Here is a 58,167-nt window from a genome sequence, read left to right on the forward strand (position 1 = left end):
GATGTGACTGTGTAAACAGATTAATGTCCCCTCAATATGAATGATACACATACACACACACACACACACACACACGCAAAACAAACTAGAAACAGAGACTTTGAATTAGGTTTCAGTTGAAGGCCATTCCAGTGCTCTTATATCTGCTCTGAGGAGCCAAGAAGGATGTCTGAGGAGAAATGGACGAGGATACACGAGACCAAAAGAAGTGGAACTCAGATGCAAATGAGTCAATTAAAAAAAAATCTTTCTGCCTGTTATGGTGGTCCGTGTGTTTTCAGTGACTGAGCAGTGAAGTATATTTACACACTGTGTAACCACAATATAGACACAGAGTGCAGACAGATAATTAGCTGTACTACTAAATGCCTCTGACACAAAAATGCATTTCCAGATGAATTATCTATTAATTTTATTTTCAGTTTGTAGCACTTATAATATAAGTATATAGTAACTATAAATATCTAATTGGAATTATTATCAGCAGAGACTCAATATTAAAGACTTAGAACAGGACTGGGGCCAAAAAAACCTGATCGGGACATCCCTCGAGTGGACACCTTAAAAGGTTTTAAACCGACCTTCTCTCCAATCCATATGAAAACATGGAAACTTATCAATTAATCTTGTCTTGGCTCGCTGGACTTTGAACAGACAAGATTTATAGATAAGTCTCCATACGAAAACATGGAAACGTATCAATAAATCTTGTCTAGTTCAAAGTCAAACGGGAAAAATGATTGTTATTTTACATACTGTGTAATCCATCCCAAATTCTTCCATAATTAAAGCCTTGCCAAAATAGAACATCTAAATCACACCCAATACGCCGACTCACAAGAACAGAAGCAAAATCACTGACCCCAACTTTGTTTGCGGTGTCACCAGATACGATTAACCAATCAGAGGTGAGTGTTTTAAGTGATTGGTATCAGAAAACATGATTAAACGGCTGAACTGTTTTCTTGTGTCTGTATAAAAGAGCAGCAGAGCTGGAGCGTCTTGTTTCATTTACAGGATTGTTTCTTTAAAGGAAAATGTCAGTTGCCTTATACAGCCTGAAATCACGAGGGACGGCCGGACATTCAGAGCAGTAATGGCAAAACATACCGACTATTGGTCGATTTTATTCTCCACTGTTCACGACCCATCAGGTTCATGATTCATGCACTCATACATTATTCATGTTGTCATAAATTCACTCTCGGGTATCTTTGCCCCATTTTCTGGCAGCTGCTGTTTATTTTTTATTTTTTCCACAGAAACGCTGTGACCTGCGAGAGCTCCTGTCCAAATTGAATTAACTTGAGGCGCATGGTTCATTAAGGGAGGGCCAGCCTGGTGCCACGGGCCATTAGCTTTTACAGGGTGAGTCTGCACGGCCAATACTGTGTCCTCGCTGTCAACAGACGCACAAACACAGGCCATGGACGCACAACACACCATAACAGGAGGATGCAGTCACATTGACAGGATGTTCGGTTTCAGAAGGGTCAGATCAGATGCTGCCACGGCTGAGCATCATTTGTCTGGTCTTCACCTCTGCTTTGGATGCACGTTGTGGTTTCTCAAAGACAAACATTGGACCAAGCAGCAGTTTGGGTTTGCGCAAATGTTTGCACAGCGGTTGGTTTTTGTCATTTTCAATCCAGTATCTGAAAGACACTGAAGCTAGACCAAGCACCTAAGACAAAAAGTTTCAACGACGCTGTGCTCATATTGGCTCACAGGACAGCGACACTACAAACATAAATTAAAAAAAAAAAAAAAATGTAATAAAAAAATTAAATATGATGATGGTGCAGAATATGAGGAGTGCTATAGATTAAACTACCCAACAGTATATAAAGTACGTCAAATGAGCTCAACTTTAAACATCTGCAGCAGTAAAATGTAATATACACATTCATGCAGCAGTAATATTATTACACAAACATCTATGTGATATTAAAACACATACAGGGAGGACTTTTATTTAACTAAGGTTTTGAATGCAGGACTTTTTCACAGTTTCCCTCTTTGTACTTTTACTTAAGTAAAGGATCTGACTACTTCCTCCACCACTGTTTGCTTCAGATTGTCCAAATAGTGTTTCAGTATTGATTCATGTGGTTGTTACCTACAGCCTGTTATTTGCCTGTGTGTGGTGTTTAACTGAACAAGGCAAAAGCCAGGCACAGTCAGAGCACAGGTCACCACTGATCTTTAATATGAAACAGACCATGAAGCTGCAGGGAATAAATCATCTGCAGTGTTTCATAAGACCATTTTTGGCAGTTTTTATTGCAGTTTAAAATGGAAAATCACACCAATATCATCCTTCGAAAAGCTTAAAAATGATAGTGACTGTGGATAACTGAATTTGTTTGTCAATTAGACACCAGAAGAGCCAAGAGCCAAAACATCATGGCTCATTAGTGAACTCATCTACTGACCAGGCTTACAGGCTGTGTGCCAGAGCTGAGTTGGAAGTCACACATTTGGCCGATCGGTGAAAATAGAACCCCTTTCGGACAGGATTAACATTAGAGGAAAGAACTATTCACTATCCTGATCAGTACTTTGCTCATTGTTGTCGACAGCTTTTTAACCAGACTGAAGGATGGGGTCTATAGCATGTGGACATTCAGCCGAAAATTAGGAATCCAAAGCCTCCCGCAAAGACAATGAGGTGAATTTGAGCCAACAAGAGTACTCCTTCTCTGAGTTATGATCATGAGGCACAGCTGGAAAGGTTACATTTACAGTTTACCATCAATATGCAATATGCACTGCCCTGGCTGCTGTTTAAATTGTGACATTGATGCTTGTACTATACGTTTCCCTCCCCACCATGATCATATTTACATATGTCTCTTGTGTGACTGACACTCAAATAAGCACAGAAGGGCAGAATATTGGTCATTCATTGACTTTTTCACTTGTTTGTATGACAACGTCAAATGCTCCATACTCTGTTTGGATGTTATTTTAGTAATTTTCTAGTTATTAGTCTAGTTTTGATCTATATAAACTTGGAAACTGGAATAAAAATGAACTATTGCTTTTTGAACATTCAGTTAGACCTGAAACGATTAGTGATTGACAGAAAATTCCTCCACAATCATTGTGGTGACTTTGGTTCCTTCTGAAATGTGCTTTTGGATGGATTTGCTGCTTTCATCCTTTTAATGTCATTGGAAATTAAAGGCCATTGAGTTTGGACAACTACAAGAGATTTGAAGACATCATCTCTAGCTCTTGGAAGTATTGATTGAGAAGGAAAACAGTCGTTAGAAGCAGCAAAATTTAAAGTTTCTTATGCACATTATTATGACGTTTCTATTTCCCAGCTACCTGGTTGACAAAAAGCGATTCAGAATACATTTTCAAACAGTTGTAGAATGAGTGGGTTCATCCTGTTCAGAGCGTGACTGTGACCTTCCACACCAGCATTCACCTCCCCCTTACCATAAGCTGCAGTGAATTCACTGAGGCAGGCAGCCAAAGTCACTGCTTTGTTTCTGTAATGACTCTGCCAGCACATTAGTGACGCCTTCTAACCAAGAGGTGCTGAGACACACTCACACACAGAAACCAGTTATCAGCATCTATTGTTTCATCTCCCCTTCACTTACTTAAAGCTGTGACTCTGAATCGTGCTTTAGTTACAGCTCACATTTGCTTCCCAGGAGATTTGCTGATGCTTTAATTCTGTGAAAGTTCAATCTGCACCCAAGCAAGAGTTCACCTCTAACAAAGCCAAATTCACTAAACGTCTGGTATCTGTGAATGTTAAGTAAAACAATATTAACTTTATGAACATGATGTCTAATTTGCACTGCCATTATTAAACAATAGATTAATCAAAAAACAAGAATTAATGAAATAACAATCGCAGCTATATGCACTTATAGAAAGGGCAGCACTGCTTCCATGGTTGGGGGTTTCATTCCCTGTGAGTCACTTCATATGAAAGCATTTGATTTAATCATAAATACATTGAGTTTCTGTTCCACCGCTGGAGGCCCGATGTGGCTGAAAGCTGCTCATCCAACCATCAAAATAGCTTAATAATCATAATTGCATTCCATTGTTTCAATTGAGGGCTGAAGATTAGCAGGTTCCCTGTAGGTTAAACACACTTTTCCAAACAGGCGTTCCAGCTAATGGCTCCCAGGAAAGATTCCCACATTAAAATCAGATGAAGGAAGGCCTCCACTTTGAGCATGCAACACACCCAAACACACACACACACACACAGCTGGCAGATGAGCGCTAATTTTAGCATTTAATTAAATTCAGCGCCTCTTGGATTCATCTCAGGGTTGTGATTAAGGACAATGCCGCGCGGTGCTAATGGGAGTGGGAAAAAAGTGCAGCTGGATTGTACTGTTCGACAGCGCTTCACGGCTTAGCGCGCTGACGGATGGCAGATCAGAAACACCTCAGCCAGTTCCACATACATGAGTGATTTTCTCAATTAGCACACCTCAAGTGTGCAGCAAGGGGAGGGCGTGTGAGTGTGTGTGTGTATGTGTGAATGATGGCAGGTCGGCATGCATATTCAGAGCTTGTTTTTGTGACTTTTTTAGCAAGCGTGCGGCAATCACGTGCGTCGCCACGTGTTCATACTGTATGCATGTATGTACAGTCCATTTTCATGCAAGACTGTACATGTGTATCTATGCCTCTGCACGCTGTTAGCGCTTTTGTCAAATGGCCTAAATCATTAGTCAAAAGCTGCCAATTTGATTCAATTTCAAAGCTAAGTTTTGAGTTTCTAACAGGATCTTATCTCGTCTTATTTTATTTGAATTAACACATACAGTTGATTCAGACTCAGAAATATGCTCAGGTTGAAGCCAGAAAGACTGAAGATTGAGATGTGATCATGTTGCAGTGAGCGCAGGAGGGAATAAGGGTTCCCAGATTGGTTTGGTTTGTTCCAGTCAACAACTGCTCAAAATCAAGTCACACTCACAAGTGAGTTAGAATGCAGATAAGAGGTTACATCATATAACTATAAAACCTTTTTACATTTCTGCCTTCTGCTTTAAAAAAAAAAAATACATAAATAAATAAAAAAAGGGTCAGCTCAAACAACAAAAGTCAAATGTTTCATGCACTAATGAAGCTTCTAGGTCATTTCAAATTACAGTTTTCTGTCATTAGTTTAGGGATGTTAAACACATGTTGGCCTCAGACTGAACTCAGGTCCCAAAATCACTTAAGGCCAACGTGCCTGTTTTTACTCAATCCATTAAACCTCTGAGTAAACAAAGCTACAGAGAAGTGATGTGGCGACTCCACACCGACTGCACCTTTAGATCATGTTCTTCTTAGTGTTTTATGGCCCTCTCTTTAAATATACTTTGTCCAACTGATGTATATTATTTCCACTCCACGTTATTTGCAGCATATTGATGGATGTGGTGAATTGTTCTCTCTCTACTGTTATGGAGAATCCACAGGAATGTCTCCAACCTCCCGTCTCACCCCAAATCAACTTTTTAGCTACAGAATAAATTGTGTGGAAATAAATTTAGGTTATTGAGAAATTGTCTCTTGTAATATTTCACTGAACCACGAATGCTTACACTGATTTATGTCTGTCTTCAGTGTGTTGACTGAGGGGGACATTTTTTAACAAATGGGGGGAAATGGCTGGTATGTTGCCAGCAGTTTTATCAGTAATGTCACATTTCATCAGTAAAAAGAATGGGTGGTGGGGGTGGGGGAGCGGAGGTGGGGGTAAAGGGGGCAGTGTGAGGACACGCTAAACAGGGACAAGAGGGAGACAAACAAACAAGTGTTTTAGAGTGACTCACTGAACCTACTGAGCTTACTGGTAGGTTTTAGCTCCATAAATACGTGGAGCAGGTTGAAACATATCAGATGAGTGATCTGAGTGGACTGATACCTGGTTCCAAAGCTCATTATTTTACATGTTATATCTGGTTTGTTTAATTTATATTTAAAATAAATGAAAACTGCAGCTTATGAAGTCTACATTGTCTGAAGTTTAAAGTTTATGGATGAGATTTTTTCTGTCTTAGAGAAATGTACAGGTGCTTTACTTTAGTAAAAGTACTAATTTGACACTGTTATGAAAATGTCACTTAAAATATAAACAGGAAAATCTAGTTAAAATTATTAAAAGTGAAAGTACTTAATGTCGAAAAATATTCTGTGACTGTTACACTATTATATATATCATTAGGCTATTATTAATAATGCATTAATGAAAAAGCAGGAGTTGGCTATTGGAGCTGGTTGAGGTGGAGCTCATTTTGAACTATTTTGTAAACGACTGCAACTATGACTATTTTAATTCGTCTGTTGATTATTTTCTCCATTAATCGATTGATTGATTCAAACAGTTAGAAGGAAAAGCAGCAAATCTGCTGATTTGAACCATGAAATGTTTTTACATGAAAAATGGCTTAATTATCAAATACTAAACAAAAAATTCTAGAAATTTATATTTCAGTACAGTACCTGAGTAAATGTACTGAGTTACCTTCAATCCCTGCTAAAAGCCCGGTCAGAGCAAACAACAACACAACATAGCAGACAATGTAGCTGCTCTTTGAGTCCTGAGGCTCACGTGTGTTTGTGTCAAACAAATTCAGACAATATGCACTTTTATAGTTCTGTAGGTGCACCGACTGATCCATCATCCATCCATCCGTTTAATAGGTCTACTGTACTACACTGTGTCCATCCTCCATCCGTCTGCAAATCCATCCATCCATTAAGCCATCTGCCAATGTGCATCAAATCATCCACCCACCTCCACTTCCATTAGATGATCCATCTGCAGTGGCCTTCATCCCATTTACACTTCATATGCGTCCATCCACACTCTGCAGGTTAACACTGTCAGCATGTAGAACTAGAAAACACAGCGATTTATGATTTATATTTAGCTGCACAGGCCGTCTGAAGACATACTGTCTGATGTACACGTAAAGAAAACACACAAGTCACACATTCTTCAAGCAGATTTCTTCAGAGAGAATATAGGTTAATCTAATGTACTGGAGACCAAGCTCATACAGTCATTCCTCATTCCAGGCCATTTTTAAGATTAAATCAAAAAGACACAGACAGATTAGCCACCGGTGGGTCCTGTTCAAACTCCTGTGAACAAAAGCAGCAATGACGGGTCAGTGGATGAGTAATGGGAGGAAACAGTGATGTCTGCCGCTGAAACAAGTCGTCAGTAGATATTTCCGGCCTGGGGTTGTTGAACAAAGAGCCCTTATTGCATTCAAATGGGCCATTTATAAAAACAATGGTTGAGGTCTGGAGCCAGAGTAGGGCAATGGACGGCTTGAAAGTGCTCGTAAATGTCAAATAGGTCACCAGAAGAATGGCCTGGGGTGCAAACAGCTAATATTACCGCAACTATTATTGTACTGGATCTGACAGAGGATGCGTTGGACTGTGTAAAGGCTGACGGGTGGAGCTATTTAAACCTGAACGAGATTTTTATGTGAAATATTTTTATTTTACTGGCATAAATCAAAAGTGGAGCCGCAGCAAGGGCCTTTCTCCACCGACCAGCTGTCGATTTGATCACACTCAAGAAAGTACTTTTTTTGATGTACAATCCTGAATCCAAAACAGCTGGGATGAGGTGTAAAATGGAAAGAAAAACAAATCCTTTTCGACCTACATTGAACTGAATAAAGTGAACTTTGATTCACTGCTGAACTCTTCTGGTTGACACAAACTCATTGTTAATTTGATGCCTCCAACATGCTCCAAAAAGTTGGGATAATAAACAGTTTGGGTTTCTGTAGCTAATTTTGCTGTTCATGACAACTGAACAGGCTAAATTTTTATATAACTCGCTCGTTTAAATCATATCAAGGCTTAAAGTTATACATACGCATGGGCATGGCCACTTTGAGTGACAGCGAGCTGCTTGGTTTCATCAACCAGACTTCATTCAGCCTGCCTCAGCTCCACCCTCGCTCCACCTCTTCGCCCATTTTTGGATTGGCTGGGAGTTTGGTGGAGTCAGGTGCTGCCAAGATGGCGACGGCTGCAGCCACTGACCCAGGGCTTCACAATGGGTGACATCACAGAAACTATGTGCATGTTTTATACATTCTATGGTCTGAGATCAAGATGAGTTTGGAGAAGGGTTTAAGTTTTTTGTTTTGTATTTTCTGAACAACTGAGTGTCGTGTCTTTGATGGATGATGTAACATAAATTCAAGAGGGTTTAAAGAGTGAATCTCACAATCTCTACATGAACATTTTTGACAGAACTTTCTTGAGTTCAGGAGGATCAGTAACAGGAGGAAGCAAATTCAGTGCTGCACTTTGCAGTCGAGATTGAAAGGTAATGAGAAGATCTGGTCATTTTTGTTCATATTGGGGATTTGTCATTAGAAAATAAATGTATAAAATCTTCATTTGGGCAGCGTCTGGCTTTTCAACACATGTTGATCATTTTCTGTACGGAGGTGGGCTGTTTCACATAGCAGGGATTATGGTTCATGTTTGACCACCTCCCCCTGCTATCACACTGAAACCATGTCCTGATACAACAAATGAGCTTTCTTATCTTTGTCTGGAGACATATGTACTTATTTTGGCCCGTTAGTGGTGTTTTCTCTTTTCTCAGCCAGAGCAGCTGCTCGATCTCTCTGGAGCTGACTCAGAGTCCTGCGATAAAATCCCCAAAACAGGACCTCCCACACCACTTTCACACCAGACACCATTCACCTCCATTCCTTACCTGTGAACTGTGTGAACACGGCATGATGGGAAAGATGGTGACACGTTCAACTGTTGACACGTTTTTATTTTATTTTCTTGCCAAGAGTGCAGTCAGAAGATCAATACCACTCTCATGTCTGTACGGTAGATATGAAGCTGTTTCCTGCTGCCTCCAGTCTGCTGGCTACATCTTCACATTAGCACACAGATGATCATCTAACTCTTGGCAAGAAAGCCAAAAAGCAATGAATTGTTGCACTATTTAAGCATGAAAGTCAGAATATGGTTAGCCTAGCTTAGCATAAAGACTGAAAGTTGAGGGAAACAGTTAGCCTTGCTTTAATAACATCCACAGCACCTTTCAAGCTCACTAATTCACACCTTGTTTAAAACAAGGTACAACAACTAATTATGGCGTGGGGAGAAGCTACGTGCTGGAACGACTCGTCTTATCCATTCGCCCAGCACTTCTGTTCAGACTCGGTCGGTGAGAACAGATTTTGGTTTCTGTACAGGCTCGACGGTACTGAACCTGGCAACTTCACCGATGACTCTGATCCTGTGCAGTTTTTCACCCCCTAAAGCCACAAACTGTTGATTTTTCAGTTCTGTTGGCATGAGGATTAAACAAATGACCAACACCATGTTACTGTAATCAGGTCTTTAACACACAAAGTGAATTAACATTTGCTGCTATGGCCTGTTTGGAGTTTGAAGTAAGATTTTATTTTATACCTTTAAATGTTGCCTTTCTGTGATATGACGGATGTTAACACATTCCTGGCAGGGAAATCCGTTAAAATGCTATTTCTGCCCTCAAAAAGCTCCTTAAAGGGAGTGACACTGAGAAAAAGTGCTTCATAGATATTTTTACTGAGAAGTCAAAGACAGATGTTTCTTGACAGATGTTAGAAAATGCGCTGATTTATTGACTCAGTGAGGTTTTAGTTTAGTGACTTATTGCATTTTTTTGCTTTGCAAGTCAGCTGTAATATAAGGCCACTGTTAGTAGGTCAGTGAGCAGGGAGTCCCTGCTCTGTGATGTGGAAACACTCCCCTCACAGCTCTCCGTTAGCGCAGGCCTGCATGGACGCCATCGTGGCAGGTCTGAAGCCGCTGTACTGACCGTCCGGGCTCGGGTACGCCTCCCTGATTCTCCACACACAGCAGCTGGGGATGGCAGGGTGGGTGTCGTTAGGGGGGACCCCAATCCTCCAGCTGATGTACTGTCTGTAGGCGCAGTGACGCATGGCGGAGGTTTGGCCTCCATCAGTGGGTGAAGACAGAGGGTCCCGATAAAGAAGGATGGCCTCCAGCAGAGAGCGGCGTAACACGAGCTGCTGGAACAGAGGGGACGAGGTGATGCAGGCGCCGCCGCTCTGCCGACAGCACAGCTCCTCCTGAGGGACAGACGAGGGAGCGCAGCAGTCACACTTACACCAGGCTGGACGACGGGGTTTGGGGTCCGGGTCGGGTTTGTGGTCGAGGGGAGGCTGAGCGTCACCATCCAGGCCGACACCCGGCTGTAGCAGAGACAGAACGGCTCTCAGCTGTCCGGTGTCCTCCTGTCAGGAAAAGCATATATCACTGAAGTCAGTGACAAGGTTCAGCATGTCATCTAAATCACAGAACATATGACTTAGCCTACCTCTTTTGTGTCGAAAAGCTTGATGCTGATCTACAAAACTAAAAAATAAATCTTCATACCTGACTTCAGATAAAAGTTACCAGAAATTCATCAACCCTGAAACGTTCTATTTATTTGAAGCTAACATGTTGGAACAACAGGGAGATTGTAGGTCTTCATTTCACTGCATGTCCTTAGTAAAAGGAGCCTTTTCTACATTGACCGATTGTCAGCAGGTCATTTCTCTCGATGTCCTCATGGATCTCTCTCCAGCAGGTTTACCTTGCGTGGCTGAACAGACGTCGGCTTGACGTCTTGTAAACTTCTCTTCTTTGATCCCTTCACCAGCCGAACGTTGTTCTCATCAACGTAGGATACGCATAGGATGCACTGCGACACAGTCACATCGCACCAGAAGAGATTCAGAATGATCATAAACTGGCTGATTGCAGATATCAGACTGTATTAAAATACAACACAGCTTTGTATTAAACTGGCAGTGGTTTACAGCTGCAGCACATACAATACCTCCATGCTGGTGGTATCAAACCATTCATCACCTTCTGTTTGTCTTGGACTGACTCCACTTTCCTCTCTGAGTAGTTGTGTCCGACCTCTGCAGAGTAACAGCTGGTTCCAATCAGCCAGTCGATCAATATGGTCGTCTGGAGGGAAAGACACACGGAGGTTCAGCAGCAGTCGGCGGCTCGCGCTTCATCTGCAGCACTCACGCTTCACATCGCCTGCATTAGCAAGCAACAGCACTGATGTGTCAGCAGACCTGGGATCTGTGTTTTACACCAAATATGGCTTTGCTTTGTTGGAATAAAGGGATTCAGTCTGGAAGGAGTATTTGAACTTTGGCATCTTCAACACACAGCAACAAAGAGGTGTTTACATTTTTGACATTTCTGATGAACTTAGTGATGTTCACCAGGTATGTTGTAACAGCTCACTGTGTGATGGTGGTGGTGGTGAGGTCTTAAGCTCATTTCACCAGGGTTGGATGTGGGTCGGACACTGCAAATTAACACTTAAATGCTAATTACCAGTCCTATAACAGCCCTATAAGCAGTCATAGCAGAGGAGAGAGAGAGAGAGAGAGAGAAAGAAGGAATGAGAGAGGAACAGAAAGTCTGTATGCGAGGGTGAGAGAGAGAGCAAGCATGCGTAATTATGAACAGGAAAAGAGGTAAAACTGAGCTTAAAGGAATATTTTGCATATTTTTTGGTTGTGAGTGGCCAGCACGAACCTGGATTGGAGTAGATCAGCTCAATTTGCTCGCTAAGTATTTGTGTTACTGTGAATTGCCAAGAGTCAGATGAGACGACTGACACCGCTCTCATAACTGTGTTTCCAGTGACACAGACAGTGTGAGAAGTCAAACTCTAGACTGGAAAACAACCTGATCGTGACATCACTTCCTCCTTTACTTCCTAACGTAGTTTCACGCTTGTGACTCATCACTGTATGCATGAAGTAGACTGATCCGTTACTTCAGTACGAGTATTAATACCACACTGTGCAAATAGTTCTGCACTGAAACTGTTTTAACAATGTTCGTTTTCAAACCTCCTGCAGCCTTCATCGTACACATTCAGCTGATTCAGCTCCTTCTGCTCAGTCATTTAGTTCATCCAGATGCAGCCACTCTGGACTCTGACACTGACCACCACTGTGTTAGGACTGACGAGGATAAATGCATGAATGGACACTTGTCGACAACACTGGGTGGTCTCTCACCAGAGCGTAGTACGACAGCGTCGAGCCGATGTAGATGATGAGCTGGATGAAGCTGAACCTTCCCGCCTGCGAAACAGAGCAACTGTCACTGGTATGGTTTTATTTTCCACATTCTCCTCCAGAGTTAGAGCCAAAATTATACAAATCCAATTCACAAAGCCTGAACTAAGTTTACAGACATTAAGTCTAAAAAATCCCAAAAAGTAAAAAAGCCCACCTGTCCGAACACCATGACATCAAACCTGATCCCGAACGCTTTGTACAGCGTTCGCTCCTCCACTCCATTCACTAAGTTGTACTTTGCGTACCTGATTAGAAGACAGTAGATACGATTAATGATAGAAACACCTTTAACATGAAGCTGGTTTATTTAGCCTAAATGTGAAATCAGAGAGGATGTGGTTGTTTTTACTCAGTTATCTTCTCAACAGAAGCTGTTCGCACTGCTTTCTGCTGGTTATTTTATAACACATCACATCAGCTGTGGTGGAGGAAGTACTCAGGTGCTTTATTTAAGTACTAACACCACACTGTGAAAATACTCCACTACAGTACAAGTCCTGCATTCAAAACTTTCCTTCAGTACAAGTATGTAAGTATTCAGTATCAGCTAAATGAATTTAAAGTATCAAAAGTAAAAGTACTCACTCTGCAGTAAAATGCTCCCTGTGATGTTTTGGATGCTGCAGCATTGATGTGTATGTTGCATTTTACTTTTACTGCTGCAGATGTTTAAGGTTGAGCTCATTTCAACTACTTTATGTATTGTCAGGTAGTTTAATCTACAGCACTGCATCATATTATATAAGATCATCAAATGTTTGCAGTGTCGCTGTCCTGTGGAAACCGCCTATCTCTAAAAAGTCAAACAGCCTGTTTTCGGCTGTGTGGTGATGCATTTTCCAGCTAATCCAAGAGGCTTTTAAACTGCTTCTTTAGCTGGAGGAGAAACTCAACACATAAAACACATCATCCTTCAGTTTATCAGAAAAAATAACATTCACATTTGGAGATACGTGGTTTTCACTGGACAGGAAGAATGGAAATCTGAAAAGTAACTGGTGACTAAAGCTGTCAGTCAAATGTAGTAAAAAGTAGAATATTACACTCTGAGTGGACAAGGTGGAGTACAAGTATAAAGTTGCACAAACTGAAAATACTCAGTAAAGTACAAATACCTCAAATTTGTACTAAAGTACAGTACCTTTGTAAATTTACTGCAGACTAAAAACCTTTGGTGGTTTATTATTCAATCAGGTTTTTTACTTTCTATTGATGGTTTAAAGGTTGTTTCCATGCCAACAGAAATACCATTTTGCAGACTCTGAAGCCTTAATTGTTTCATGTAAATGAAAGGAAAACTTTTGGAAAGTTATGGACTATCAGCACTATCTGCCGGCTTCTGGAAAGCGCAGTCTAAAAAGAACCAATGAACACGGTGAGCTTGACCTTTGACCCTTGCTCACCTGAAGTTGAGGCCGGGGTAGAGCGTCTTGTTGCTCTCTTTCTCGTCCAGCCGTCTGAAGGAGTATTTGGGGAGGCAACGCTGCATTAGCGGGTCCAGGTTGCAATCCCATTTGATTAGGATGCCAATGACGCCCCCCTGTGGTCGGCAGTGGAAATGAAAAACTTCAATCACTACAAAGGAGACAGCTGGAAATCCTTCAGTGGTGGATCTTTGTAAAAGAAGCAATACTACAGTGTAAAAATAGTGTTACAAGCAAAAGTCCTGCATTCAAAATCGTACAAGAGTACAAGTATAAATTAGCATAACATGGAAATATTCAAGTAAAGTACCTCAAAATTGTACTGAAGTTTTGCTATAAATTTTGTAGTTTTGAGATAATTGCACTTTACTACTGTTTTTTATGCTACAATTCCAAAAAAGTTGCCAAAAAAGTTGGACACTGTGTAAAACATAAATACAACAGAAGGAATTTGAATCCTGACATATACTCAACTAAAAAAAAAAGTACAAAGACAACATATTTAATGTTTTACCTCATCAGCTTCACTGATTTTTGTAAATATCTGCTTATTCTGAATTTGATGCAGCTACACGTTTCTAACAAGTTGGGACAGGAGCAACTAAAGACTGGGAAAGCTGTGGAACGCTCCAAAAACACCTGTTTGGATCATTCCACAGGTAAACAGGTTGATTGGTAACAGGTGATAGTATCATGATTGGGTATGAAAGGAGCATCCTGGAAAGGCTCAGTGGTTCACGAGTGAGGATGAAGCGAGGTTCACCACTCTGTGAACATGTGACTGTTTAAAGGATGTTACTACATGTATTTTACATACAAAACAATTTATGATCTCATAAATTATAATACATTGTTACAGATTAAACTACCTAAAAACATAGGAAATCAATAAAACTGGATCCACACTGAGTATGACAGTAAAATACTACTTACACATTCATGCATCTGTAATAATAATCCAATGTTACTGATTTATTACTACAAAACTGCTGCTGCTACTTCAAGTAGATTTTCCTAATAATACTGATGTACTGTTACTTAAGTAACATTTTCAATGCAGGACTTTTATGAAGTATTTTCACAGTGTGGTACAGTTACATTTAGGATCTTAAGTAAAGGATCTAAAGACTTCCTCCACTTCAGTCTTTGATACAGGTTCTGATAAAGGTCTTTTCAGCGAAGAAACATCAGCCTATTAATCATCGAAACAAAAATGATCTTTTTTTTCTTGGAAAAAGCTCAAAGATTTGTTCGGCACAGATTTATACATATTTGCTGTTACCCTGACAATGCTGACTTTTCACTTTCACCCACACTGAAGAAAGTTTGCTGTGGCATCACTTCCTTTTTTTGGCTGTTTCATTTCAGCTTTACTTGATCTGTTGCTGAGGACAACAAGCGGCTCACTAAGAGAAACCCCGACAAATTGGGTGGAAAAACACTGTGTGACAACACTGCTGCATCCTGGTATTTCAGCAGTGAAGCTGGTCGTGGACAGAACTACAACAATGAGATCTGGGCTGTACGAACAATAAACGTTTGAACATGTAACTCCACCTCCACCGCCATTTCAGAGAACTTCTCTCCCGCCTCTCGAACGACGTCTCCCAGCCTGAAGATTGGACACAGCGAGTCGTTTCCTCTCTGGCAGCTCTGCAGGTAGGCGTCGTTCATCTCTGGGAGGATGTTCCGTCTGTAAAACAAGAATCGACGCTAAAAGTCCCAGAAGGTCTGAGTTTTTCTGAGCGGCAAACCTTTTCCACATGTCATCTGTCATTTCAGTGAAGGTTTAGTGTCCTACGAGGGTCTACATGTTTCATTAGCTTTTTTAATTTGATAAGAACAAAATAATGCAGGAAAATACTCGACCTGCTAATTCTTCAAAACCGTCACCCTTTGCAGCTGCATTAGACCATGAAAATGACTTCGATCTTAATAAAATACATCACTTTAAAGAATCCACCAATGTGAAACTTGGCATAAAGTTAGGAAAGTGCTTCAAAGTCCATCAGTGGTGAATCACAGCTTTGCAGCCTCAGTAGCATCAATCACAAAGCAGTCTCACCGGATGAAGCTGAACGCGGGAAATCTGATGTTGTTTTTGATGAGGACTGTGAAGTTCTCAGCTGCTGCCAGCAGAGCAGGCCTGCATCAAGGAAAATTCAAGCTATTATACACACACATACACTACATTTTAATAACAGAAACAGACTCAGATTTACTATACTTCTATCTTAATGACACTCAGAAGCTGTGTCTCAAAACCAAACTAGTCTAAACCATAGAAATAGCTATTAAACCTGTTGTATGTTTGACAGATTTTCTCCTGTTGACCTTCACCAGCTAATCGCAACAATTTCTTCATCAAAAGCATCAACCTGTATTTCAGACCCCATCAAGACCAAGCTGCTTAAAGATGTTTTACCCTTAATAGGCTCTTCTGTATAAGATATGATCAACATGTTTCCATCAACAGGCTATGTACCACAGTCCTTTAAAATAGCTGTAATAAAACCTCTCCTCAAAAAGCCTGCTCTTGATCCAGGGTTTTTGCCAACTATAGACTTGAATCTAACCTCCCCTGTGCTGCATTCAACACCAATGACCAAGGTATCCTATTAAGTCCCTCCATAAACTTCAACTGGTTCAAAACTCATCATCACCAAGACCCCCTCATATCTCTCTGACCTCCTCTCCATAGCCATCCCCTCTCGTTCCCTCAGATCATCCTCCTCTCTCCACCTCTCTGTGCCCTCCGCCCGTCTCAGCACCATAAGGAGCAGAGCTTTCAGTCGCTCTGCACCCCAACTCTGGAATTCACTACCGCCCAACATCAGAAATATTGATTCTCTCCCCACTTTCAAACCCAAACTTAAAACTCATCTGTTCCGGACTGCCTTCTCTTTATAACTCCACTTCTCCTTGTTGCTTGTTTTTACTTTTTGGGTTTTATTTATTGTGCTTGTTTTCATCCTGTGTATTTGTGTTTTTATTGTGCTTGTATTTATCCTGTGTTATTTGTGTTTTACCCGCTCTGTAAAGTGTCCTTGAGTGTTCTGAAAGGCCCTTCAAAATAAAATGTATTATTATTATTGTTATTATTAACTAACACTTCATTAGCATTAAGGGAACTGCACTAGGCTGGTTTAAATCCTACTTTTCAGAACAACTTCAGTTTGTACAAGCTTCCTTTAGGCAACATTACCAGAAAAAAAATCCATAAAGTTTGCTATGCAGATGATAACCAGCTATATTTATCAATGAAGTCAGAAGAAACCACAAAACTAAAGATACTGTGTTCATTTCTTGAATGTTTTTAACTAAAATTCTGGTCGCGTCCTACACATTATACCCTGCACATTGTATCTGTTGGAGGGTCGATAAAAAATATATTCCTGAGTGAGATGTTAGATGACAAAGTCCTGATCTGAGAATACAATGCAGTTTACCTTGGAGGGTTCGTCCTGGTTTCGGTTGGACACCACGCAGAAACCTCACAGGTTTTCCTCAACACGTCAAACTTTACACATGACCCTGTCTGAATCCCTGCAGAAGCAAATCAAACAGTCCTGCGTTTCAAATGTACTGGCTGTCATGAAAAGCTGTAGGTTTGATTTGTGCAGCAGCTGACGAGGTGCTAACAGTGTCAGCTTAACTGTCACCCAAATCCTTCGTTTAGCAGAGAGCTGAGAGCTACTGCACTGCTGTCTGAGGATGCAACTGCAGCACATTCGTGATAAATTCCTCTGCTTCTTACGGAAACAGGTGTGGACTGCTAACAACCAACTTGGGATAATGAAAGTGTTGCTGTGACAGCAGAGCAGAGTTGTGATATAACAGATCCTCCTATTCAAAATAACTCAAAGTCCATCCCAAATTCAGACTTGTGGACATGTCAAATCCTCAACATGTTGATGGATGATCAGGGTGATTTTAGCCTGATAACACCATGTCAGCCTCAGTTAGTTCAACCACATTTGATGAACAGGGTGCAGTTTACGACAGCGCGTGTAAACACTCAGATGACCTGCGTAACCTGTGTTCTTGTAAGCATGTAAATGCACTGAAGGAGAAGTTACTGTACCGTGGCTCTGCTGATCCCAGGCTCCTTTCTCACAGTCTTTATCAGTACGACACAGTCTGCCTTTCAGGGGAGCCTGGAATATAAACACTGCTGCAAAATAAGAATCCTCTGAATCATCATACCGTTAGCAGCATTTTCACAGAGGATCAACTGTCACAAATTCAAGTACTCCAACCACTTATAACGTGGTGAGTAATAATGTAGATCATAATGGTGAAAGAGCACCTCTGGGCATCTTCCCTGCTTCTGGTTCTTTGTGACAATGATGTTGGTCACCACAAAGAACGAGTTTTTGTCCTAAAAAGAAAAAAAAACATCTTTAAATTCTCAATTTTGCCAAAGACCCAATACCCAGAGGACTGAGGACCCTGAGGGCCGAGCTCCTACCTGTGAGGGCCCGCTGTAGTCCACCACATCCCAGACCACCTCCCCGACCCCGGGCAGACGGGTCTGGGCTACGCCCTTCACCTTGGTGGTTACAGAGCTCACCACCAGGTCAAACTCCTGGTACTTCCTGTTCCACAGCAGCATGATGCTGGGAAACACAAAAACACAAACATACTGTGTGCTCACTGAAGGCAGGGAGTTTTTACACATGCTTGTCAGGCATAAAGGGTCTGCAGCTAACAACTGTTTTCATTCACCTGCACACACCTTTATCACTTTAACTGGTCCTACAGTGTCCAGTACTGAATCACTGCAGTGACACATCAGAGAATAAAACAAAACAGCAAAACATAAACGGACGAATACATCAGAAAAATACATTTTCAGGACTTTTTGTGTTGACCGTCGACAATAGGAGGCTGGTTCCGTTTCATTCAAACACTCAAACACAGCTTTCTAAACGATCACTTCACGGGTGTGTGATAAAGCGCCTCTGCGGAGGAATATGGCAGCCGGTGGTGCTGCGGTTTCAGCCTTCAGGCGCTTGTGACAGTGAAGAAGACAGAAAGAAGCGGGGGCTCAAATACTTCACATGTCTACTCACCAGATGAACAGCAGAATGAATCCGTTCAGACTCCACTTGAGAGAGCCGAGCCGGACGCTCTGGATCCGGACCAGCTTGTTGGTCTCATACTGACACAGACCGAGGACACCGCAGCACGGCATGATGAGCTGCTGCTGCTGCCGCCCTGAGTTTGGCTCGGACGGGTTGACTCGGCAGCGGAGGAACTTCTGACTCACTCTGGACTCTCCTTCCTGCGAGGACGGTCACGTGTCCAGACTCCCGCAGCTGCTGTCACTTCAGCATCATCACAGCAGCTGCACGCGCGCGCGCACACACACACACAAACACACACAAAATCAACTGCTCGGCTGGACTCCATGAGGAAACACTAATAATTAAAACGAACAATTTAAAATTATACAGTATACAATAACATAATAACACAACCAAAAACAAGAAACAACAGAAAATAAACCACGTTTCACAATTCCACAATATTAATAATAATAATAATAACAACAATAATCAAAATGGTTTCAGTTCCAATGTTTTTGATTTTCATTTGAGTGACTTTTGAAAGGAAAAGTACTTTTGAGGTGTCTGATGTTTGCTGGGTTTGATGATCCAGGCAGAGGAAAGACTACAAAGAACAGTTCTCATCATACAATTTGTGACTTTTATTCTAGTTTTTCACAAAAGATGTGCAGTTTGTTATTCCAGATGACGCCAGAAGAGTGCCATAGTTAGCCATGGTCATCATTTATACATCCCACACACGATGAACACAGAAAGAACAATGAAGAATAGATCTGGCTGCTCTGTTCTGTGAAACTGACTCCAGGTCTGACAGAACAGGACAGAACACCATCGATCATAACACAATGTTTAACATATGCGGAACATTGAAGCTGCAGTGTCTTTGTAAGCCTTTGTCTGTTTTCTGTCACTGTTAGTTGAATATCTTTGCATCTTTGCAAGAGACTTCACCTTAGACTCTGAAACTGTGACGTGCAGTTTTCACTATTGTTTCACATCTTACAGGTTCAGTATTTCAGGTATTCAATCAATTGATTATTAATAAAAAAAATGTTGGGAATAATTAGTTACAGCCCCAAAGGTGGAGTAACACAGAAAAAAGTTTTCTAGCAAGTGAGGATAATAAATACAGTGTTCATTATCACTGAACTACTGATACAGTAGAACAAGACATACACAAGATGTCAGTGTTGTCTCTACTGGGCTCACAAGAACAATTTGCATCACACTGACTTCAAATCACTCCACAGACTTATCCTGGAAGGATTTCCTGAGAAATAAATAAAAGCTAAATGTACCAGTTATCTCTCTATAATATTGCAGAGCATGTTTGGTTTGGAAACAAACTTAAAAATTGAGGTGTTCCTGTTTGAGCTTTTTTTTCAGATTTTCTTGGAGATAAAGACCTCCTTGTTTCCAGGAGAACAAATGGATTGCTGTGAGGAAAACTGAACAGACCCGAGAAACTGTCCCATGAGGAAACAATGGCTCAGGCTCTGCAACAGCCATGTGTGCAGAGCTGGAATGTCGCTGAGAACATTGGCTTTACTACAATAGTTCTTGTGAACTTGTAACTTTCCATTTTATGCCACTTAATACTTGTATGCCACATTAGACCGTGTGACATGTCAGAGTGAAATGTTGCACTTTTTACTCCACTGCATTTCTTTGACAGCCGTGGTCATAATTACTTTGCAGATTGAAACATGCTACTTTAGCAGTATAGTGGTCTTTAGTTGTATAGAGGTAGTGTATGATGCAGCACCAACCAGACCAGCTACAACATCAAATTTCTGCTTACAGGTCAATGTATCAAAACTGTATCATACTCCCAAAGGGCCTATTTGGTAAAATGAATATTTTGAGTATAATTTGGATCTCAGGACTTCGACAAAAGGTTTTAACTTACAGGATCTGTGATGGATCTGTGTACTTCCTCCACAACCACATCTTTTCTGTTGTCCATTAACAGTTCTGTCCTGCTGAAGTGCCTATGAGCAAACCAGCTTGCTGCTGCAGCCCCACTACATGAAAATGTTGCTGTCCCTGTTTTTATTTCTACCTTCACTCAGCTAAGTTTTTAACATAGATTTATGAGTGAAGTTTAAGAAGAAATCCAAATTACCCCTTTAAACCTAAAAACTCAGTTTCAGAAATCAGTTCATAAGTTGACAAATGTAATGTTGATGCATCACTTTAATATTTGTGGTACAGGGATCATGGATGTACATTCAGTTAGCCAGGAGAAAAAATCTCTCATCTTTTACACACAACGATTTGTTGTGAAGCACATTCGTCTTGATGAATGTTCCCATCTGAAAAGTTTTAGGGGCAAACTTCAAACTTCCACAGTTTATATCTTGTACATTTCTGGATTGAGTATAAAAATAAAGATTTTTTTGTTGGAAAATCGATTTATGTTTAATTTCTGCAGGTAGAGACCTGGCACAAGTTTTTACCTAAATCAGATAAACACATTAAAGGATTTCTACACGTTGTGGACACAAAGCTGCAGTTTACCAAACAGTTTAACACCTGGAAGCTGATTAAATGATTTCTCAGCACTTTGTGACAATCCTGCTAATGAAAACATCACACAACCATGAAATGAAGAGCATTTGACATCAACAACAGTTGCATCATCTCTGTTTGGACACAGAATCTTCTTCAGATGAAAAGTTTCCGAAACATTGGTTTGAGCTTCTCCATCTCGCTGCTGTTCTGCATCTTCTCCGACAGGCTGCCCGCCTTCATGATCACCTCGTGAGCTTCGTCAAACAACTTTTCACCGAGCTCCTTCTTCACTCGCTCTCTCCAGGCGGTCAGCTTTGGTCGGTCCTCAAACACATCCACGCCAGATCCAACAGCCTGCAAAACACACAACAAACACACACAACACTGCAGTTAGATGAAATTATATTACAATTACATGAAAATGAAAAGTCTAAACCAAAGTTTCTCAATCTTGGGGTCAAGATCCCTCGTGGCATTGCTGGACATGCAGAGAAGGTCTTCAGAGAGCAATAATAATTAATTACAATCCAAATTCCAAAAAAGTTGGGAATTACATTCACTTAGCAGTCGTAGTACTGAAGTAGCAGTGGAAATTGTAACAGTAATACCTGCATGATCTCGACTACAGCCACCAGATCTGCCAGAGAGATTTTGTCGCCGATGATGAACGGTTTGTTCTGCAGGAATTTCTCCTCCAGCAGGTTGAGCGACCGATTCAGATCCTCGAGAGCAGCATCCATCTTCTCCTTTGGGACCTCAGAGCCCATGACGACAGGAAACAGACTCTGCTCAGAGAGACATCAATCATCAATCGGTCTTTGGTAGCATGTTGTATCAGCAGCAGCAGTCAATGAAGTAGGAGCAGTTGTCCTTCCCATATGACGGCTGTGATATCTAATTTAGAAGTTTTGGTTCAGTTTTCAGTCATTCAAATTCTGGAAGTACAATTATAAAAAGCAGCCTCAAATATTAACCTGTGTACCGGGTGGGTACTTTTCTGAATGTGCCTTTTAGCCATGTTAGCAGCATGGTTCCAAGGATGACAATGCGAACAGTTGGTTAGGGGACATCTCAACGACTATTGGATGGATTGCCATGAAATTTGGTACAAACAAAGTTTAGACTTTGTTTGTTAATGATCAAATAAGACAGCAAAAGTAGTGGCACATAGTGCTAAAATGTTAGCAAGCTAACAAGCTAACCTAAGATGGTGCACAAACTGAGCATCATACCTGCATAACATCAGTATGTTAGCATATTAGCTGAAAACCCTCAAGACAAAATATAACCAAAACCTTACAAAAATGTAATGTCAACACATTTAAACAAGTTTCAGTTAAATTCGTATAGAAACTATACATGAGTGCAACAATAATAGCACGAAGAGAGGAGAATCAGTAATTATTCAAGTAACCGTCTGAACTGTTGGACTGTGTGTAGGTCAGGGCAAGATAGAGCACCGCGTTGATCTAGGACACGTACCCTGAGCAGGAAGACCTTTGATCCATGAGCTCTGAGGTTCATGTGCTGCCAGGACAGGTATTCATTAACACGAGCTCGCTGCTGCAGGTCAGCGGGATACCAGTGATCTGCCACCGATGACGAGTATTTCTGCACCATGTACTGCAGGATCGCAATGCTGCGACAAAGACAGCATGAAGACAACAAGAGGAACAAATGAAAGGTCTAACCACAGCAAACATAACAGAGAATCTGAGCATTGATCACCTCATTGTTCAACCAACCAGCTATCAGGAAGCTAAACAGAACAAGTAATGTGAACCCGGACAGGAGCTACAAACTGTTTTACTGCACTGACTAATCAAGAGGTTTCTGTGGCTTTGGGGTTAAGATTCCCACCATGAACTGTGATGTCACAGTTCACTTCCTGTTATCCACTGTTGTTACCTACGACATAAAATTTGTCAATGTAAATTCATTCCTTTCTGCTGTATGAAAACTGTGATCTCTGGTGCAAAATGAAATACATCATCAGATGCTGTAAAACCAGAACTTCTGGGTAAGAATGTGTTTTTATAATTCCGGTAAACTGACCCTTAAAACTATGGTCGCAGCCTTTGAAGGCTCACCTCACTCCTCCTCACAGGTTTCTGCTAGAAATTACTTGCAGGAGTCTAAAACAAGATTTTTCTCTTGGAAACAGCTGTCAGAATCTCCACAAACATCAGTATCATCCTTCAAGAAGTATTTTCATCGTTTGGTGATGGGGGAAGTTCAGTGGTGAACTCTATCCATCATCGTACCTTTCTGTCAGAATGAAGCTTCCATCCTTCATGACAGGAACCTTTCTCATGATGCTGATTTTTCCAAACTCCTCGCTGTACTGCTGCCCTGAGACGAACACACACAACTGACAATTTATTTTTAATTTAATTTAATTTTTTAATTTTATTCACTTTATTAATCCCGAACTGGGAAATTATTCTCTGCATTTCACCCATCACTGTAAACACACACATGCACATGCAACATGCAGTGAACACACAGGAGCAGTGGGCTGCCGCATACAGGCGCCGCGGGGGTTAGCTAATGGATAATGAAGGGGGAGGATACCCCACCACGCCCAAATTTGACTGCCAGTCCGGTGGGGGGAACCGAACCGGCGAGCCCGGTTCTCCAACCTCTTGGCCACGGCTGCCCCCCAAAAGAAACTCTCCCCGTCGGGGAATCGAACCCCGGTCTTCCGCGTGACAGGCGGAGATACTGTCCACTATACTAACGAGGATACAATAATCACGTGGAAAAAACTGTTTGTGTTGCCTCGTCAGTAGGAAGAAGAATACATTTGTACATGTACTGCTGTTTTTTGTAACTCTCCCTCCCATTTTCCTTCCTAACACCTTTGAAACACTTCTCTTTTCCACACATGAGACGTCTGTGTTACACTGATCACCTCAGGGATGCAGGGACGTTTTGTCTGGATACTGTGACCTCTGACCTCCCCCACCCACTGCTCACTTGTGGAGTCGGTGATGAAGGAGTTACTTTGTAATTCTGCTACTGGCCTCACTGGACCAGACTGTCCGCTCTCTGGGTGAAATGTGAAAATGAAAACTGATAGCGCACAGAAGGATTTGCTGACAGGGCGAGTTCATAGCCTGCAGGACGTTCAACTCCCAGCTGGAGTTTATAAAACCGGTTTAAGTTTGCAATGTATTCAACTTTACACCTGGAAACTTCCTGCATGTTTCTAAAAGCTCTAAATAAACGACTTTTTACGGCAGAAAGTGAGCTAAAAGCCTAAAACCTGAAGTAAAACGTGCGCAAATCAGCCATGTACGAACTGAGAAAGTCTCCAGCGGGTCCCTGCGTGTGTGTGTCTGTGTGTGTGTGTGTGTGTGTGTGTGTGATTACCTGCAGTGAGGTTGACGAGTTTAAACTCAAAGGGAATCTTGACCGCTTTGGCAAACACGAAGACGGAACGGCAGGGCTGAGAGTGGAGGTCGAGGTAGAGCTCCATCTTGTCGGACTGGGGAGCTGCAGATGTGTCCGTCTGTGTTTTCAGTCCTCTGCGGCTCCGCCTGTTCGCCTCCGCCTGCTCGCAGCTCCGCCTCTCAGCTGTCAGCCTCACTGACTCCAACACTTCAACGCAAACAGCTCGTCTGACCTTCGGACTTGACAGCAAACAGTTGTTTATTAATTAATCCAGCATTACAGAGGACCATTAGCACGCATTTGGAGTCATGTCACCAGTTTCTGACCACCTGGCTGATAGTAATATTCAACATTATATATTTAATGTTTCCTGTCATTCGGCTATGCTGCAGTCACAGCATCCTTCACACAAAGTGTGAGAAACCCTCTCCCACCACACTTCTCCTCTGTCAGGCTTGAGGAGCTTAAATATTTTTCTGAAAAAGACAACCTGACAGTCACGCTCAGTTTGTACGGCACTTTGAAGCACACTGAACCCTTCACACCACGGTTCCAGTCTGAGTACATTCAGGTTCTCCCTGTGGTTTTTGACCCACCCACTGAGATTTAACTCAGCCAATGACAAGCAGATTATCTGCTTTACCAATCCTGTTACCAAGTGATGACTGAAGTCTAACCGTCAATGCACTGGTAATTTATCAATGTTATCAGTCCAATGGGATGAAAGATCCCTTTTCTACTTTAGTATCTTAAAAATATTCTAATATTAAAATTGAAAACAATCATCTGTTGTAACAAAAAAAAGACCTGATTATAAATTCAATCAAGGCTGTGATGATGGATGATGAGGAGACCAACCATTCCAGTCACTTCCCCAACTGATCAACAACAGATCTTTTCGAGAGATGAATCAATAATGAAAATATTTTTTCCCATTTCCTGAAGAGCCGTCACTGCACGGTGACTCTGACAGCATCCGTCTCCACTGGGCCTCTGGAACCATGTTTGGACCTGCTGATCTGCAGCTGTGCAGCACCGCCCTCCTGCAGGTCCCGGGGAGTCTTCCCCAATGTCTTCGTTCTTGAGGTCATGCTGGTGCAGCGAGGGAAGTCCAGAGATGTGAAACCGTGGCCTTCATTATTTGCTTCGTCTCCACCTTCATCCTCCTGGCCTCGGTCTGGATATTTTGATATTTTGATATTTTCCTGCCATTTGAACCAAGTGAACTAAGTACATTTCCTCAAGTACTTATAAGGACAATTTTGACATACTTGTACTTTGAGTATTCTCATTTTATCCTACTTTACACTTGTACTTCACTACATCTCAGAGGCACATATTGTAAGGAAACTTGTTAATTGTTATTCAGCTTGTACTGTAACTGCTTTGATAAAACCAGTGGAGACAGAATTACCAGGAAGTACAATGAGGCCACTAAAACACAGCAAATCTCTTTATAAAAGTAACTTCTGATGAAACTGTGTCTGGACCAGCTGCAGGATTTTGTCTTCGTGCCACAGTTAAGGCTCGCTTATTGTCCCTGAAGTAAAACAGTTTTAAAATGCAAAATATTTCAACTGTGCCACAGCGACCTTAAAACCTCATCTCAAAACCTCAAAAGCCAAACCTCCTTCCTGCACGTTAAATCGGCCATTTCAAAGTCAAACAAGAACATTTAACATCTACAGCACACATGCTCTCGCCACTCTTGTTGCTCCAGTTTCCTCCCAAAGTCCAAACACATGCAGGTTTCCCCTTTACAATTCTAAATCATCCACTCACAAACACTTTGGGTGGGTGAATGTTAACTTCCTGCTATCGTGTGTTAAACTAAAAAAGGACTGAAAGGATCCAGGATTCAAGAACCTCTTCACAATCCCATGGGTGATGTCAGAGAAACTATGTCCATGTTTCATCCAACCTATTTGCACAATCATACATGAACGTAAGGATTTCATATTAAATGTGTGGGAGGAAATGCTACCACACCACAAGACAAACCCAGCGTCCTTCTCAACATCCTTTTGAAGAAGAGACAGCCCGCCTTGACTGCTGTGTACTGTCTCACCGAACAGTAGACAGGCCATATTCGATGGGTGGACATTTGCTGATGCCTTAAAGTCAGCCTTGGGATAGTGTATTTTACAGCGACGGTGCTGCTAACAGTTTAGGGAAGATATAATCTGTTACTGTACGTTTCTTTATTTACTCTCTAGAAGTGTTTTAGATTAATTCATGATGTTTTGAGGGCAAATGAAAAGAACCAACAATCCCTTTCCTTCACTGGACTACTGACACACAAATCGGCCTACCTTAGCTCACCACATGAAGATTTTATATTTAAAAGAAACAAACAAAAGCCAGTAATGCAGTGACATTAATCTTGTGCTGTTATTTCACACAAAACCCCCTACTTGAAACAGTTTGAAGTGTAAAAAGAGATTGTTAATTCAATTTCATAACAGAGATCTCAGTGATTCATTCATTTACTCGTTGAACTATTGTTTTGTTTTTATGTTATTTTTATTCATTTTATTACGGTTGAATTTATTAATGTAACACTTCTGCTTTGTTCATTCAGAAACATGTAAGGTGGATTTTACAAGGAGACTTGAATGTAGCCTACTTGCACTTTAAACAGGCTTTGCAGCGCTTTTTCAATTCATTCTCGCATGTGATCACAATGAGAATTACTTTGGTCTTGCACTTAAATGTACCAGTGCAACAATGTGGAAATACGCTATTACAAGTAGAAGTCTTGCATTTTAATTTGAAAAGTGCTAACAACAAAACCTACTTGGGGGACTCATTCTGCAGAGTGACACATTTAAGAATACACATCACATCATTGGATTAGAATCAGTAATAATCTTACTTTTATATTTCTTAACTGACTATATGATTATTTTAACTATTTTATCATTTTTTCATCCAGTACTATAGTATAAAGTTGCTTAAAATGGAAATACTCAAGTAAAGTACTTCAAAGCTGTACATAAGTACAGTACCTTTTAGTAGATGTACTTCCATTCCATTACTGCTTTAAGCTGATTTCATATTTTGTTGATCAGGTAACACTCCTCACTTCGACACCAGTTTCTTTAGAACATATTGGGGTCCAGATACTAAAATGATTCACAATTAATTCTTAAAAGCCAACTAGAAAAAGACTTGATAGAAACACGTGGTTTAGTCAAGATTTTAATATAATAATGTACAAAATAATGTTAGCAGAGATACAGCGTATTGCTGTTTGAAACCCAGTGAAAAAACACTACTTCATAATCACAGCTCACTTCAATACCAACAAACATCCTGAAATCATCATTTTCATCATTCTAAATAAATACAACTGGACAAAATGAGTTAATATTTACTAGAGTTACTCTCATTCACGTGAAACACACAGAAACCACAGAATATACAGCCTGTTATTGATCAGGGTAAAAGAAATGGCCATCTAAATGTTGATTGGGTTGATTAATTTGTTAATGAGAGCTTTACTAAAATGAGAATTTTACTAAAATTAAGCCAAATGGAAACACAAAATTAGAAACACCTTTCATAGCAGGAGAGTTTACGATGTGTGACACAAAACTTGAAACATGATCATTTTTCTGTTCTTGTGCAGCTGTAACAAATAAACCAGAAGACCAACAGGTGCCTCATGGATGTGTGTGGACACTGTACGTGTGTGTGTGTGTGTGTCTGCGTGTGTGTGTGTGTGTGTGTGTTAGGAGTAGAAGGTGAGGACACTCTGGTGGTTTCCTCTGACCAGCAGCAGAGGTGGGAGGTCTTTGGACAGAGTTTCCATCCAGCACATGTAGAGGGCGCTCGACACCGTGCCCTTCCTGGCCAGAGGCATACTCCTGCAGTCAGACACAGAGAGAATGAGAAAAGAAAAGACACAACTCCCAAACAATTTAGTCATTATTATTTATCCTGGTTTTTAGAAACCTGGATATGCAACCAGGAGAACTCTGATATAAAGCATCATCATGCAGTGCTGGAATGTAACTAAGTACATCTACTTAAATACAAATTTGAGGTACTTGTAACCGTTATCATTTCACCTCACTACCATTCAGAGGGAATATTGTACTTTTTACTCCACTATTTATCTGACAGCTAGGAGTTAAACTACCCAACAGTGTACATCCGAAATGATTGGCTGGTTAATCAGTTAGTCTATTAGCAGAACACTTATTGCTGTTTTGATAATTAAATTCATGTAAAGTTACATAGTAATAAGTGAGTAAAACAAAGCATAAAATGATACACTTTTTAATAACATTAACCATAACGACATGAAGGTGAAAAGTTCCATTGATCATGACGAGGACAAACAACGAGTCCTTACATGACGATGAGTTTTGCTGTGCTGGAGTGTTCCTTCAGCAGCTCGTTCAGTCTGATCTGACGGTTGGTCTGAAAGTCACACACACACATGTTGACGTTACCTTTCCCCTGTTAAACAGCTCTAATGCCTCTAATGATTGGTCAGAGTTGATATGTGTGCAGTGTGTGGGTGGACCTTGGCCTTGTAGAGCTCCAGTTCGTTGTCAGTGATCCTCCAGGGTTCCTGGGCCTTCAGCCTCTCTGCAGCGTCCTGCTCCATGTCGTCTTCCTTCAGCCTGTAGGGCTCGATCAGCTCCTTAAAAGTCAGCTTACTGTGAAACCACGCAGAGACATCACTGTATTACAGCATTGTTATGAGCTGTAACAGCTCTGTTCTTAATAATCAGTTCACGCTTTTTTTTTTAAAGGCACCTAACGTATCTTTTCCTTTTCCTTTTCAAGCTGATTTGTGCAGAATTTGAACATGTTCAATGTAGACGGCACCCTGTGATACATTCAGTGGAGCCGATCTGTAGACAAACCCATTTTTACCGACAATGATTGGAAATGTCTTGTGTTTTCAAAACAAGAGCTCCCAACAAAAAATTTATTTTTTTAAAAATCAATTCAACTTTTTAAAAGTGTGTCTGTCTGGCTCCTGTTTGGTAGAACTTACTTAAAATTATATGCACATAAAGAGGGGTCAAGGTTTGTCTCAATGTTGTTGATGAAGGGTTAAAATTTGCAACAGAATGTTTTATGTTCATGTCTGCATTCTGTGTTTTTCCCCACGTGGACAATAAAAGTTGAGAGTTTAAATAAATAATTGGCCAACATTCATAAACCTTTTAGGATTTGGTTTGTTAAGGTGTTTTGTCAACCAGAAACCCCAGTTACTTGCATGTCCTTTAAATACCCACGTCCTTTGTCATGCTGAAACCTTTACATGGTCGTGAATAAAGATCAATCACGCTACATTTCAGTGAACTCAGGGAGCTGAGGCAGACTCCATCAGAGGTCGTACTTGTGTTTCTTGGGTTTGATGTTGATGTCTCCCAGGACGTTGATGTCAGAGAAGTCGATTCTGAACCTGCTGAGCAGCGTGGCCATCCTGACGGGACACACAGACCATAGCGAACATACAGTATGCAGAAAGTACAAATATGCGGGTCGGTCGGGATCAAAAACAGTCGAGCAGAACCAGTTCTTGAAGATTTCTTTCCCACAGGTGAATCAGATCACAGCTCATATGACTCACGCTCTGCGGTCGTGGTCGATGCGGTTGATCTTGCCGCCGATGAAGACCCGGATCCTGCAGTCGCCCCACTTGCTCCTGTTGGTCAGCAGGAAGGGAATCAGCAGAGTCAGACCTGCAAACGCAAACACACACTTCACTGCTAAAAGTTAACGCTTACTTTGAATCCTTCAACTCTTTCCTGTTTCAACTGTTTCAACATCCTGTTGATGTTGATGACGTTTTTCACTTGGAACAGTATTTATACAGTGTTGTGCTGCCACTTCTCAGTAAAACATCTGAGCACCTTTTCCACCTCTGATTTAACAACAATCTGTATGCTGTGATGTACTTTCTTGCATTTTAGATAAGACAATACTTTATTAATCCCACAGCTGGTGTTAGCGCAATACTAAGCATCAGTAAAAACAGGAAGATATTCACATTCAATTCACATTGAATTCACATTATTTCACATAGGAAATATTGATTTTACATCAGAGTGACCTGACAGCCTGAGCTTTGCTGTGCAGCAAACCTTCTTCATTAAATAAAAACTGACCTCCGTCGTCAAACAACCACCAGACATCTATAGTTCCTTTGCCCTGTTTCTTCTTAAACTGCTGGCTGCTCTCCAACAGTCGCTGGTCAGTCAGACTCAGAGGAGACTTGGTCTCTGTAGCAGAAAACATCACATAACATGATGTGACATTTAACAGGCAGGGAGAGACCAGGAAAAACTATGCCATTATTGAAAAATAACACAGGATGTGAGGGCTTAAAAGCAGCTTCACCTCTCATGATGAGCGGGCTGCTCTGGTTGCTGGTGGTTTTCGAAGGACACGAGTCCGAGTCCGAGTCTTTAGCCAGACTGACAGAAACCACCACCTCCTTACTGCCAACCGGTGGCTTCTCGTGGGACGACAGCAGCTCATCTGCGAGGACAAACAGGGAGATGAATATGGTGCATGCAGCAGGTAGACAAGAGACAAACACAGAGAAAAAGACAGATGTACCTTGTCCCTGGATGTGAGAGATATCCAGTCCATCCTGCAGTCGAAGGATCACCACTCCAAACTGCAGGTCAAAAGCATCACTGGAACAAAGAAGAAATAATTCAACTCAAATCTTCACTGTCCTTCACTGACCAAACACATTTACTGCCACCCTGAAGAAAATTCAGTCATAAAAAAAACTACAATAATAATACAATAATAATTTCTATTTCATATTATCATTATTATTATACAGGGCTGCAAAAACAAAATGTTAATTACATAGAAAGCAAAAAGGTGTGATCTCAAGAGGATGTACAACATTTTCTCTGTACAAAAGTTAAGTTTTATCATCATGATAAGTACATTTTTAGTGACTTTTGTTATAGTGAATAAAAAAGCAAGAAGTTCCAAATGAAGCTAAAGGTGCTTCCTAAATAAAAACAAACTACAAGACTACAAACTGTTGGATAAACTGATGTTCAGCTGGTTTTTCTTCTGTTGCATCCCTGTACTGTATAAAATACTCGTAGGGTTCTTTTGCCCTGAGTTGTGCTTCTCAGGCTGAACATCCCCTCTGACTGTGTTCAAACTTCTGGAAACATGAACACAAACATGGCAAGAATCCCAAACTTCAAGCACTTTGAGGTAAAAAAAAAAAAAAGAAAAAACAACACTATCTTTATGAAACATTAGCAGCTGTTTTTAAAAGACACATCAGTCCTTACTGTATAGTGTTGATGTAAATCTCCACGTCTCTCATGTCTCCATCACTCCAGTTGTTCTTGTAACCCATGACCAACGTGTTGGGCTTGAGACGTCCCAAACCAACAGCCTGAAGATCAGAGAGCAGACATGTGACGTATATTAACTGTGGTATGATGACGAGTTATTTTTGACTTTAATGAGGGAGGTTTGGGTTTGTATTACCCCACCAAACCCAATCTGATAAAAGAAAATAAAATCTTCAGCTAAGTTAGAATGTAATAGACAGTAAGTGTGTGTGTATGAGAGAGATCACGAATAGATCAAATGTGTACTGAGTTACAAAAAGGCAAGTTTGGAGAAATTTGTTTCATGGATTGTTCCTGTTTCTGCTTTGAATTGTCAGAGCAGCCGTAAACAAACTGTAAAATGAAAGTAAAAAATTTAAACTGAAAATTGAAATTAAGAACACAGCATGAAAACCTGCTATCACTCCCACGTTGAGACGATTTTAATAATCAATGAGACTTTCACTTGATAGACCTGGCAGCACAATACAAGAGGAAAACACATTAATCCTGAAGAGTATACTTTTCAGGCAGATGTTCATACCTGCAGGAGGAACTGCGTCCCGTGCCTCAGGTTGTCAGCCAAAACACTAGTGTAAAAGGCCTTGATGCGTTTTTTATTTAGCCAGCGTTGACAGCGGGCGTGATCCTGCGACAACTCCTTAAAGTTGGGCCGACGGGACACCTGCACACAGGGGAGACACAGGGTGTTTGCAAGAATATATACAGAATCTCACAGATTGATGATCAGGGTGAGATGTTTCTGAAAGCCTTTAATCTGTACGTACAGTCCTGATGTGACCACAGACCATGAGGCCGACATTCTTGGTGTAAGAATGAACCAGTTGAAGCAGAGCAGGACGAGAGTTTGGATATCCAGTCAGCACCAAACACTGCGGCCTGTAAACACGGAAGTCAATCACTGAAACACCCGATTCAAGCAGGTTTAAAAGGACTTTCAGCTTTGTGTTTTGTCAGAAATCACATGGTGAACCCAGAATCAAGGCCCAGATCTAACCCTCAAGCTGACCTGAAGTTCTTAACGTGGTCCTCGACTCCTGTGAGGTTCAGACAGTGAGTCAGAGCCTGGTTGTAGATCAGAGCCTGAGTGGACGAACCCCAGTTCACATCTACAGGAAACAGCACAGACACCAGTTAGACCAAGGAAGATAAGTGAGCGGAATAAGGTAGCAAATTTGACTGGGACATTATTTTATCTTAAAAACACCTGTTTGGAACATTCCACAGGTAGCAGGTGATAGTCATGATCCACTGGAGCTGTTAATCCCCTACATTCATGTGCTAATTGTTGTATTTCAACAGAGAAGATTTTCCTATTGACTTCACAACAGTGTGACTCTTCTCATGGTTGGTATCTGATCCGTTTTATTATTAGCAGTTAGAAAAGATCAAATGTGAGGTGATGGTGTTCTTGCCAGGTTTCTTGTAGCTGACGTAGATGTAGAGAGCGAGGATGATGAGCAGAGTGACCAAAGCTGCCCACCAATTGATGACAAACATCACCACGCAGCACAGGATCGCCCCAGCCAGAGACACCCACATGTTGTAGTACTTGAAGCTGGGGCGCCACCCTGTGGTGAGACACGAGAGTGTCATTACAAGAGCCAGGGCAAAGAGATATCACAGTGAATATTGCAGTTTTTCTCAGTCACTTTGTTGCTTTTCTCAGATCAGAATGAAAATTCTCATAACTCTTAGTTCAACCTCCACAACATTTAGTCATTTGTGCACATCATAGTAGCAATTTCTCCTTCCTCTGAACCAATTGCAAATGTTTTTGGACATGTGTCAGTTGCTTTCATACAATTCTCTGCTGTTTTAAACATTATCATTTGCTTATGTCATGTCAGTCAAAATAAACTATACTCATGGATGCTGAATAGTCGTTCCCAATAAAACTAATAGTCTTTGTTTTATTGCTTGAATCATAACAAAAAAAATTGAACTAGTTATCATATTCTGTCAAGCAAGTTTTATACCTTTATTTATAATTTTTCCTGGAAATGTCTCCTAAATCGAACAATTATGTGGCAAGACAGACAGGAACGTCTGGATGTGCCAGAATGATTTACCTATGTTCAGTTACAATATGTACTGTTATATTGTTCACATTTGTGCACAGCTTTACCATAAGGGTGTTTCTTATGTTTGTTCTAAATAAGTGACTGCAGTGTATTTTCCTTTTGCACAATGCTGTAGAATTGCAAAGCACATATACAGTAAAAATGTAAAACGTACGTATTCAGTGTCTTACTTACTCCCCTAACTACAGCAATGTGTAACTTTACTGTTGTTTTCAGTGGTTGTACAAGGAGTGTACAGTGCTGTCTTAACCTTTTTTAGGTAGTGTCACCAAGTTCTGACCTTTTTTGGCATTGGAAAACACTAAGAGAATAAACTGTCATAATGAAAACATGACAAAGCCATTTGACTATCATGGTCATACTAGATGGTGTCAAGACTTCTCATTTTGATGACACTGGCAGCTTCATTGACATAAACATATTCTTTTGAGGGATGGACTATCCATTTTTAGCAAGTGATGTGCTTTTGCAAGTTATCCACTAGGTTTTGCAGTTTGCACCAATTGTTTTAAGAAAAGCACTAACTGCTGTGCAAATTTTAAGAGTGATGTAAGAAAAGCACCAAAGCCATTGAGAAAAACTGTAATAGACTGTGTTCTACCAAGTGACTGCTTCAGCTACCTCTAGCAGAAATAACATTTCGTAAACTGGATGAAATTATTGAGGATAATCAGAGTTTTGGTGATGCAAATGTTTTCCAAAGCCTTTATGGAGGCACAAATGATCTCATTATCATGATCTCACATCATTTGACACAGACTGATCCTTATCCTACAAATAATAAGATTATAAAAACTGTTGTTGTTACATTGCCAGTTAACTAGCATCGAAAATATACATGTTACTAATAAAGTTTTATCATAAAACCTAGAATTTGGCCAATTTGGGTCACTCCAAAAAATTCAAGACTACCAGTTCATTTACTACTATATGCATGCTAGTATTTTGAGAATATGCCAATTGGGCAGAAAGAGAACTGTAATCAAGGTGACTTTTATCTCGTCTTGAGAAAAAACCTAACCCTGAACCTAACAGTCGTCCAGTACCACAAAGGAAACAGATAAACCCTTTTATATTCAAAACGTTGGAGACCTTTTCAAGTTTTAAAAGGCCAAGTCAAAAGTTTTATTACTAGAACCCAATTCAAGGCAAGTCTCAAGTAAATGTCAACATATATCAGAACTAGAATCAGTGAAAGCGTGGCTGCGGTTAGAGTTCAGGTGACAGAGTTTACCTGGAGAACTGGCCAGGGACGCGTGGAAGACGGAAAAGTTGATGAGAGCGTACGAGGCCAGGAAGAAGTTGGAGATGATGGGAGCGATGATGTTCAACTCCGCTGACAAACAACAGAGAGGTTCAAGATTCAACAGCAATTGTTCATTCTGTTTTTATTCTTATTCATTAGGAGCTTTAGCTACTGTTGTATCCTCAAAAGAGTACAAATGAAAGTTTGTGTTTGGATGGAGCAGCGACACACAGCAGCCTACCAATGAGGATGAAGGCGAGACCGATGCAGAAGGTCAGGACATAACCACGTAGAGGCTCGTTGTTCTTCCCATAACCCTTTGCAAACACACCCAGCCCTGGATAGATGTTGTCTTTACACAGAGCCTAGAATCACAACAGCTCTTATTCAGAGAGAGATTGAACATTAAAACACTGCCTTTTACAACTGGATCAGGCTCAAGAGTGGCTCAATCCGGCTCGTGATGACAATAAAGCCCTGTGTGGTACTAACGTTTATTCCACGTGGTCCACATTTTGAGTGCTGCTTGGTTCTTAAATCAAGGTCCACTTACTAGCTTCTTCCTGTGCTTGAACCACATGTTTAGGTCTTAATCAGTGATAACGCCTAAGTCATCTCCATGACAACTGAGCAAACTTAATTCACTGATGAGGACCGTGAGATTAATTCCTTTTCTTTTCAGTCACTGGTTTATTTGTGTAGCCATTCAAACAAAATACCCAATGGATGGATGGATGGATGGATAGATTGATACATTACATTACATTACATTACGTTACATGGGGACAAAGCACACACAATAAGAAAAACAGGAGCATTCATGATATAAAAAATCATTCAGCAGAAGCTTAAACTAGTCTAAAGTGATAAATGTGTCTAACTTAAGGGAGTTTAAGCTTATTCCACCGACGAGGAGCATTATAGGTGAATGCAGTTTTTCCTAATTCTGTATTTATGGATCTTAAAAAGTCTTAAAAGTGATGATAAATAAAATGAAGCTTATTAAGGATGGCTTTGTAAATGCTGTTTCCTTCGGGTGGTACACCTTGCCCTCTGGTAGAGGAAACCATGATGGGTTATTGTTAAATGTTAAAGGTGTGTATGTGTCCCCTGACTGAGGTTGTTGTTCATTATTTAGTAATAAATGCAATGAAATAAAATACAATTTGTTGATTTCTGACCTGGAATACTTTGGGCGCGCTGACCAGCGAGGCCAGAGCCGAAGACAGAGTGGCTGAAAAAATCCCTGCAGAGATCAGAGGACCGAAGCCCGAGACGAGACTCATCACCTGGACAACAGACACACATGCACACCTTTAGGTTTACACTGACCAATTACAAGCCATTCAAGGTTTGTCAACAAGACACATGACTCAAGTAGTTTACTGGGTAGAGTTTTCCAGGCATCATCCTGCCAAGAAAGAGCGTCTGGGATTTTGGCTGGATGTGCAGTTGTGGAGGTGATTCGGTGGTGTATTCTGCAGCTCATCCATTGCAAAAGCGGAGTAGCAGAGTTCAGGAACCAGAATGTCAAGTTCAAGTTCACCAGAATACAATTTACAAGCCCCCCACCCCCCTGTCTAATGGTACGATCAGATATTGTGTTCAGTTCATGCCAGCAGTTAATAATGTTTTCTAATTCTCAAATAAATATAATAAAACAAGAAGTGTTTCTGTCTGTAGCAATGGTAGCGATATCAGTGGCAATGAGCTGTGTGTGTGTGTGTGTGTGTGTGTGTGCGTGTAGGTGGACGTTGTCAATGCTCTCATTCAGCTCTGGCTCCAACCAGCGAGAACCTTGTGACTGAAAACAACAGTCACTATTATCACTGCTGCACTTTGTTTGGGAACAGCTCCGTCTCACACACACACACACACACACACACACACACACACACACACACACATACACACGCACACACAAACAGTGGGCATCTATGACCACATGCAGAGAAACAGGATCACAGCAGCAGTCTGACACGATTCACACTTGTCTTTAACAGCCACAACAGTATCTGAAGGTGTTTTTTAATCTGACAAATAGTCTGTTAATGGGCTCAATTTATTCACCTCATTAAAGCAGAAACATTCATCCACTGAGCAGAAGTGCTCCATCAGTATAGAACTGACAATGTGGTGAAGCCAAATTCCCTTTGAGAAAAAATGTTTTTAATCCCACAAAGATAGACAAGTAACAAAAAACTAGAATACTATGAATAAAGCATAAAGCAGGGCCCATAATGCTACATAAACAACACAAGTAGTAATTACAAAGAGTTTTGCAACAAAATTACACTTCAGAGATTGTGAGAGAAGTGTCTTTTGCTGCAGATAGCAGCGTTAGCTTAAAGTACACTTGCATCAAAACCAAAGTGATGTTCAAAGCAACACCTGCTAACCCACACGTCTATAGAGGATGTTGTCAAATTGACTGAATCTGTTAATTCACAGAGTGAAGGTGATAAACTTCCTGCTTTTGTGGACAGCTGATGTGTGCCCAGGATGGGAAAAGCATCCTGACAAGGCATCGTCGCCAAGCGTGGGCTTCCATGGAAAACAATAGCTGTGGGTGTTTTGATGCACGTCACACTCGGCCAGTGTTTGCTGGCCTTTATGTAACACAAATTCCTGAGCTTGTTGAGCGCTTTGCGTGAAATGAACAATAAATGCCTCTACCTGGTTGCTTATCACGCTGACATTACAAATGATAATTCACAATAAATGTGTCTGTCTTCATATCTACTGAAAGCCTCAGTGTCCATCCTGTCAGGACGTCCTGTGGGCTAGTGGACAAGACAAACCTTGCACTGTGACCCAAACATAACTCACAACTAGTTTGAATTATCACTCCCCTCCTCTCTCACCATTTCTCCCCTTACTTTCCTGTCACCTCTCTACTATCCACCTTCAGTAAAGGCAAAATATCTAAACTATCACATCTTGTCAGTATTGTGCAAGCCAGCTTGGAATCTTAGACCTTAGCATTGCAGATTTCTGCATCAATCTAAATGTTTTTGCTCAATAAATGACTAATTCATTATTGTTATTTTTATTGTTAAATACTCTGTTAGTGGACTCTGTTAGTGGACTGACTGTAAACCACCCTGCTTGGTTTAGTGAACAGTCAACATTATTTCAATATATCAGTCAAAACAATTTTCCTCAAATCTACCCCTGAGCTGAGTGTGTGTCATCGTGAGCGGCAGTGTAACCTGGAAGTCGTTCATCAGGCCGTACTGACAGCCTCCCTCCTTGCAGATGGAGAAGTCGTAGCCCAGCGTGCAGGCGGCATCGGTGCAGTTCACCGTGTCACTCACTGTGTCGTTGTGGTCGCCGGTGGCGTCCCGGACGATGCAGGAGCCTGCAGGAGGAGAAACCAACACAAACACTCACATTACTGTGAAAACCGTCAGTGGACGGGCTACCTTCACTGCATCTGCCTGCTGCAGCCTGGAAGGTAGAGTCCAAATGTGGTCTAGTGGATTTATTCAAAGTGTGTTCTGCTTTTATTTACACCTGCGTTAACATGAGTGTTTCCTTGTCCAGATAACGTATCCAGACACATATAATATGTGGTATATTTGGTAATTGGTTTGTTTGCTGCCTTATTTATCATCACCATTTGTAGTCTGATAAAAATAAACCTTTATAGTTACAACTCACACCCATCCCAAAGCCAGCTGAACCTACCAGGCCACTTTCAAGGTGAGATGTGTCGATAGCAGCAAAAACATAACAATCTATATCTTTTCGTGTTTGGCAGATATTTACCTTCAACAGCATTTTCATATTAACGTACCTGACCATTATCAGACCATTGATTATGACATTTGAAAAGAAAAAAGTTCAGCCTCAGTTTTCCATGAAACAGTTTGTGCAACAAATAAAGAGCTGTAGTCAACATTAAGGCTACATGAATCAGAATTTTACAAGAAATAACTACAAATCCAGGAAAACTCAATAAATGTTACTTACAAGTTGTTAGCCTCAAGTGTATAACGTTACCTGCAGAGATGGCAACAACCACGTAAGTGATTCCTGTGATGAGGATGGCCAGCAAAGTACCTTTAGGGATCGCTGACTGAGGGTCCTGAAGATGAAGACATGACGAGATTCAGGTTTACTGTTTCGTGCTCAGCTCAGAGTGGAAATTTATCTGGAGCCTCAAGCAGCTCAAAGACCTAAGCCAAGTTTCACTAACTGACTTCACTGCAATGTTCTCTAAGCGGTAAAAAGCATTTTTTGTCAAACAATCACCGATTTCTGCAGTACAATTTACGAGCCATCAATCACATATAATAAGCATGTCAAGCACTATAAAGGCACTTAATGAAAGAAGTAAAATGTAAAACTCACGCTGAGGTCTCCTGAGATGTTGGCTCCAGCCAGGATCCCAGTGGCTGCAGGGAAGAAAATGGCGAATACTGAGAAGAACGTCTCATCATCTCTGAAGTCTGGACCCAGGTTCTCTATGAAGATGGCAGCTACAGGTGGAGAGAGCCAAAACAGAGGCTAACACATTCTAACGCTGCAAATGTTCAGTCAGGAACACTTTTGACTGATTAGATCATATGTAGAATAGACCAAAAGTTTGGATGAAACCAAGACAGTTCAGACTGACTGTGGTAGCCAAAGAATCCTTTGGGCTCTTTGTTTTCTGTTGCCATGAAGGTTCCTATGAAATAGTTAGCAATGGCTGCCAGCAGGATCACCAGGAGGACAATCTGAGCCTGATGGAAAAAAGACAGACAAGACAAAGAGAAAGAAAGAAATGGGGAGGGGGTTATAAGAAATGGACACTATGATATTTTGATGTTCTCGGATCAAACTACTCCATTACTACCTTGGGAGCTTCTTCACACATGGGGGGAATCACTGATCAGGGCCTTTAAGTTACTAAACTGCACATAGCGTGTTCATTCACACTGGCTCATGTCTGATTGGCTTATACCAGGATGCAGCTGTGCTTTGAAATGCTACTAATTACTGACATTCTAATTGTTAGCAGGTATACCATTTATTGTGATCACCATCTTAGTTGAGCTTGTTAGCATGCTAGCATTTGCTAATTAGCACTAAATTCTAAGTACACCTGAGGATGGTGGGATGTCATTAGTTTTGAGGGTATTTGGTCATAAATCAAAGTATTGGACAAACTGACACGTTGATCTGATGATGTTGGAGAAAAGAGAGAGAAAAGTTGGAGAATCACCCTAAGCTATTACAATTCATCCTGCGGGGACCATGAATGTCTTGAATGGCAATCAATCCAGCGGTTAGACATTTCATGGTGGCATTCATGCTCTGGGGACCATGAATGTCTGATCAAAATTTCTTCTTACTCTATGCAATAGATGTAGAGATCTGGAATGTCTCTAGTCCAAATTGGTGGACCGTCAGACAGACCGACATTCCTAGCCCTTGTGCCATGCCACGAGCATGGCTAAAAATACAGACTGTGCTTTTCTCACCTATAACTTTAGCGTTACTCTTAAACTGGGTTGTGGATATGACAATCCTACCTTGGCTTCCCACTCCATCCCAGCTACAGAGATTCCCAGCAGCAAGATGACAGTCAGAGTCCCGACGATACGAATGTCGTTTAGCTCATCAGTCATCAGAGCATCAACATCCTGCAGCCAACAACCAAAGCAGGAACAAGAGCAATATCAGAATCAGTGTTCAATAGACAGACAGACAGATGTTTCAATGGTTGTACAGACGCATTCCTCACATTAAGCATCTCAACGACTGTCTCTGCGAAGCCTACGACGTACATGGCCACAGCCACGGCGTTGGCAAAGGCGAAGATGAGACCGATGGAGCCTCCGAACTCCGGCCCAAGGCTCCTGGAGATCAGGTAGTACGCTCCTCCTGGACAGCAGTAGCACAAGGTGTTAATGACTGTTTCATCGTGTGGAAGCGGTTAAGTTCTCAGGAACACTTTAACAGGGATGATAGGTGCAAACACAGGGGGCTTTAATTTGCTCTAATTTGAAATATGCTGGTAAAGTCATGACTTTCAAAGGGAGCTGCCTCACTGGAAATATTGGCACATCTTTTCTTATAGCCATTTGAGAGAGCCTTGGTGCAGCTGGAGCTATCATTAGTACATCAAATATGTGGGATTTTTGCAAATAGACAATTGTGAGCAACTCTGCAGTCTGAACATGTTTTATGTCTGAAAGTCTGTTTTATTTATATATTTTATATTTTCACAGCTGTTAGGGTTTTTGTTGTTCTAGCAGACCCAGAATCCTCCATATTTTAGGAAAACTGGGTGATAAACTAACAAAGCATCAGATAAGATTTTTCAAAATAAATACTTGTGTACGTGTTCCTGTCTCACCTCCTCGTACAAAGCCATTGGTTGCTATAGCAGAGGTGGACAGACCAGTGATGGTGGTGACCAGAGTGGCCATCAGAATGATCGCAATGGTCAGTCCTATTACACAACAAAACAAACAAACAAACGCAAAAGAAAACAATGAAGTTACAGATAGAAAAATAATTAATGAGACTTACATGCTAATTTTAGCAAGCAAACCAACTCACTAACTAACCAACATTTCTCCATTGTTGAACTACACATCTACCTCATGTAGCATCCAAGTATTTCATCTACAGAGAAAAGCTTCACCCTGATTGGCCAGTCTGGAGGCAGGAAGCCCCCTCAAGGAGACTGAGCTCACACTTCTCCTAAAGTCATACTTGATTTATGTATACTGACCTATTCCAGCCTGTCCAACAATCCAGGACATTCGGATGAAGAGCATCACACCCCAGATATTCAGCATGCAGCGGATCTGAAACACACACACACACACACACACACACAGTCAATCTTGTGGGGACCAGCATGTATCCCCGGATACAAGGTAAGAGCCACAATTTGATGAATAAAACTACAGTGGAAAAACAAGGTGTGGTCCTCTCCCTGATTAATAACACATATTTGATCAGATCATATTGAACAGCAAAGGGAGAAACAACAGAATGTTCTTTCAACATTGAACACACATAAAACTAACCAAAACTCCTTTGACCCAACCAAACTTGACAGTTCCTCCTTTTGCCTCCTTTGCCGCCAAGGCGGCCGCCTCCTCGGCCGCTGATGGCTCCTCTCCATTGGCCAGGCCATCCTCAAACGGCTCCTGACAACCAATCACAGCCAAGATGGAAATGAATAAAAACAAAGAGATGGAGAGGTATTAACGGAGAAAATTTACCAGCGTCATGACATGAAAAGTTAATCAACTTGTTTAGCAAGAGAAAATCAATATATTGTATCACAGGTTTGAACATGAATTCCGTTTAATCCTTTTTTTCATTATTTAAAAGAAAATCACAAATATTTATTGGTTATGAAGAGAAACATATATCATCACTATAAAAACCGTGTGGGTGGGTTTTTGACTGTTGAATTTTAAATAACATGCATGAATTTTGAATGGAAAAGTTGAATTAATTTTTGAAATGCTGGCTCTGGTGACTTTTGATTAGATTTGATTGATTGTTTGCCAGTTTTTACACTTTAAAAAGTGTTGATTTTCAGTCATGAATTACTTTCCATTAACTTGACATTTTGTTGACTTCCATCTTTGAGGGTGTTTGAGGCAACAGTGCAGACTTGTTGTTCTTCTTATACACAATCCCTAAATTTTGCAACATGCTGCATCACTGTTGCTCGTTGTTCTCCTCAAATTAAAGCTGAGATCTATCACTGGGACCTCAGTCACTGGGACCTCAGGCACTGGGAACAGTTTCACCTCTAATCTGTATGTTTGCTGGAGTAGAGAAACACAACATGTCATTGTCCTACTTCTTATTAACTGCATGATATACTGTATATATAGACAAAAGCAAAGGTCACAAGACTGAAATAGAAAGCACATGGAAATAATGAGATGGACAAAAAGAGATGAAGGAGACAACCTTAGTTAATGTGAACCTGAACTCCCAACACCAGCCCTGATTATTAATTGGTTTAACAAAGACTAAAACCTCATCTTAACATTCTCAGAACTGGTTGAAGTGACTCCCTGTGCACAGAAATATGGTAAAACGTATGAAAAGTGTATGTATGTGAACACATGAGTGCCAACCACACAGTCATGTTTAATTCATACCACAGTGGAGCAGGTTGAGGCCTCAGTGAGTTGAGTGTGACGTTATTCAGGAGTCTGGTGATACATATTGTGTTATTTCACCTTTTGAAGTCATTGTAACGAGAGCTCAGACGCAATCCAGCGCCCGTACAATGTACGTCTATGTTACAGCTACCTAGCTGCATCAGAGGAGTGGGAGCGTGGCAGGGGATGCCTGCAGGGTCATGACAGGCAGCATTGTGTATGTGTTTGTATCTGTGTGTTGGGGGTCATGCCTCCAGTGATGTCACTGAGCCCACTCAATGTCTCTTGGATTGAAGCGAAGGGAAGGTTTTCTGTTCAAGACGTCTGTTTACTGAGATAAACTGACTGCTGACAAAACATAAATCACAACAACATACTACATACCATGTTTTTAACTTTATTACTGTTATTCACTGGTTTTATTTTTCATCTTATATATTCTCTTTATTCTATTTTCCTCCTTATTGGTATCTATTTTTACTATTATTATCAAGTGGGTTTTATTCTCCGCCTTGTTTTACATTCATTTATCATCTATCCCTGTCTTTGCGTTCATTTTGTGTCTTTTTTAGGTGAAGCACTTGGTGATGTGTGCATGTCATTTCTTTGTTGTAAAGCACATTGAGCTGAAATTCTTGAATGAAAGGTGCTCTGCAAATGAAGTTTCTTATCACTACCTCACCTGTGGAAGAGTAAACACTGAACTTAGGAAAACAGGAGTGGAATTGATCCTCTATATTAGTGCTCTATATAAATGTAGCCTACATTTTGCTGATATTACTTATGAAGTCACTGATAATACTCATTTACTACTACTAATAAAACTTTTGAAAACTTTTGATTGCAGTACTTTTCCTGTGTTTTAAATCTGTTGTAAAAGTCTGAATACTACTTCCATGTTTTCTTACTCGTGAACTGCACCGAAACATGTTGCTTTGGCTGTAAATTCTGAGGTCATTTTAAGTGATGGATACAGGGTTTATGGTCGTTACTTTGTCGAGTTCATCGTGCAGCTCCGACAGCGACGGTCTAGTCAGCTTCTCCCCGAAAGGCGCAGCAGTCTGCCGGTAGAAGTCGATGTTGGGCACAGCGTCTATGGTGTTGTGTCCGAAGGTCCTCATGTAATAGGTGTTGGAGTGGGAGTCGGAGATGTGCGTGTGTCCCGTGCCGGTTGAATGGAGGCTGACCGAATCGCTCCTCGCCGTGTCCGGCTCGTGGGTCACATCAGGCGGGAGCCCGATATCCATCGCGCTGCCCAGCGCGCCCGAATCCAGGAAACCCACCACCTTGAACCGGCTTTTGGACTCTTCAGGCGGCTTGGATCCATCGGTGGAGACCGGGGCCGGAGCAGAACCCGGGGCCGCGCCTGATGATGCTTCTGTCACCACATCCACCTGGAAGCGGCTTTGAGCGGAGCCGCCGCTCTTGGAGGATGGTTTCTGTCCCGACATGTCCGCCCGAATAGACGATAAAGCCCGTGCAAAGAGTCACTAATGCACCGAGACGCAACTGCTACCGTGAAATAAACACCTGCTCCAAAACCACGGGGACGTCCAGGCAAAAGCGCCGCAGCATTTAGTACCACGGAGTCGGCAGAGGCAGTCGACCGCAGAGAGACAGAGAAAGAAGTCATAAAACTCGGATCCAAATTAAACATCTACATACAAAAGTTACACAGTAACAGTCATTTACTTCTCTGCTGGCCTCTTGCAAACTGGAAGCGCCAGGACGCACGGGAAAGATCTGTGCGTAATGTGCGTAAAGGACACCAACTCCGTTTCACTCTGTGTCTCTTTCTCCCTCTCTATCTGTCCATCTGTCCATCCATCCACGAGTTGGCGAGCGTATCGTCCCCTCAGATGGTGAGTCAAATGGTTTATTGTCATATCTCTCTTTCTCTCTCTCCTCCTCTCTCTGGACTCTCGAGACATCCCAGCATGTCGGGAACATGGCGGAGAGGAGGAGGAGGAAGGAGAAGAAACGATGGATCGGTGTCCGTTTCGCACCAAACTTTGGCACGCGTCCTGGCGCATCCAAGTGGAGAGAGAAAAAGAGAGGAGCATAGAGACAGAGAGGGAGCTTGAAACGATGAGAGAGCAGCAGAGATTTCACCTCAGAAAGTAAAAAAACAGGAATTTGTTTATTTGTCTTAAGTGTTGGGACAAAGTGCGCCAGACCCGCTGGGTGTGTGGTGGCATTAAACAAAGAGATTTGTCATCACTGCTGGTGACACACTGAGACATTCACACAGGCCTCTACTCGCACGCATGGAGGCAAACGGTGTGTGTGTGTGTGTGTGTGTGTGCGCGCGCGCGCGCGCGCGTGATTAGCATAGGGAACAACAGCTGCTTTCTCTGTCAAACTGCTTGATGCTGAAGCCAAACACTGGACAAAACATACATAACATGACAGGAACCAGTTAAACCCATTTAATTAATTTAACTCAAAAGTTAAGATGACATTTATCATGATGTTACTGCTCTGTTCATCACTGCTGCAGTCCTGAGTGTGCCACTTGAGTAATTACAAATGTTCTCAGCATTTTAAAGTAGTCACTTAACAAATCAATCGTTTCACATAAGAATAAAAAGTAAATGAATGAGTTATAGAAATTCAGTCACTTGATTGATCAAAATGCTTTTAAACGGTATTTTCTTCTTACTTTCTAATGGGACACTTGATTAAATTAAGTAGGGAAACAATTCATATTAAAGACAATTGTGGAAATGTCGTCCATCACATTGTCAAAATAAAGTTTAGAGATGGTTAAAATTGATACTGTGACACACCAGCTGCTCTGTCTGTGGTGCTGAGGCCCCTTTGATGGCTTACATCTACAAACACTGACATCCTGTGGTCAGCATGAGAACTGCAGGACCAGACTCTGTTATACAGACAATGGCCTTGATGATTTTAAAGGCGTACTGCAAGAAAAACTGTGAATAAAGTGAATAAATAAGAATAATAATTAACTAGCGAAGGAACATGGATGTATTTTTTATCCCTTCACAGAGAACGCAAAGAGCTAATACATGTAGGTGAAAGGCAGCATGAGATAAAATCAGATATGCAGGTAGAAAAGGGACATGCAGTGACTCTGACACCTACATATATTGTTTGAAAAGATACCTGCCGGCCAATCAGAAACCAGCGTTTTCTGCAGCCTTGATAGCCTATGAAAGCTTCTGTACGTAGTTCCTTTGTTTGTGTTTGTCTCAAATGTCTTACTGAATTGTCTTTGTGCTTTTTGTACACATTTTAGAGTCATTGCACATCACTTCTGCATCTGCATATGCATTCATACACTATCTCATGCCGTTGCACATACAACTTCATAAATCCTCCTTCATATAGTTTTGTGTTATGTCCCTCTAATCTGTTCTTTAAGATACCTCTGTCTTTGGTTGTTTTGTTTTTCCAAATATGTCTCAGATACTTTTTGTATAGACCTATGTATACCACATATCGTATACGTTTTCCCATGGCCGATGTATTTTACAAATCTTTTCTGCAGTTTTTCTGCTTCATTCTTATTTCCTCATCTGTATTGTGCAGCTTTTGACATCTTAATTTTTACATTTTAAAATGTTGTGTAGCCTGCTGGTTGTGCTTTTTATCCAAAATGGGACTCTTTTACAAAATGAACTCAAGAAACAATTTCCTATGACTGTATTTGCATAAACAGTATTAAATGTGCAGCTGTGATGAAAACCACATTTGTGTTCAGGTTCGGTAGAGGTGCTGCCTGGTTGTCACCACAGAGCTGTTGTACCTGCAGGGAAACAGAAAGAGCAAAGAGAGGTGACAAATATTTAATTTTATTCATGACTGATTTGTTTTGTCTCACAAGATTCAGAAAATCATCCGAAATGCCTGTTGAAAGCCTGCAAACTTGACGTTTCTTGATTCCTGTCCTTTCGTTTTTTCCTGACATGACCTGAACGCAGCAGCAGTCTCTGAGGTGTTTTACCTGGAGAAGTGGGAGGAGTGATGAGCTGTCAGTCCGTCTGGCTGAGAGGAGCCGAGGAACAAGAGGAGGAGGAGTAAGAAGAGGTGGAGTCCTGAGAGACACCCCCGACCACAAAAACACCAAGACACCTCGAGGGGAACCACAGGGATCACACGCACACGCACATACACACACACACACACTGAACAGTTTGCAATGAGGTGCGTTTGTTTCCTTCCCAGGTATCTACCTTCATCAGGGGGCCTCTGGTTCTTCATGTCCTGTTTCCATGGCATCACATATAGTTTGAATATCATGGGATGTCGTCCTGAGAACGTTGGGATATGAGAATATGATTATGAGGAGACAGTTTACTTTTGAGGCACTGCGGACCAAAGTTTGCCTTTAAATATAACTACCAACAAAGTAAACTATCCAGAATGATTAGAATATCTGCTAATGTCTTTTAGGTTTTCACCACCTGTTGCCAGGTGACCTTAACTTCCACCTTCCTTACCAAGCTATCTTTACTGGGAAGTCCCTACATGACGACTCCCATCGGCCATTTGTTCCTTCTTGTCTGGATGTCTGTTCCTTCTTGTCTGGATGTCTGTTCCTTCTTGTCTGGATGTCCTTCATTAGTATAACGTCACCTTCCATAAGGTTTGCTCTCTTGTGTCACCATTTCTGCTGCATCTGGAGTGCACTCAGGATCTCCTTCCGCCATCTTGCCCAAAATGTCTCTGCCAAGAACTGCACTCTCTTCCACTGGTATTAGAAGAGGTCTTTGTTGGTTCACTAAACTAGTCATTAAGACTGTAAATGTGTGGTCTAGTGACAGTACAGAGGAGCTGAGAAGATGCATTCTGTCTATAGACTTGAACATTTTCTTCCAGGATGCAGATATTGAACTGGTCACAGACAGAAGAGTTCAGGCAGATCTGATAACTGCAGGTTCCACCAATCACTTGTTTGCTTGTAAGCACGTGAAGTGAGATGTGTTGTTGCTGCTATTTTGTATCCCAGGATGTTTATGCTCTGAGCAGTGTGCCTTCAAATGTATCTAAGTTTTAACAGTGTGAACGACTTTGTGACTAACTTACTTGGTTGTTTTATACCAGGCTAATGTTTGCACTTGTTCTTATTAATGTGTTTTTATCGTTCTGTCTTGCAGGACATGCATAGGCCTCATTGTCTAGCTCCACTAGCTAAATGACTTTCTCTCTGCTAGCATTTAGCCGTGCAGTCAGATACAAAGGTTGCTATAGTAGTAATTTATTAAACAGAAAATGTGATTCTGCTGTAAAACAAATACAATTCAAATGCAGTTTAAGTAACAGCTCAAGGTCAAGAGTACATGTGTATGTAGGCTATAAGCAGAACTTGCAAAAGTGAACCCTGGCATGTGTTATGATGCTGTGGAGAATTTAAGTTTGTACATGAATGGGATGGATGTTATATTGTCATATTTAGAAAGACACCAAATGACATTGAAAAAATAATGATGGACTACAAAGACAAAAACACAATGATCTGGAAAGTGTTGGAATAAAAAGAGCATTATCTGGGAGGATTCTGGGAAAAGGAGGATTCCTGTCACACTGCTATAAAGAATCTACCGCTAATCCTGAAATCAATATTTGATCAATTTCTGACTTTCGACCAACATCTTACTCAGCTGGTTCAGCCGTGTTTTCCTCAGCTAACTAATACTGCAAAAAATAGATGTTGTTTCTACAGATCTTGAAATGTTTATTCTGACTTTCATTTTCTCCCACCTTGATGATTGCAATTCTCTCTACGCGTCTCAATCTAGCTGCTCTAAACCGAGTCTACAGTTAGTTCAGGATGCAGCTGCCAGCCTATTAACTAGAACTGCTGATGGCACATTAGCCCTGTTCTTGCTTCCCTCCCCTGCCTTCCTGTGAAATTAAAACTCCAACAAAAATGGCCTCTAATACAGCTCTGTTTGTGTTTGTGGATGTTGGTGACTGTAAGGAAACAATTAGCTGCCCTGAGGAGTTCTATACATCATATATGTTCAACATCAATGGCGCAGTTACAGTGGTTAATTTGAGGGAATGAGGGGTCAGAACAACGACAAGACTTAACCTCATTTTAGACAAATAAAGAAAACTTATTAGAAATGTAGTCAGTGCAGTAGCATATCACTGAAATGAAAACAACAAAACTAAATATTAACATTTAAAGTATTGGATAGAAAACTTTCTACAGCTCCCCCTAGAATGCATCCAGTTGCAGTGCAGAACACAAGCAGAGGGTAAAGATGTGTTTCCTTTCCTTTTCCTGGATGTGTTTGGCAGTTCAGACAGACAACAGATGACACCTCGGACTCCATCACTGAGATATAACAACGCTGTCTCCTAGAAATGACACTAAATACTCAGTCACCAGTTTAGTGGGTGCACTTCACTAAAACGAATGCTGTCCAAAATAATGGTCCTGCAATAGATGACACTTTCAGGAATTTATAATAATGTTCAGTTTTGATGAAAGTTCTTTGGAGAGGTTTTGATTTAACTTGATCATTTTGGACGATGTGATTTGTGGTGCTGTTGAACTGCATAGCAGTACATCTGCGTTTCCACGCAACGTCACCAGTGAGATCCAGGTGTTCACAGAGGTAGAAAATAAACCAGAATTAATTAAACTTTATGAATCTCAAAAGCAATGGTTGGAAAATGTTGTTACCTCGAGGGAATTCATTCAGGCTGCTCAGAGTGCAGAATTAGCTGTTAGCTCCTAGTGATCCAGCCTCTGGATTTTATATACCGTGTAAAGCAGTGGAAGGTGGTGGGTAAGACAGCTCCCACTGTTAATGTGCATTAAGGCTTGTCAATGAATTGTGCTAACATTTGTAGGGCTCTGCGATCAATGCTTTGGTGATCAGTTTGACGTGCACCGAGCGTTTCGGTGACAGGCAGCTGACAGATTTCATTTGCTGACTTATAGATTGAAATTGTGTTACTACGTGTCTAAGTCTAAGACAAGGAATGAAGCAGGTGTGCAGTCTCTTTATGACCCTTTGTGGCTGTAAATCATTAGTATATGCAGTAAATACTGTATTGTTTCTAGTAGAGAGGATCAGATATAAAGACTGCTGTGGTCACAAAAAGCAGATATCAGAATGGAGAAAGTGTTGCTCAGAAGTTACGAATGATGGTAAGTTTGTTTGATGAATCCATATTTTAAAAATCTAAATGGCTTTACATTTGGTGAGGAGTGAACAATGACTTGGTTACGACTCAAAACACCATGTTTAGGACTTGAATTGTGACTTACTGGTCTTGACTTGGGCCCTGAACTGGGACTTCACAGCCAAAACAATGACTTTGTCCCGCTTCTGAGAACCAGTGTTCTATGTAAGAACACACACAAAGCTTAGCAGAGGTAGCACAGGCAGGTGCTGTGATATGTCTGTGATAAATGTCATTCTTCAGTATTTTAACTGCTGATAAAGCTAAAATATTTTAAGTCGCATTTGGCTTACAGTGAAACATTAAACGCTACTTTTAAGAACTCAATGGACAGCAAATCATATATCTAAGATAAATACAGGCACTGGAGGATTTTGATGTATTATTGTGTATTAATTCAAAATGAGCATCTGGTGGTTCCTAAAATCACAGTCTGTCTTCAGCCCGTTGACCCTGGTGTTGTCCTCTGTAACAGGAGGCATCTGAAGGTTCTGCTGATCTGACAAAATAAAAACCATGAGATCCTGGTACAGATGAAATCAAGTTACATGTATCATGTATCTCTTCTGCCATGATCCAGAGAGTAAATCAATACAAACCATGTTAAGATATCAATCAGATGATTTCCAAGTGACAAACTATCACAGTTGGAAACTTGAAACTGCTCTGTGTTATATCTAACTCAGGATACGGAAGCCTTACATTAACTTCAGAATAACTGTGGAATATATTTGTGCACAGAATGAGGACTGTGGATTTTGTCCCCATCACTTACATTGGACGCTCACTAGGGGGGGCTCTAACTGATAAATATGAACAGGAAGAATGATTACAGCAGGTAAAAACTGCACCTGATTATTGCTTAAAGACAGACTGTCTTAAAGCAGAGATTCACAATTTTTCCAGAGACCGAAATCTCAGCAGTGTTTTGAGATTGTCCGTCTCCACAATTCTACACTGCAAATTATTTGACACTTGCCAAGATTTAAAATCTTATTTTTAGCCATGATAACTTATTTCTGTATCTAAAAATCTTATTTCAAGAATTCTTATCAAGTAAAATTTACTTGCTGCATGGACAGACACTAGATTTAAGTAATTTTCTTCTCAAATTTAGTGTTTATATCTTATATTTGGGCTACCGTTTTTTGCAGTGTACAGGTGGGGACAGCAGTGTAGGTTAATGGCAAAGGATGGTGGTGGACTAGACCAGTAAGTCCAGGTGACCTTTACATCTCAGGTCCACTTTGTTAAAGGAAATAAATGCAAATTGGAAAGTAGGACTGCAGTCACTGATGACTTGTGACACATGAAGCTTCTGTTTCATCCTAACTGGAAATACTCCTCAGAACAGCTGTGAGGTCTAAAGCCTCTCACACTCTGTCATTATGCACTCTGCAGCTTGTAGCTGTGGATGGTGCTGCAGGTTGTGGCTCTGGACCTGCCGGTGTTGTGCTGGTCAGGGTCAGAAAAAAAAGAAGAAATGAATGTAACGATTGGAAAACTGAAGGGCGTAGCATTAATATATATACATGCCCTGATGTGATCATGCTTTAAACTCTTAAACTCTTAAACAGCATTTCAATGACAAGTCATCTCAGAAGTTACACAACTGATACTGATGCTATTTATTTCTTTCCTCAGCATCCAAAGATAACAAACTGCCATATGAATCAAAGGGGTGCAGACAACAGTGTGTTCAAGATAATCACGTGTCATGTAAAATCCTAAAGTGTAAAGCAGTGGCGGCCTGCGACTCTATTCCAAAACTGTGAGGATCAGCTAGCTGACTCAGGGGAGGCTTTGGCATCAGTCCCACAGAGGTCACTGAGGTCATGCACAGAGGCAAGACGCCCTTGCAGTCAGTCCCATGTAACAACCGTGTACCTCAGAAACCATCCCAAACATGCATAATTTTTTTACTATTTACTATTACTATTTTTCGTTATTGTTGCTTTTATTGTTACTGTTTCCTGTACTGTGCACTTTGAAATTTGTGTTCAAATGTAAAGTGTGTTATAAATAAAATCTATTATTATTATTATTATAATGATTTGTAACTACATTTCTCATATAGTTGTCATGCTTTTCCGTCTCAGGTCCAGTCATTATCAGCATTTCTCAAGATCTTACTTTCAGGGGGGCATCAGACCCTGAGGAAGTGTATTAGAGATCAGTGATAGGGTCCCAGTCCCAGGTATTAATAAACACACACCATTCAAGGGCAAAGCAAACACTACTACCTCCTCCAAACTGCATCATTCTGCTCTGTAGGATTCGAACTATACTATTTCCATGTTCTTGCACAAGAACATGAAAGATTGAAACATTGAACATGAAACATCACAGAGGCACACTGTGCCTGCTCACAGTGGCAAACAGGTCAAGTACTCGTGGCTGTGCCTGCCTTAGGTTGACCCCAGGTTCTGCAGGGGGATCTTACCCGTCATAGGCGAACCAGTCTTCCATACTTGCCTTTTTTTCTAATGTTTTTTTCTTATGCTTTTTCAGAATGAAATAAGTGTGTTGACGCACACTGTGCCTGCTCACAGTGGCGTGGAGGTCAAGTACTCGTGGCTGTGCCTGCCTTAGGTTGAATCCAGGTTCTGCAGGGGGATCTTACCCGTCATAGGCGAACCAGTCTTCCATACTTGCCTTTTTTTCTAATGTTTTCTATTTTTTTCTCCGTCTTTTCATTCCCTATCACACCATGTACTGTGTTCCTGCACATCATACAAAAACACAAGTCACAGTGTTGACGCACACTGTGCCTGCTCACAGTTGCGTGGAGGTCAAGTACTCGTGGCTGTGCCTGCCTTAGGTTGACCCAGGTTTCACAGGGGATCTTACCCGTCATAGGCGAACCAGTCTTCCACACTTGCCTGTTTTTTCTAATGTTTTTTTCTTATGTTTTTTTTCAGAATGAAATAACTGTGCTGACGCACACTGTGCCTGCTCACAGTGGCGTGGAGGTCAAGTACTCGTGGCTGTGCCTGCCGTAGGTTGACTCCAGGTTCTGCAGGGGGATCTTACCCGTCATAGGCGAACCAGTCTTCCATACTTGACCCTTTCTTTTGCGTGATATGACTTTATTTAGTTTTGTCTGAACAACTGGGAACGTATCAACACCAGTACAGCTTGAGGAGGATCTGAACATGCTTGACCTGATGTGTGCAGAATTGATACCTCTGGGACTCAGGACTCTTCTCACTTGTCTCATTTACTTTCGTCAGGGCAAATATGTATCAGACAACTAAACACTCTTAGCTTTTTCTTTCATGCTGAGACACGTTTGGTCATTTATGTTCTTCTGGGATCATATCTGTCATCTAGCTGTCATAATGTTAAACAGTCCACTAGGTTCAGTGTCTCGCTTAAGGACACTTCACCACTTCTACCTGACCTGAAGCCACCCCTAAACACTGACAAACTGTATGTTGGATTCAGGTTAGATCAAGTAAGGCCTTAATTAATTTTCTTCCTCTTTTTAGTTTGATGTAAAATTTTCCTCCTGTTCCCTCATTTTTATTTTAGGATTTTCTTCTGTATTTGATAATAATGTTTTGTCATTTTTTGCAATTATTGTTCATGTTTTTTCATGTTTTAATTCTTTGTTGTTTTTCCTTCTTCCTTTAATGTTTTTTTCCACTTTTCATCTTTTCTTCTTATTTTTTCACTATTTTCTTTTTTCTCATTTTTCTCTATTTCCCCTCTTCCTCTTTTTTCTTTTTTTATTTTATGCACTTTTTAAAATGTTCTCCCTTCTCTTTTTTCATTTTTTGTACATTTTTTGCATTTTTTTCTTTCATTATTTCCCCCCTCATCCTCTTTTTGTGTTGTTTAATTTTCTGTTGTTTTTAAACACTTGCACTTTTTTCTTTGTTATTCTCCGCTTCCCATTTTTTTAGTTTTAATTTTTTACACTTTTTTCTTTATTTATTTATTTGCCCCTCTTCCTGTTTTTTTGCACTTTTATATTCTTCCCCCTTTTTTAATTTTTTTAAAAAGTTTTTGTACTTCTTTCTTTTATTCTTTATTGCCCTTTATTCCCCCTTTATACTTCCTCCTTTTATTTTGTTAATTTTTCTATTGTTTTTTAAATACATTTTTTCCTTTCTCTTTTTAATCTTACATTTTTTTTACTCTTTTTTATTTTTCCCTTCCTCTTTTTAGTTTTTTTAAATAGTTTTTCTTTATTTTTCCCTCTTCCTCTTTTCTTTATTTTTTCTTTTTATATTTTTTGCATTTTTTTCTTTCTTTATTTACTTTCTCCCTCCTGCTCTTTTTGTTTTTTTCAATTTTATGCGTTTTCCCCGTCCTCTTTTTTTTTTTACATTTTTTGCACTTTTTTCTTCATTACCCCGTCTTCTTTTTATTTAATTTACTTTTTAATTCTTTGCACTTTTTTCTGTCTTTATTTTTCCCCTCTTCCCGTTTTGTTTTATTTGTTTATATCTTTTCCCTTTTTCTTTCTTTTCAGCCATCCTCTTTTTGTCTATTTTTTATTTGCACTTTTTTCTTTTTTGGTATTTTCTCCTCCTCTTTTTTCAATCTTTTGAAAGAAATTGACTTTTTTCTTTTATTCTTTATTTCCCAATTCCTCTTTTTTGTTTTGTTTATTTTTCGATTTTTTTCAATACACTTTTTTCTTTTCCTCTTCCTCCTTTTTCTTTTTATTTTATGCACTAAAATCTTCTCCCATCCCATTTTTCATTTTTATTTCACATTTTTGCACTTTTTTCTTTCATTATTTCCCCCTTCCTCTTTTTGTGTTGTTTAATTTTTTGTTGTTTTTAAACACTTGCACTTTTTTCTTTGTTATTCTCCGCTTCCTATTTTTTAGTTTTCATTTTTTCAATTTACAATTTTTTTCTTTTTTTATTTTTTCTTTCTCTTTTTAATCTTACAATCTTTAATCTGTTCTTTTTTATTTTTCCCTCTCTCTTTTTTAGGTTTTTATAGTTTTTGTTATTTTTCACTCTTCTTCTATTTATTTTAGTCTTTTTCTTTTTAAATATTTTCCACTTTTTTCTCTCCTGAATTATTTTCTCCCTCTTGCTCTTCTTGTTTTTTTGACTTTTGACTTTTTTATTTATTTCCCCCTTCCTCTTTTTATTTTATTTTATTTTTTTAATTTTTGCACTTTTTTGTTTCTTTACTTATTTTCCCTTGCTTTTTTGTTTTTACTTTTGTTGTGGTTTATTTTTCTATTGTAAACAATTTTTTGCATTTTTTAAATCCCCCTTCCTTTTATTAATTTTAATTTTTTTTACACTTATTTCTTTCTTATATTTTCCCCCTTTCTCTTTTTTTTTTGTTTTTTTCACTTTTTTCTTTTATATTCCCCTACCTCTTTTTTAGTGTTTTTCTTTATTCACACCTTTTTCCTCTTTTTGTTTTATTTCTTTTTCTTTTTCATTTGTTGCACTTTGTTCTTTCTTTCTTTATTTCCCCCTCTATGATGATGATTAATGTTTTACATTTTGCATCTTGATGGCTTCTCTTTATGCACACGGTTGTGGAACCTCTTGCCCAGTGGTTTGCAGGGATGCTTGCAGCCTACCTCTGTGCTGTTTGCCTCTACCTCCATCGCACACACCCTGCTCACTTTCCTCCCTCTCATCTTCAGCACCTCCATGCGCCGTTCTGTTTGAGTTTTCTTGTAAATAAGCTTGACGCGCCTCCACCGCAGCCTCTGAAGCTTCATCGCTTTCTCATCAACTGTGTCTCCTGCAACTAAGAATATATGAAAGGTTAGTCAAGGAAAGTCCAGTTGTACACCTGCCCCCATCCCAACATACCCTATTTGTATCATTTGTTATACTGTTACAGAATACATTTAGTGAGATTAGTGGGTTATCCAATTGTTTCTGGGTCTAACTGAGGTTTTTCTGGTGTATCAAAACTCAGTCTCACCGAGTCAGACCACCACAGAGACCTATGCTGCTCCGCTAACATGCGTCAGAGCAGTTTCAGTTCAGAAGATCAACAGCCCACCTACTGACCAATCAGCTTACTGGAAAAACTCATGGAGTCACTATTGCTACACATTTTACAACGCAGTGACAAGTAATAAAAAATGACATTTTTCTACATTACTGATTTCTATGATGATGATCAGAGATAATGATGGAATATGTGCTGACGGTGCTGTGGGATGAACACAAGTCTTCCAACAAACAGGGTTTACCAAACTACAGCAGCCTGAATGCTGATTGTAGATGTAGGTTTAGATACTGTAGCTTCTTCAATATTATTACACTGTTACATATTAAGATTTTCTGCAGTTTAAGATAACATGAGCAACTTTTCAAGAATTTATTATTTTAAGACAAAATGAGAAAAATCATATTAAAAAATGTCACTAAATGCCACAGCTTGTGAATATCTATATACTGTCATGTGTTTATCAGTATCACTTTCATGTCTGTGTGTCAAGTACAGAGCTGGAGTCAGGAAGTGAATGTATTTGGATGTTATTTCTACTGTTTCTACAGCTTCTTGGTTTGGTTTGGTTCATTCAGTGTGTCAGTTAGTACAATTTAGAGAGGCTGGAAGGTGGATTTTGAAAGTTTGGAGAGAGCCAGACAGGCCGTTTCCCTGCTTTCAGTCCACGTGCTAAGCTAGGCTAAGCAACTCTTGGCTCCAGTTCCATACAATAAGGATAGGTTCACATTTTTCAATCTAAAACAGCGCTCACATGCACATATTGTTTGTGACAGATTCTCCTGTTCTTATTGCCACAAAGGAATCCCTCCTTTAAGTGACTTCACTGTAAGAGATGGAGGATGAAATCCACCGTCCTCATTCTGCCTAACAATTTATTATTTTTTATTAAGTCCAGCTTCAGCTGATCTGAGACTTCAGCACTTTGTGTTACACACATCAAATGACTCTCTTACAAAGTCGCAGCTTTTTATACAAAGTTCCCTCTTTGCGTTCCTGTCTAGCTGCTGTGGAGGCGCAGAGAGGAAATCTCCCACTAACAGACTGTGACTTTGGAAGACACACACTTGATTTGTCTCCCTCAGACTTCTGAAGCTTCACATTAGTGTTTGCTCAACCTCAAAAGCATTTTCATACAAAATGAGGACTGTGGAGTCTCTCGTCTGTTACATTGAAATCACTATAGAAGAGATGTCTTTGCAGCCAGTACAGCAAATAACGTGAGTCCGTGAGGACAGTTTGAGATTGACGTTGAAAAAATGCAGCTTTTGTTTCAGTAAAGCTTGAAATACCACAGTGCAGAAATACTTTGTAACAAGTAAAAGTCCTGCACCAAAAACCTTCCAAAGAGTTCAAAAGTATTCACCTCAAAATATACTTCAAGTAGAAAAAGTCCTCATCATGTTGATGAATATACATGATATAACTGGATTAGAACTGCTGAGTCATTTTTTCCTGCCCTTTTCTCTCTTTCTTCTCTCTCTCATGGTCCTCTTTCTCATCCTTCTCCTGTCTTTTTCTCTCCTTCTTCTTCTTCTCTCTCTTATGTTCTTCTTTCTCCTCCTTTTCCTGCCTTTTTCTCTCCTTCTTCTCCCTCTTCTGTTCCTCTTTCTCCTCCTTTTCCTGCCTTTTTCTCTCCTTCTTCATTCTCTTATGCTCCTCTTTCTCCTGTC

General features: G+C 40.6%; 3 protein-coding genes and 1 non-coding gene across 4 annotated transcripts; all 4 read right to left on the minus strand.

The window, feature by feature from the left end:
• Positions 1-8,852: 8,852 nt before the first annotated feature.
• p2rx7 (purinergic receptor P2X, ligand-gated ion channel, 7) lies at positions 8,853-18,795 on the minus strand. The gene is made up of 13 exons (XM_041937129.1): positions 18,652-18,795; positions 18,048-18,195; positions 17,886-17,957; positions 17,661-17,733; positions 17,026-17,122; positions 15,642-15,722; positions 15,134-15,269; positions 13,556-13,692; positions 12,307-12,397; positions 12,090-12,155; positions 10,906-11,010; positions 10,628-10,735; positions 8,853-10,283 (listed from the first exon to the last, which is right to left on the minus strand). The coding sequence occupies exons 1-13, from the start codon at positions 18,771-18,773 to the stop codon at positions 9,777-9,779; spliced, it is 1,743 nt and encodes a 580-aa protein (XP_041793063.1). The 5' UTR covers positions 18,774-18,795; the 3' UTR covers positions 8,853-9,776.
• Positions 18,796-20,826: 2,031 nt separating this feature from the next.
• On the minus strand, positions 20,827-24,692 carry gstt1a (glutathione S-transferase theta 1a). Its single transcript, XM_041936541.1, has 5 exons — positions 24,538-24,692; positions 23,427-23,514; positions 22,645-22,801; positions 21,771-21,947; positions 20,827-21,516 (listed from the first exon to the last, which is right to left on the minus strand). Exons 1-5 carry the CDS (start codon positions 24,641-24,643, stop codon positions 21,316-21,318), a joined length of 729 nt encoding a protein of 242 aa, XP_041792475.1. The 5' UTR covers positions 24,644-24,692; the 3' UTR covers positions 20,827-21,315.
• On the minus strand, positions 23,837-23,908 carry trnad-guc. Its single transcript has one exon. It is a non-coding gene; the product is annotated as a tRNA-Asp (tRNA).
• A 3,176-nt stretch (positions 24,693-27,868) lies between the features above and the next one.
• LOC121606703 (solute carrier family 12 member 2-like) lies at positions 27,869-45,162 on the minus strand. The gene is made up of 26 exons (XM_041937206.1): positions 44,374-45,162; positions 42,281-42,403; positions 41,980-42,055; positions 41,599-41,694; positions 40,984-41,123; positions 40,772-40,882; positions 39,871-39,979; positions 39,606-39,733; positions 39,255-39,339; positions 38,462-38,610; positions 36,431-36,538; positions 35,491-35,614; positions 35,238-35,339; positions 33,335-33,490; positions 32,929-33,028; positions 32,687-32,798; positions 32,443-32,583; positions 31,854-31,960; positions 31,147-31,226; positions 30,925-31,065; positions 30,693-30,806; positions 30,155-30,266; positions 29,921-30,007; positions 29,093-29,228; positions 28,919-28,986; positions 27,869-28,427 (listed from the first exon to the last, which is right to left on the minus strand). The coding sequence occupies exons 1-26, from the start codon at positions 44,830-44,832 to the stop codon at positions 28,292-28,294; spliced, it is 3,300 nt and encodes a 1,099-aa protein (XP_041793140.1). The 5' UTR covers positions 44,833-45,162; the 3' UTR covers positions 27,869-28,291.
• Between the last annotated feature and the right edge of the window lie 13,005 nt (positions 45,163-58,167).

Source organism: Chelmon rostratus, chromosome 5 (genome assembly GCF_017976325.1).
Source record: "Chelmon rostratus isolate fCheRos1 chromosome 5, fCheRos1.pri, whole genome shotgun sequence".
Taxonomy (NCBI): Eukaryota; Metazoa; Chordata; class Actinopteri; order Chaetodontiformes; family Chaetodontidae; genus Chelmon; species Chelmon rostratus.

Excerpts from the sequence above, each read along its gene's own strand:
- gstt1a (XM_041936541.1), bottom strand. The coding sequence starts at position 24,643 with ATGGAGCTCTACCTCGACCTCCACTCTCAGCCCTGCCGTTCCGTCTTC. Across the intron at positions 21,948-22,644 it reads CAAAGGTCTTCCTGCTCAGG|AGTCTGTTTCCTGTCGTCAT; the intron begins GTACGTGTCCTA and ends CTCTCTGAGCAG. Across the intron at positions 21,517-21,770 it reads CTGTAGTCGAGATCATGCAG|GCTGTTGGATCTGGCGTGGA; the intron begins GTATTACTGTTA and ends TGTGTTTTGCAG.
- LOC121606703 (XM_041937206.1), bottom strand. The coding sequence starts at position 44,832 with ATGTCGGGACAGAAACCATCCTCCAAGAGCGGCGGCTCCGCTCAAAGC. Across the intron at positions 38,611-39,254 it reads GGTTGTTGCCATCTCTGCAG|GCTCCTGCATCGTCCGGGAC; the intron begins GTAACGTTATAC and ends CTCCTCCTGCAG. Across the intron at positions 33,491-35,237 it reads GTCCCTGGCCAGTTCTCCAG|GGTGGCGCCCCAGCTTCAAG; the intron begins GTAAACTCTGTC and ends GTCTCACCACAG.
- p2rx7 (XM_041937129.1), bottom strand. The coding sequence starts at position 18,773 with ATGCCGTGCTGCGGTGTCCTCGGTCTGTGTCAGTATGAGACCAACAAG. Across the intron at positions 13,693-15,133 it reads TCTCTGAAATGGCGGTGGAG|GGGGGCGTCATTGGCATCCT; the intron begins GTGGAGTTACAT and ends TGCCGACCACAG. Across the intron at positions 10,736-10,905 it reads CAGTCCAAGACAAACAGAAG|TGCATCCTATGCGTATCCTA; the intron begins GTGATGAATGGT and ends ACTGTGTCGCAG.